The following is a 62,749-nucleotide window of genomic DNA, read 5'->3' on the forward strand; positions in this document are numbered from 1 at the left end:
GTCCAACCTGAAGCCCTCTGTCACCTTTGCATGCTACTGTATAGCCTACTGGAGTAGAGCTCTGTGTCTCTGTGTTATCTGTTAGTAGCTACTGTGTGTCACTGTCAGTTTAATAGAGAAATAAGGATTGAGGATTGAGTTCTCAACAAAGCCATTCTTTTGTATCTGGGAAAAACTAAAGGGACATGACTGACCATGTTAAACTTAATTGGTTGTAGTTAGGGTAAGGGGTTAGGTTAGAGGTTTGGTTAAGGTGAGGGTTAAGGTTAGGGGTTAGAGCTATGTTATATCATGCCCCTTTTTTTCCTGCAACCATAGTCATTTAATTCTAAACACTTCTATTGTTAAATGACCATCTGTTATAAAAAAAAAAAACACATCCAAACAACTGCTAATTTCCGGATTAAGAATGTGTTGTTGTACATTTTCAAGTTTAGAAGGGAAATAGCACCTTTGAATGTGCATACACTGAATGTACAAAACTTTAAGAACACCTGCTCTTTCCATGACATAGACTGACCAGGTGAATCCAGGTGAAAGATATGATCCTTTATTGATGTCACCTGTTAAATCTACTTCAATCAGTGTAGATGAAGGGGGGAGGCAGGTTAAAGAATGATTTTTATACCTTGAGACAAATGAGACATGGATTGTGTATGTGTGCCACTCAGAGGGGGAATGTGCAAGACAAAGTGTCTTTGATGGTAGTAGGTGCCAGGCACACCGGTTTGTGTCAAGAACTGCAATGCTGCTGGGTTTTTCATGCTCAACAGATTCCAGTGTGTATCAAGAATTGTCCACCAGCCAGGCAACTTGACACCTGTGGGAAGCATTGGAGTCAACATGAGCCAGCATCCCTGTGGAATGCTTTCGACACCTTATAGAGTCCATGCCCTGACGAATTGAGGCTGTTCAAAAGGACAAAAGGGGGTGGAGCTTGATGTTAGGAAGGTGTTACTAATATTTGGTAAACTTAGTGTATGTTTAATTATTTTTTAAATTGATACTGGATTGATGACATTTCATCCATAACTGCTAAGTCTAACCAGCTGTCTTAAAACTTATCTCTGATACCCTTCATCCTATAGCAACCTCAATTCATCCCCATCTCATCTCATGACATCTCTGGGTCAAAGATCATTCCTACTGCTCAGTCCCCATAGAGTCCAGTCCAATATGGCCGACCTGATGATGTCAGTGGAACACCTATGGACATTCTGCAATCTTTATTTATTTCTATGTCAGTCCCCTTCCTTCAGTGTTCTAATCAAAAACCCTACTGAGATTTGACATTGTGGGGGCACTGGTCACAGCAAAAGAGCAGCTAACAAAGCCGACTCGCCCAGGAATTGAGAGAGCACAGGACGTCTTTCAGCTTTTCAACAGCCAGGCAGCTGGTTGGATAAGGATCGAGGACCAACAGAGAATGAATTGGCTGAAAGTCTGTCTGTCTGCCTGCCTACCTGTCTTTCTGCTCTCTGTCTGGGTAGATGTTTTCTAGATCTCCACCATCCAGTGCAGAACAGAGAAGTTGATCTGAAGGTTGGGAGAAAAGAAAGTGAGCCATCTCTCGAGAGGCCTTGTGACAATCCACATCTGTAACCTGGAGCTCCAGTCATACATGGCATCATTGTCCTCCAAACTTCTCTTCCATTTTGATTTCTCAGGAAATATTCCATTATAGTTTCTACAGTTCAACCCCTTGAGGTTTGGAGATTCAAGGATTCACTGCTTTATTGCCATTGTTGTGAGGAAGAGAACTGGACTATGGGCGGGGGATTTCAAAGTGGATGTTTGTCCCTGAGGGGCCACCGTAAACAGGAAATGCTGATATCATTGTGGCACCATTGAGAGTAGTTCTAACTCTGTTCTTACTCATCTGTTACAGTTGGAAACAAACGTGTGGTGGTTTGAAATGTGAAAATGTATATACAAAAGTCAACACAAACCATTTATAGAGAGAGTATTGCTGAATTCACATCACATATTTTAATAGAATAATATATCAAACAAGATGTGATGATGGAAAAATACTTTGATAGTTTGTTGCATCGGTGATGCTTTTTACTCATGGAGGTGGATACCATTGTTCCTGTCTGGGATACCATTTAATACACTGATGTAACAGTCAATGAGTGAATGGGTGTGGAGTCAGGCGCAGAGAGCAAAGGATTCGGGAAAAACACGCTTTAATGTCCAAAAATTAACAGGAACAAAAATAGTATACCCAAAACAGGTGTAACTATAAAACAAAATAGTCCCCTGATGTGAAATACTAGGACAGCGAGAAAACCCAACAAAAACCACTAACACCTCTCAGACATACAGGAGAACAAGCCCGCACAAACAGAAGCGGGCTAAATGAACTTAAATAACCCCACCCTAACAACCAAACAATAAACAGGTCAAACCAATTAGACAAAACCAAACGAACACAGAACAAAGGATCGGTGGCAGCTAGTAGACCGGCGACGACGACCGCCGAGCGCCACCCGAACAAGAAGGGGAGCCACCTTCGGTAATATTCGTGACAACTGAAAACACATTCCTGTTTCTTTCTGTAGAGTGATGAACGTAGAGGGAGAGGAACACATCTTTTCTATGACTCAACAGCTTTAATGTGCTTTCAATGTTCTAAACAGGACTACTATTGAGCCTTGCTGTAATAACAATAAAACACACACACACACACACACACACACACACACACACACACACACACACACACACACACACACACACACACACACACACACACACACACACACACACACACACACACACACACACATACACACACCTGTACTCTGTTCTCTATATTTCTTTCAGTCTCCATCCAACAGTCAACATAAAGTTGTTAATATGAATGAGAATAAATAAAATTGGGGTAAAACCTCTTGTTCATTGGCTTGTGCATGTTTTGTCTGTCGTTCTATTGTGTGTCTGATTCCCTTCAACTTCCCTATTGTTTATTCTCTTTCAGGCAAGACAAGTGTAAAACGTATCACATCTCAAATCTAATGCATAGGCATAATAGCACATACAAAGTGTCAGTATTCATGTATTCATTCTCTATGTTTTATTTATTGGTTTCAATAGAAGCTGCAATTCATGTTCAGCCTCGTTCTTTTTTCTATCCACAGATGAACTGTACAATGTCAGGAACATAAAACACCAATCTTAACTGAGCAAGCAATGCAGGTTTCAACAGGCTTTTACTATTGATCTGAGAGCTGTACCTTTTTAAAAGCACAAATCAGATTGAGAGTAGCACGCGCTCCAGCAGGTGTATCTCACTGATCATCCCTAAAGCCAACACCTCATTTGGCCGCCTTTCGTTCCAGTACTCTGCTGCCTGTGACTGGAACGAATTGCAAAAATCGCTGAAGTTGGAGACTTTTATCTCCCTCACCAACTTCAAACATCAGCTATCTGAGCAGCTAACCGATCGCTGCAGCTGTACATAGTCTATTGGTAAATAGCCCACCCTTTTTCACCTACCTCATCCCCATACTGTTTTTATTTATTTACTTTTCTGCTCTTTTGCACACCAATATCTCCACCTGTACATGACCATCTGATCATTCATCACTCCAGTGTTAATCTGCAAAATTGTAATTATTTGCCTACCTCCTCATGCCTTTTGCACACATTGTATATAGACTCCCCCTTTGTTTTCTACTGTGTTATTGACTTGTTAATTGTTTACTCCATGTGTAACTCTTTGTTGTATGCTCACACTGCTATGCTTTATCTTGGCCAGGTCGCAGTTGCAAATGAGAACTTGTTCTCAACTAGCCTACCTGGTTAAATAAAGGTGTTCTCAACTAGCCTACCTGGTTAAATAAAGGTGTTCTCAACTAGCCTACCTGGTTAAATAAAGGTGTTCTCAACTAGCCTACCTGGTTAAATAAAGGTGAAAAAAAAGGATCTAGGTCTTACTAAGCCTGGTCCAAAGACAGGCATACAAACGCACAGCCTGTCAAATAGTGAATCACTGACCTGTACTGAAGGTTGACACGAGATGTTTGAATCTCTGCAGTGAAACTCTTTGTAGTCTATATACCAGTAAATGGTCAATCATTTGTATGTTTTAGTTACATTGACAAGGACGTTATGGACATGAAAAGGTAAGATATGATAATATAAGATAAGAAATCTTTCTTCCACACGCTGACCTAACCCTCGTCACTTGTCCTGGCTCTTTGCGGTATAACGACTCCTCAAAAGTTACTTTCTCTCTCAGTTTGGTAAATGTTTAACGTTATGATTGTTGTTACAGTATGTAACTTCCAGATGTTTTTCCTCCAGATTTCACATAAATGTAACATTCTTTCATAAAGACATGTTCAACTTAATAAAAAAACGTTTCCCATCTCAAGAGGTTAAATAAAACAAGTATTTCAAGCCGGTCGTTCAGTGGGGAACAGGGATGTCATGTTATGCTCGACCCGCTCAGTTTCCCATCTCAAGAGGTTAAATAAAACAAGTATTTCAAGCCGGTCGTTCAGTGGGGAACAGGGATGTCATGTTATGCTCGACCCGCTCAGTTTCCCATCTCAAGAGGTTAAATAAAACAAGTATTTCAAGCCGGTCGTTCAGTGGGGAACAGGGATGTCATGTTATGCTCGACCCGCTCAGTTTCCCATCTCAAGAGGTTAAATAAAACAAGTATTTCAAGCCGGTCGTTCAGTGGGGAACAGGGATGTCATGTTATGCTCGACCCGCTCAGTTTCCCATCTCAAGAGGTTAAATAAAACAAGTATTTCAAGCCGGTCGTTCAGTGGGGAACAGGGATGTCATGTTATGCTCGACCCGCTCAGTTTCCCATCTCAAGAGGTTAAATAAAACAAGTATTTCAAGCCGGTCGTTCAGTGGGGAACAGGGATGTCATGTTATGCTCGACCCGCTCAGTTTCCCATCTCAAGAGGTTAAATAAAACAAGTATTTCAAGCCGGTCGTTCAGGGGGGAACAGGGATGTCATGTTATGCTCGACCCGCTCAGTTTCCCATCTCAAGAGGTAAAATAAAACAAGTATTTCAAGCCGGTCGTTCAGGGGGGAACAGGGATGTCATGTTATGCTCGACCCGCTCAGTTTCCCATCTCAAGAGGTAAAATAAAACAAGTATTTCAAGCCGGTCGTTCAGGGGGGAACAGGGATGTCATGTTATGCTCGACCCGCTCAGTTTCCCATCTCAAGAGGTTAAATAAAACAAGTATTTCAAGCCGGTCGTTCAGGGGGGAACAGGGATGTCATGTTATGCTCGACCCGCTCAGTTTCCCATCTCAAGAGGTAAAATAAAACAAGTATTTCAAGCCGGTCGTTCAGGGGGGAACAGGGATGTCATGTTATGCTCGACCCGCTCAGTTTCCCATCTCAAGAGGTAAAATAAAACAAGTATTTCAAGCCGGTCGTTCAGGGGGGAACAGGGATGTCATGTTATGCTCGACCCGCTCAGTTTCCCATCTCAAGAGGTTAAATAAAACAAGTATTTCAAGCCGGTCGTTCAGGGGGGAACAGGGATGTCATGTTATGCTCGACCCGCTCAGTTTCCCATCTCAAGAGGTTAAATAAAACAAGTATTTCAAGCCGGTCGTTCAGGGGGGAACAGGGATGTCATGTTATGCTCGACCCGCTCAGTTTCCCATCTCAAGAGGTTAAATAAAACAAGTATTTCAAGCCGGTCGTTCAGTGGGGAACAGGGATGTCATGTTATGCTCGACCCGCTCAGTTTCCCATCTCAAGAGGTTAAATAAAATAAGTATTTCAAGCCGGTCGTTCAGTGGGGAACAGGGATGTCATGTTATGCTGGACCCGCTCAGTTTCCCATCTCAAGAGGTTAAATAAAACAAGTATTTCAAGCCGGTCGTTCAGTGGGGAACAGGGATGTCATGTTATGCTCGACCCGCTCAGTTTCCCATCTCAAGAGGTTAAATAAAACAAGTATTTCAAGCCGGTCGTTCAGTGGGGAACAGGGATGTCATGTTATGCTCGACCCGCTCAGTTTCCCATCTCAAGAGGTAAAATAAAACAAGTATTTCAAGCCGGTCGTTCAGTGGGGAACAGGGATGTCATGTTATGCTCGACCCGCTCAGTTTCCCATCTCAAGAGGTTAAATAAAACAAGTATTTCAAGCCGGTCGTTCAGTGGGGAACAGGGATGTCATGTTATGCTCGACCCGCTCAGTTTCCCATCTCAAGAGGTAAAATAAAACAAGTATTTCAAGCCGGTCGTTCAGTGGGGAACAGGGATGTCATGTTATGCTCGACCCGCTCAGTTTCCCATCTCAAGAGGTAAAATAAAACAAGTATTTCAAGCTGGTCGTTCAGTGGGGAACAGGGATGTCATGTTATGCTCGACCCGCTCAGTTTCCCATCTCAAGAGGTTAAATAAAACAAGTATTTCAAGCCGGTAGTTCAGTGGGGAACAGGGATGTCATGTTATGCTCGACCCGCTCAGTTTCCCATCTCAAGAGGTTAAATAAAATAAGTATTTCAAGCCGGTCGTTCAGTGGGGAACAGGGATGTCATGTTATGCTCGACCCGCTCAGTTTCCCATCTCAAGAGGTAAAATAAAACAAGTATTTCAAGCCGGTCGTTCAGTGGGGAACAGGGATGTCATGTTATGCTCGACCCGCTCAGTTTCCCATCTCAAGAGGTTAAATAAAACAAGTATTTCAAGCCGGTCGTTCAGTGGGGAACAGGGATGTCATGTTATGCTCGACCCGCTCAGTTTCCCATCTCAAGAGGTTAAATAAAACAAGTATTTCAAGCCGGTCGTTCAGTGGGGAACAGGGATGTCATGTTATGCTCGACCCGCTCAGTTTCCCATCTCAAGAGGTTAAATAAAACAAGTATTTCAAGCCGGTCGTTCAGTGGGGAACAGGGATGTCATGTTATGCTCGACCCGCTCAGTTTCCCACCACAAAACAGCAGATAATGGCCAAGTAAAAAGCAATGGCAGTTTTAACAAGACTTTATTCATATAAAAAACTGATTTACTGAAAGTTCCATTTGGTCTTTATTGAAGGGCATTCATTTAAAATAGCAGGCTTTAACAATTACATATTTGTGCACAACTTCTAATTAAAAAAAAAACATATTTGGCAATGACATGCAGTACAAGTAGTGGAATGTTAGATAAACAGACTGGTACCCAGGCTACACTGATAGTGAAGCATATTTCAAACTAGATACAGTTTTGCTTAGAGGCTGAAGGTAATATTTGTTTACATGTAACATGTAGTTGCTTTAGATGAGGTGGAATATATCCTTCTTAGAACAGAAGCAGTGGATAAAAAGGACTGTCATAATGCTTTCTTTTTCTGTTTTTACTTATTGCTTTCAATACAAGCAGCAGTGCACATGCTAACAAATATCCATCAGTCACATTGCTTTCAATACAAGCAGCATTGCACATGCTAACAAATATCCATCAGTCACATTGCTTTCAATACAAGCAGCAGTGCACATGCTAACAAAATATCCATCAGTCACATTGCTTTCAATACAAGCAGCAGTGCACATGCTAACAAATATCCATCAGTCACATTGCTTTCAATACAAGCAGCAGTGCACATGCTAACAAATATCCATCAGTCACATTGCTTTCAATACAAGCAGCAGTGCACATGCTAACAAAATATCCATCAGTCACATTGCTTTCAATACAAGCAGCAGTGCACATGCTAACAAAATATCCATCAGTCACATTGCTTTCAATACAAGCAGCAGTGCACATGCTAACAAAATATCCATCAGTCACATTGCTTTCAATACAAGCAGCAGTGCACATGCTAACAAAATATCCATCATTCACATTGCTTTCAATACAAGCAGCATTGCACATGCTAACAAATATCCATCAGTCACATTGCTTTCAATACAAGCAGCAGTGCACATGCTAACAATATGTCCATCGATCACACTGTCAGGGGAAATATAATCAATCCAAGAAAATAATGCAGGTATAATGTTTTTAACAGGATAGATGTAATGGAGCTGATAGATTCCACAAGAAAGACATGTCTGCTCTTCACAATATATGTCTTCCAGAAGGATCCGTAACTGAACACGACACGGAACTGTGCTCCTTAAAGAATCTGAAGTGCCCCTTTAACTCTACTTCATGTGATTGTTGGGTTCTAACTTGAATTATAAACTGGGTGGTTCAAGCCCTAAACGCTGATTGGCTGACAGCTCTGGTATTTCAGGCCATATACCACGGGTATAACAAAACATTTATTTTTACTGCTCTAATTACGTTGGTAACCAGTTTATAATAACAATAAAGCTCCTCGGGTGGGTGTGGTATATTGGCCACATACCACACCCCCTTGTGCCTTATTGCGTCTGCTTCTTCCTGTCACCACATTAGAACTGATTGATTATGGTACATGAACAAGAAATAAACATGTTAGAGGCCAATGAAGGGTGAAGCAGAACTTTGTGAATGGAAAGTTACTGTGAGAGAAAAGGGGAACAGAGTATATGAGTATATGAAGGTGAACAGGGCACTGATAAACATTATGGAGAAGTGACTAGAGAAAGAACAACTGCTACCAGACTGCCCGACCCAAAGACAACAGCACAACAGTTAGGCAAAGTTAGGCAACAGATAAGGATTTCCAAGAAGTGGAGTACCCCTACTCTTGTTCTGACATATAAATGGTTGTTTGATCATGTGTAGAGTGTGCTTGCAGCTGAGGCACCCAGTGGGTTGAAGACACTTTTTATAGTCTTTTTACTTGGTTTGTTCAGAACCGAACTCTGTAATTTTAGAGTGAAATATGACTCACTTTGGCCTCTGCTCTGAGACATTGTTTGCAGAGGTACATGGATATACCTGTTTTTGAGGAATGACACTGCTCTTAGATCTAAATGTTAAAACACAGTCACCTTGGCCCACAGACAGAAACTAACAGAGAGTGGCTCCATTTCCACCAATCAACTGATTGGTTTCAGATCAGTCACCCACTGGGCACAGACGTCAGACGTCAGTTCAAAGTCTAATTTTGATTTACATTTCAACTAATGTGATTTCAATGTGAAATCAACAAAATATTTCACGATGTCATTGGATTTAGGTTAAAAGTTTGGTGAAAAAAATATGAAATTCCTTTTTGCAAATTCAATCAGTTTTCCACATCGGTTCAATGTCATCACATAGATTTTGTTTTTAAATGATGTGGAAACAACGTTGATTCAACCAGTTTTTGCTCGGTGGGCAGGTCATACGAAGGAAAGTGATGTGGTGGTTGGACTCACTCAATCAACATACCAACCACATTGGACCAATCAATCAATTGAACCATTTCCCCTTCTGTCCTTCCCTACATTGTTCTATAAAAGCATGAATAAAATAACAGTGGTAGAATGAGAGGAGAGGTTGAAGAATGAGAGGAGAGGTTGAAGAATGAGAGGAGAGGTTGAAGAATGAGAGGAGAGGTTGAAGAATGAGAGGAGAGGTTGAAGAATGAGAGGAGAGGTTAAAGAATGAGAGGAGAGGTTGAAGAATGAGAGGAGAGATTGAAGAATGAGAGGAGAGGTTGAAGAATGAGAGGAGAGATTAAAGAATGAGAGGAGAGGTTGAAGAATGAGAGGAGAGGTTGAAGAATGAGAGGAGAGGTTGAAGAATGAGAGGAGAGGTTAAAGAATGAGAGGAGAGGTTAAAGAATGAGAGGAGAGGTTGAAGAATGAGAGGAGAGGTTAAAGAATGAGAGGAGAGATTGAAGAATGAGAGAAGTCACAGGCTGCAGATGGAGACAGAGGCAGTGGGTTTAGATGACCTCAGTTGTGACGACAGACCTGCCTCTGAAACTAGCCAATCACCAGTGGTTGAAAAAGCAGCGTGTCGAATGACCAACTTCTGTTGGGAGGCCATTCACACCACATGATGATGCAATCCCATCACTTTGTAATTGACCTTTCACAATAGAAGGAGACGTTCAGAGGCGTGATGTGGTCTTTGAAATGCCTATTCATACATAAAGTGAAGGATCTGTGCATCAAATCTATAGCCAATCAATCAACTGAAAATACTTTATTTGGAGAAAAATGCTTACAGTTCCATTACTCCAGTGGAAAAATCCTGTTATCTATGATTCTAATCAACCTTTAACTGTTCTAAAAGGGTAAACACAGGTAGACGTAGAAACTGTATGAACACCATAGTGGATTGACACTCACTGCAATAGATATAGAAACTGTATGAACACCATAGTGGATTGACACTCACTGCAATAGATATAGAAACTGTATGAACACCATAGTGGATTGACACTCACTGCAATAGATATAGAAACTGTATGAACACCATAGTGGATTGACACTCACTGCAATAGATGTAGAAACTGTATGAACACCATAGTGGATTGACACTCACTGCAATAGATGTAGAAACTGTATGAACACCATAGTGGATTGACACTCACTGCAATAGATGTAGAAACTGTATGAACACCATAGTGGATTGACACTCACTGCAATATATGTAGAAACTGTATGAACACCATAGTGGATTGACACTCACTGCAATAGATGTAGAAACTGTATGAACCCCATAGTGGATTGACACTCACTGCAATAGATGTAGAAACTGTATGAACACCATAGTGGATTGACACTCACTGCAATAGATGTAGAAACTGTATGAACACCATAGTGGATTGACACTCACTGCAATAGATGTAGAAACTGTATGAACACCATAGTGGATTGACACTCACTGCAATAGATGTAGAAACTGTATGAACACCATAGTGGATTGACACTCACTGCAATAGATGTAGAAACTGTATGAACACCATAGTGGATTGACACTCACTGCAATAGATATAGAAACTGTATGAACACCATAGTGGATTGACACTCACTGCAATAGATGTAGAAACTGTATAAACACCATAGTGGATTGACACTCACTGCAAAAGCGACATCTTCCTCACTGTCTAGTTCACATTTACTGATGTTGTAGAATGTAATTTATAATAAAGAGGCATCAGCACAATTGATCTAGCAGGGGAAATGATCCTTGGATATGAATATCTGATACCAGACTACCAAGGCGATGCGAGCCCTTGAACATTTACATTTAATTGAGTTTTTGTGTGATATTGCACTCATTAACTGCCAGCCCTCATGATTGCATAATTGCACCTCATAATGTTCCCGTTTTGAATTCTGTTCTGTTCTGATGGTCGAAGCTAGCGCAACGTTAGCATAACAACAGGCACATTAGTGTAAACTAGCACTATATACGCTTGTTGATTCATTGTGTGATAGCTGAGTATTAACATGACCCTCCTAGAAATGGCCTGGGGCCGGGCTAATCTAATTTAGCTTGCCGGACGGTGTTGAGCCTATTCACTGTTTCTCATCCTTCACAGGTTGACAGAGGTTCTGTGGTGTGATGATGTTGATCATCATTGCCAGGGATGCTGGGGACATGTGTTGTCGCTGTTGGCTGTTGCTTGGCGACGCCGCAGGTGGATGGTGTTTGATTCTACACCGGAAACAGATAGGAGGTTAGTTGGGGAGACAGGCGGCATGGAAATATACCATTATTACAAATATAGAAAGGTCTCCCAACTGACATGTCATCAGAGATAGAGAGAGAGAGAGTGAGAGAGAGGGAGGGAGGGAGAGAAAGGGAGAGAAAGAGAGCGAAAGTGAGAGGAGGAAAGGGAGAGAGCTCAAAAGAGAGAGAGAGAAATTGCTAATCTTTCTCTCAAGAAGGGTGGGAGGAGGTTTGGGGTTGGGTTGAGAAGAGAGAGGTTTCACAGAGAATGAATCCAGGTGAACAAAAGTGCTAATGAACACAAAGGTCTTGATTCAACTCCATGGGCCTTAGTTTGTCTTCCAGTGTTGCTGATTACTGTCCATCTGCTGGTTCAGTAGGCTTCTGATTGTGCTTCTGAAGAGCACGTTAGTTCTATCAGAGTGCATTCTGTTTCTGTAAGTGTGAAACATTATGATTCTCTGCGGCTTTTTAAGCACATACACGCGCATTCGTGCACGTGCACATAAACACACACAATTGCACGCACACACACACTGCAGAGTGTGCCCTTTTCCCCTTTTGTCACATCGTCATCCTCCATTTATTGTGTTAAAACTGCGGGCTGTGAGAGACTTGACACTACAGAAAATGGGCCCTGCCTAAAGTTGGGCACAGTAGTTTAGAAAAAGTCCAGACATCTGTATCCTCATGTCTTACACATTGAAATACAGTATGAAAGGTGTCTATAATGACAATTCTACTATTTCACACTCTGATTCTGTTTCATCCCACACACACACCCTCTGAACCCACACACAACCTCTGTACCCACACACACCCTCTGAACCCACACACACCCTCTGAACCCATACACACCCTCTGAACCCATACACACCCTCTGAACCCACAAACACCCTGAACCCATACACTCTCTGAACCCACACACCCCCTCTGAACCCACACACACCCTCTGAACCCACACACACCCGCTGAACCCACACACACCTGCTGAACCCACACACACACACCCACCCCACACTCACTCTCGCAGCACCATGTTGGAGGAGAAGAAGACCAAGGTGAAGATCACGTTCTTCGACCTCCTGGTGGGCATCTCCTGCATGGTGGCTGCCATGGTGACGGACCACTGGACTGTACTGAGCCCGCCGTTCGACAAGTTCAACACCACCTGTGAGACGGCCCACTTTGGCCTCTGGAAGCTCTGCATGAAGACCATTTTCATGGTGGAGGAAGATTTCATCACACATTCTCTCTGATTCTGTTTCATTCATTAAGTCCAAGAAAATCCCTTTTTTCACTATTTAGTCTGAGGATTCATTCCATTTATATTCCAGTATAGTATAAATGATGGATTTAGTAGCATCTTCAAGCAGCTATACATATAGAATAGCAGACACTTAAAACACAACAACCAAAATAATATGAAACAGCAGAGGAACAAGTGGAGACACCTGTTGCTATACAATTACATGCCATTTCAAGGACTTAACCCATTCATCTGCAGAGTGGATGTACTTGAATAACAAAGGATGTATATCGCTAGACAGTGGATTAAATACAATCCTTTCATGATTCCTTCACTGTCAACTATTAAGGTGTAAAGATATATTATCTTTAGTCCTCTGTAGTCCTCTGTTAAATTTAAATATATCCTTCCTTTTCCCGAATTTGGATTGGGTGCAGCAGTCAGATGGGGCCCCCCGTGTCTCAGGCCCCTCAGTGATTGGTGGAGAAATAGATCAGCTCGTAAAAAAGGAACTCTCCCATGAGCCCCTTAAATGGAGCCAGAGAGCAACAAGACCCTTTCTGATAGGTAGAAATAACACGGGAATCTATTAAAAAGAACATGTTCTAAATATTCACATTTGATTTCAAGGGTATCTAGAACAACAATATCTACAGAATGTGTACAATATTCTGAATCGTCAATGTCGTATGAAAGCTTAAACCAGGTCGAGCCCTCAACCCGTCTGGTTCGATCGTACCCCATCACAGCACCTAACCCCAAGTAGCTCAGACTGGTGGAAGTTGGTAAATATTTCACATCCTTCTTCACAGCAGTGCTGTATAGACTCGGGCTACACACTGTAAACATGTTCCTGAGAGGGAGAGTAGGAATCTAGGGCACTGTTATCTGGCCCCTTTTCTTCCAGCAGAAGCAGAGATCTGTGGATGGAGAGAGCTGGAGAGAGAGAGAGAGAGAGAGAGAGAGAGAGAGAGAGAGAGAGAGAGAGAGAGAGAGAGAGAGAGAGAGAGAGAGAGAGAGAGAGAGAGAGAGAGAGAGAGAGAGAGAGAGAGAGAGAGAGAGAGAGAGAGAGAGAGAGAGAGGAGATATTTCATGCTTTTTTGAGGCTGCTGGAGAAGACTAATTCTTAATACTCCTTTCTAGGAGCTAGACAATCTCACAGGGACCTTTACTATAATACACAACCACACACACACACTTCATACACTCTCTCAGCACCATGTTGGAGGAGAAGAAGACCAAGGTGAAGGTCACATTCTTCGTCATCCTGGTGGGCATCTCCTGCATGCTGGCTGCAATGGTGACGGACCACTGGACTGTACTGAGCCCGCCGTTCGACAAGTTCAACGCCACCTGTGAGACGGCCCACTTTGGCCTCTGGAAGCTCTGCATGAAGACCATCTTCATGGTGGAGGAGGACCCTGAGGGCCAGGGCTGTGGCCCCATCAGTCTGCCCGGAGGTAAGGGCTGCTTCTACCCTCCGTCTCTGTTAGGGTCAGGGAGTCTACCCAGAGCTAGGGGTCCTTTACTGTATATCCTCCAGGTGGTACGCAGGTCGACGTTTATTGGGATGAATCTTGTCCTGGAGGCAGAACTGAGTGATCTCCACTTGTTTGGCCAGCAAGTCAAAATTGGCTATATATTGTAAAGATGTATGAAAACTATAATGAGCTTTCTTTTTTAAATTTAAGGTTAGGGTTAGGCATAAGGTTAGCAGTGTGGTTCAGGTTAGGGTTAGGTTTCAAATTGAATTTATGACTTTGTGGCTGTGCCAGCTGGTGACCACCCTGCAGAGCTGCCTCCAGTACATGAGTCATCCCAATAAATGCCAACATGCAGGTGGTGCAGTGTGATTGTTTCTAACCCTCTGTGTCAGTTCGTGTAAGGCTGGTTCCCAAATGAAACCCTATTCACTACACAGTATACTACTTCTGACCAGACACGACATAGGTAATAGGGTGCCATTTGGGACACAGACAGAGATGAATAACTAGCAGAGCAGTAAATGCCTCTTTGCTCTTCTGCCTCTGTGTCTGTCTGCTTGCCAGGAAGGTGTTTGTTTCTAACCCTGTTTCTTCTGAGGCTAAAAGAACACGGTTAACCCCTTTCTCTGTCTAGTAGTGTCTCCCCAGAGGCAAGGGGCGATTGACCATATCTGTCTCTATTAGTGAGCTACAGTAAGGGTGAGGGGTTACATGGGCTGCAGAAATTCATCTCCTGGCTTGTTGTTGCTGGTGGGGGTCGTTACCAATATGCGGCTTTCCAATTAGAATTTGGCTAACTTGTCAGGGATTCAGAGACTCTCCCCCTGCTTTTCTGTCTGAGCGTACAGTAGACCTGCCCCTCTCCACTTCCATCTCTGCAGATGTCAGAGGGTAGAGGAGAGACAGCTGAGAGGTGTCAGTGTACTTCCCTCTCACACACACACACACACACACACACACACACACACACACACACACACACACACACACACACACACACACACACACACACACACACACACACACACACACACACACACAGCCCCCCAGAGTTACTGTGTGTGCATGTGTGTGTGTGTGTGTGAGAGAGACAGACAGAGAGAGAGAGAGAGAGAGAGAGAGAGAGAGAGAGAGAGAGAGAGAGAGAGAGAGAGAGAGAGAGAGAGAGAGAGAGAGAGAGAGAGGCAGTTTTAACTATGTGTGTTTCACTTGCTCTGGCAATGTAAACATATGTTTCCCATGCCAATAAAGCCCTTAATTGAAATTGAATTGAATAGAGAGAGAGAGAGAGAGAGAGAGAGAGAGAGAGAGAGAGAGAGAGAGAGAGAGAGACAGAGACAGAGACAGAGACAGAGACAGAGCGAGAGGGTTTTTCTTTGCCATGAAAAAGGAACATAAAATTTGACATACTAATTAGGTTCAGGCTAAAAATACTTGAATCAGTTATAGAATCCATTGCACTTTATAGTTGTGAGGTCTGGGGTCTGCTCACCAACCAAGAATTCACAAAATGGGACAAACACCAAATTGAGACTCTGCATGCAGAATTCTGCAAAAACATCCTCTATGTACAACATAAAATACCAAATAGTGTATGCAGAGCGGATTTAGGCCGATACCTGCTAATTATCAAAATTCAGAAAAGAGCTGTTAAATTCTACACCCACCTAAAAGGAAGCGATTCCCAAACCTTCCATAACAAAGCCATCACCTACAGAGAAATTAACCTGGAGAAGAACCCCCTAAGTAAGCTGGTTCTGAGGCTCAGTTCACAAACACAAACAGACCACACAGAGCCCCAGGACAGCAACACAATTAGACCCAACCACATCATGAAAAAACAAAAAGATCATTATTTGACACATTGGAAAGAATTAACAAAAAAACTGCCGAAGGCAGACCTGGCTCTCAAGAGAAGACAGGCTATGTGCACACTGCCCACAAAATGAGGTGGAAACTGAGCTGCACTTCCTATCTTCCTGCCAAATGTATGACTTTTTTAGAGATACATACTTCCCTCAGATCACACAGACCAACAAAGAATTAGAAAACAAATCCAATTTTGATCAACTTCTATATCTATTGGGTGAAATACCACAGTGTGCCATCACAGCAGCAGATTTGTGACCTGTTGCCACAAGAAAAGGGCGACCAGTGAAGAACAAACACCATTGTAAATACATCCTATATTTAGGTTTATTTATAACTATTTTCACATCATTACAACACTGTATATGATTGACATTATATGACATTTGAAATGTATTTATTCTGTTGTAACTTTGTGAGTGTAATGTTTACTATTATTTTGATTGTTTATTTCACTTTAGTTTATTTTCTATTTCACATGCTTTGGCAATGTTAACATATGTTTCCCATGCCAATAAAGCCCTTTAAATTGAGAGAGAGAGAGAGAGAGACAGGTTAACTGTGAGGGAGAGACAGAGAGAGAGAGACAGGTTTAACTGTGAGGGAGAGACAGAGACAGAGAGACAGAGAGGTGAGAGAGAGAGAGAGAGAGAGAGAGAGAGAGAGAGAGAGAGAGAGAGAGAGAGAGATAGAGACAGAGACAGAGACAGAGACAGAGACAGAGACAGAGACAGAGACAGAGACAGAGAGAGAGCGAGAGCGAGAGCGAGAGCGCACGCGAGAGAGAGAGAGAGAGACAGAGACAGAGAGCGAGAGAGAGAGAGAGACAGAGACAAGAGACAAGAGACAGAGACAGAGAGACAGAGACAGAGACAGAGAGACAGAGACAGATTTGTGACCTGTTGCCACGAGAAAAGGGCAACCAGTGAAGAACACACGCCATTGTAAATACAACCCATATCTATGCTTATTTATTTTATCTTGTGTCCTTTACCATTTGTACATTGTTAAAACACGGTATATATATAACATGACATGTGTAATGTCTTTATTGTTTTGAAACTTCTGTATGTGTGATGTTTACAGTTAATTTTTATTGTTTATTTCACTTGATATATTCACTTTATATATTATCTACCTCACTTGCTTTGGCAAGTTGACATGTTTCCACACACACATGTTTCCCATGCCAATAAAGCCCTTGAATTGAATTGACAGAGACAGAGACAGAGACAGAGATAGAGACAGAGACACACAGAGAGAGAGAGAGAGAGGCTGGTTTGTGTGTGTGAGTGTGGACAAGACAGAGCTGCTCTTCCTCCCGGGGAAGACCTACCCGCTCCATAACATCTCCATCACGGTTGACAACTCCAGTGTCCCCCTCACAGAGTGCAAATAACCTTTACGTGACCCTGGACAACATCCTGTCGTTCTCTGCAAACATAAAAGCACTGACATGGTATTGCAGGTTCATGCTCTACAACATCCATAGAGTATGACCCTACCTCACACAGGAAGTGGCGCAGGTCCTAATCCAGGCCCTTGTCATCTCCCGTCTGGACTACTGCAACTCGCTGTTGGCTGGGCTCCCTGCTTGTGCCATCAAACCCCTGCAATTTATCCAGAACACCGCAACCCGCCTGATGTTCAACCTTCCCAAGTTCTCCCATGTCACCCCACTCCGCAGCCCATCCCATTGGCTTCCAGTCGAAGCTCACATCCAATACAGACCATGGTACTTACCTATGGAGCAGAAAGAGAAACTGTCTCTCCCTTCCTCAAACCGTACACTCCAACCTGAGTACTCCATTCTGCCACCTCTGGTCTCTTGGCCCTCCCACCCCAACAGGAGGTCAGCACCCGCTCAGCCCAGTCCAAGCTCTTCTCCTTCCTGGCACCCTAATGGTGGAACCACCTTCCCCCTGAAGAGTCCCTGCCCCGTCTTCCAAAAACATCTGAAATCCCGCCTCTTCAAAGAGTATCTTGAATAATTCCACAGCACCCCCGTTTAGGAAATTGCCTTCCGTAAACAAAAATTCAGACTCGCTAGTCCAACCGAGGTGTTTGAATTGACTCGCTAGTCCAACCGAGGTGTGTGAATTGACTCGCTAGTCCAACCGAGGTGTGTGAATTGACTCACTAGTCCAACCGAGGTGTGTGAATTGACTCGCTAGTCCAACCGAGGTGGTGTGTGAATTGACTCGCTAGTCCAACCGAGGTGTGTGAATTGACTCGCTAGTCCAACTGAGGTGTGTGAATTGACTCGCTAGTCCAACCGAGGTGTGTGAATTGACTCGCTAGTCCAACCGAGGTGTGTGAATTGACTCGCTAGTCCAACCGAGGTGTGTGAATTGACTCGCTAGTCCAACCGAGGTGTGTGAATTGACTCGCTAGTCCAACCGAGGTGTGTGAATTGACTCACTAGTCCAACCGGGGTGTGTGAATCTCGCTAGTCCAACCGAGGTGTGTGAATTGACTCGCTAGTCCAACAGAGGTGTGTGAATTGACTCGCTAAACTGGATGTGCTAGATGTACTACATTCAGTCGTTCACACTTGGAAGAAAGGCAGTGGGAACTGTCTAAATACAGGTGTGGAAGCCATGAGGATGTGGAAGACAGGCAGTGGGAACTGTCTAAATACAGATGTGGAAGCCATGAGGATGTGGAAGACAGGGAGTGGGAACTGTCTAAATACAGGTGTGGAAGCCATGAGGATGTGGAAGACAGGGAGTGGGAACTGTCTAAATACAGGTGTGGAAGCCATGGGGATGTGGAAGACAGGGAGTGGGAACTGTCTAAATACAGGTGTGGAAGACATGGGGATGTGGAAGACAGGCAGTGGGAACTGTCTAAATACAGGTGTGGAAGCCATGGGGATGTGGAAGACAGGCAGTGGGAACTGTCTAAATACAGGTGTGGAAGACATGGGGATGTGGAAGACAGGCAGTGGGAACTGTCTAAATACAGGTGTGGAAGCCATGAGGATGTGGAAGACAGGCAGTGGGAACTGTCTAAATACAGGTGTGGAAGACATGGGGATGTGAAAGACAGGCAGTGGGAACTGTCTAAATACAGGTGTGGAGTGGGAACTGTCTAAATACAGCTGTGGATTGGGAACTGTCTAAATACAGCTGTGGAGTGGGAACTGTCTAAATACAGCTGTGAATTGGGAACTGTCTAAATACAGCTGTGGAGTGGGAACTGTCTAAATACAGCTGTGGAGTGGGAACTGTCTAAATACAGCTGTGGATTGGGAACTGTCTAAATACAGCTGTGGAGTGGGAACTGTCTAAATACAGCTGTGGAGTGGGAACTGTCTAAATACAGCTGTGGAGTGGGAACTGTCTAAATACAGCTGTGGAGTGGGAACTGTCTAAATACAGCTGTGGAGTGGGAACTGTCTAAATACAGCTGTGGAGTGGGAACTGTCTAAATACATCTGTGGATTGGGAACTGTCTAAATACAGCTGTGGATTGGGAACTGTCTAAATACAGCTGTGGAGTGGGAACTGTCTAAATACAGCTGTGGAGTGGGAACTGTCTAAATACAGCTGTGAATTGGGAACTGTCTAAATACAGCTGTGGAGTGGGAACTGTCTAAGTACAGCTGTGGAGTGGGAACTGTCTAAATACAGCTGTGGAAGCCATGGGGATGTGCTACTATGTAAATAATTCAAGGTTACAGATATGGATGTGATAATACGTTTATTTTTAAGTGCAAGTATAAAGATCGCATTGGCTTTGAATAATTACAACATTGTCAGTGTTGGAAGTGACTATTCCACTATGTTCAGGCCAGTATTCACTCAATACTGCCTGTGAATGGGTGTTCGATTAGATGGCCATATGGTCTTGTTCAAGGAGGAAATTCACTGGGACAATTGCTGTCATTCAATGCATTGCTGCATACCATTCAACCACAATCTGTGGAATTGTGGATCCAGTTGTGTTTGGTGGCTATAGACTTCACTGCAGACAGATGTAGGATCATAATCTGACCTATTTTGTCACAGCAAAAATAATCCTGCAGCAACAGGAATTGAACATTTAGTCCATAATGTTTTGATCAGTGGTTAAACTGTTAGATTAGATTCATTTAATAGTCACATGTACAGGGTTACAGATGTATTACAGGGTACAGTGAAATTCAGGTAGCTGACTAGTGAAGGTCTGGGGTTAGAAGCTATTGGCCAGTGTGTTGCGTGTAGTTGCCTCTATCAGGCTGTGATACAGCCCGGCAGTAGGCTCTCGATGGTGCTCCTGTAGAACACAGCAAGCGTCCTTGGAGACAGGCCACATTTCTTCATCCTCCTGTTAGATTAGGGGCTGTTAGTGACCCAGAGGAAAGTGAGGCATAATGGGATTTATCCAGGTTTCCAGCCACACAGTCACCTGATGTTATGTGTTAGCTGCTCATTAAGACACACTGTTGGGGCTGGGGGTTGGAAAGGGGTTGGGTGTGAGGCAGAATACATCAACACAGCGCAGCGCCAGCAAAGAATATTACATTGTGTGAAAAACACCACAGGATCATACACGCCTAAATGTCTACCCGTGGTGGGAGTCAGGGTGACTCACCTTAATAACATGCTTTGCATTCCAAACCGATTGGAGCTGATCACCGTGTGACATGCGCTACCCTTCATTTCCGTTCACTCCTGTTCGCCGTACACTTTTGTCATTTACCTCCGTAATTACAAGGCATTTGTCTTCCGCAACAAGATGCCTTGATGACATTTGAAAACGGCCTTCCCTATAAATGACGCATGACTTCTTGACTGGTTTTAAATCAAACAGACACTTTAATGAACACCACCATCACGTCAGCCAGGAAATAACACTAGGGGCATATTGTTGGAGTGATGGATGGTTTCATGTGTGTGTCTTTGTCTGTGTCTCTCTCTCTCGCTCTATCTCTCTCTCTGTGTGTGTGTGTGTGTGTGTGTGTGTGTGTGTGTTTCTCTGTGTGGTGTGTGTGTGTGTGTGTTGGGAGGAATGTAAGTGGCTCACAGACAGATAGACAGTAGATAGTAGGCAGTTGAATTACCTGTTCATTTGGAAGGAAGGGACCAGATGGTTATTGGCTTAACTCTCAGGAGGGTAGTATTTTTGGAGTCCCTGAGCAAGGAAATTAGTTCAGGATGAGACACAGCTGGATAAATGGAGATGGGTGCAAACTGTAGTTTCTCAACCCCGGTGTTCTGTAACTGTAGTGTTTCTCAACCTCTGTGTTCTATAACTGTAGTGTTTCTCAACCTCTGTGTTCTGTAACTGTAGTGTTTCTCAACCTCTGTGTTCTATAACTGTAGTGTTTCTCAACCTCTGTGTTCTGTAACTGTAGTGTTTCTCAACCTCTGTGTTCTATAACTGTAGTGTTTCTCAACCTCTGTGTTCTATAACTGTAGTGTTTCTCAACCTCTGTGTTCTATAACTGTAGTGTTTCTCAACCTCTGTGTTCTATAACTGTAGTGTTTCTCAACCTCTGTGTTCTATAACTGTAGTGTTTCTCAACCTCTGTGTTCTATAACTGTAGTGTTTCTCAACCTCTGTGTTCTATAACTGTAGTGTTTCTCAACCTCTGTGTTCTATAACTGTAGTGTTTCTCAACCTCTGTGTTCTATAACTGTAGTGTTTCTCAACTTCTGTGTTCTGTAACTGTAGTGTTTCTCAACCTCTGTGTTCTATAACTGTAGTGTTTCTCAACCTCTGTGTTCTATAACTGTAGTGTTTCTCAACCTCTGTGTTCTATAACTGTAGTGTTTCTCAACCTCTGTGTTCTATAACTGTAGTGTTTCTCAACCTCTGTGTTCTGTAACTGTAGTGTTTCTCAACCTCTGTGTTCTATAACTGTAGTGTTTCTCAACCTCTGTGTTCTATAACTGTAGTGTTTCTCAACCTCTGTGTTCTATAACTGTAGTGTTTCTCAACCTCTGTGTTCTATAACTGTAGTGTTTCTCAACCTCTGTGTTCTATAACTGTAGTGTTTCTCAACCTCTGTGTTCTATAACTGTAGTGTTTCTCAACCTCTGTGTTCTATAACTGTAGTGTTTCTCAACCTCTGTGTTCTATAACTGTAGTGTTTCTCAACCTCTGTGTTCTATAACTGTAGTGTTTCTCAACCTCTGTGTTCTGTAACTGTAGTGTTTCTCAACCTCTGTGTTCTATAACTGTAGTGTTTCTCAACCTCTGTGTTCTATAACTGTAGTGTTTCTCAACCTCTGTGTTCTATAACTGTAGTGTTTCTCAACCTCTGTGTTCTGTAACTGTAGTGTTTCTCAACCTCTGTGTTCTATAACTGTAGTGTTTCTCAACCTCTGTGTTCTATAACTGTAGTGTTTCTTAACCTCTGTGTTCTATAACTGTAGTGTTTCTCAACCTCTGTGTTCTATAACTGTAGTGTTTCTCAACCTCTGTGTTCTATAACTGTAGTGTTTCTCAACCTCTGTGTTCTGTAACTAATTTTTCTCAACCTCTGTGTTCTATAACTGTAGTGTTTCTCAACCTCTGTGTTCTATAACTGTAGTGTTTCTCAACCTCTGTGTTCTATAACTGTAGTGTTTCTCAACCTCTGTGTTCTATAACTGTAGTGTTTCTCAACCTCTGTGTTCTATAACTGTAGTGTTTCTCAACCTCAGTGTTCTGTAACTGTAGTGTTTCTCAACCTCTGTGTTCTATAACTGTAGTGTTTCTCAACCTCTGTGTTCTATAACTGTAGTGTTTCTCAACCTCTGTGTTCTATAACTGTAGTTTTTCTCAACCCCGGTGTTCTATAACTGTAGTGTTTCTTGCCCATCCCCGGCAAATCAAATCAGTTCCCTCCCTCCATCCCTCCCTCCCTCCCCGTACCTTTCGCCCTACCTGTTTCCTCCCTCCATCCCTCCTTCCCCGTACCTTTCTCCCTACCAGTTCTCTCCCTCCCTCCATCCATCCCTCCCTCCCCGTACCTGCCTCCCGACCAGTTCCCTCCCTCCCTCCAAGTACCTTTCGCCCTACCTGTTTCCTCCCTCCCTCCCTCCATCCCTCCCTCCCTCCTTCCCCGTACCTTTCTCCCTACCAGTTCCTTCCCTCCCTCCATCCCTCCCTCCCCGTACATTTCTCCCTACCAGTTCCCTCCCTCCATCCCTCCCTCCCTCCCCGTACCTTTCTCCCTACCTGTTTCCTCCCTCCCTCCATCCCTCCCTCCCTCCTTCCCCGTACCTTTCTCCCTACCAGTTCCCTCCCTCCATCCCTCCCTCCCCGTACCTTTCTCCCTACCAGTTCCCTCCCTCCCCATACCTTTCTCCCTACCAGTTCCCTCCCTCCCTCCCCGTACCTTTCTCCCTACCAGTTCCCTCCCTCCCCATACCTTACTCCCTAGCAGTCCCCTCCCTCCCCGTACCTTTCTCCCTACCAGTTCCCTTCCGCCTTCCCCATACCTTTCTCCCTACCAGTTCCCTCCCTCCCTCCCCGTACCTTTCTCCCTACCAGTCCCCTCCCTCCCAGTACCTTTCTCCCTACCAGTTCCCTCCCTCCCTCTCTCCCTCCCTCCACCCCCCCCCCAAAAAAAAAATACCTTTCTCCCTACCAGTTCCCTCCCTCCCCATACCTTTCTCCCTACCAGTTCACTCCCCCCCCCCCCCCCCCTCCCTCCCTCCCTCCATCCCTCCCTCCCTCCCCGTACAATTTCTCCCTACCAGTTCCCTCCCTCCCTCCCTCCCTCCCTCCCTCCCTCCCTCCCCGTACCTTTCTCCCTACCAGTTCCCTCCCTCCATCCCTCCCTCCCCGTACCTTTCTCCCTACCAGTTCCCTCCCTCCCTCCATCCCTCCCTCCCCGTACCTTTCTCCCTACCAGTTCCCTCCCTCCCCATACCTTTCTCCCTACCAGTTCCCTCCCTCCCTCACCGTACCTTCCTCCCTACCAGTCCCCTCCCTCCCCGTACCTTTCTCCCTACCAGTTCCCTCCCTCCCCGTACCTTTCTCCCTACCAGTCCCCTCCCTCCCCGTACCTTTCTCCCTACCAGTTCCCTTCCTCCTTCCCAGTACCTTTCTCCCTACCAGTTCCCTCCCTCCCTCCCCGTACCTTTCTCCCTACCAGTCCCCTCCCTCCCCGTACCTTTCTCCCTACCAGTTCCCTCCCTCCCTCCATCCCTCCCTCCCTCCCTCCATCCCCGTACCTTTCTCCCTACCAGTCCCCTCCCTCCCCGTACCTTTCTCCCTACCAGTTCCCTCCCTCCCTCCATCCCTCCCTCCCTCCCGTACCTTTCTCCCTACCAGTTCCCTCCCTCCCCATACCTTTCTCCCTACCAGTTCACTCCCTCCCTCCCTCCTTCCCTCCTTTCTCCCTACCAGTTCCCTCCCTCCCATACCTTTCTCCCTACCAGTTCACTCCCTCCCTCCCCGTACCTTTCTCCCTACCAGTTCACTCCCTCCCTCCCTCCATCCCTCCCTCCCTCCCCGTACCTTTCTCCCTACCAGTTCACTCCCTCCCTCCCTCCCTGTACCTTTCTCCCTACCAGTTTACTCCCTCCCTCCCTCCCTCCCCGTACCTTTCTCCCTACCAGTTCCCTCCCTCCCTCCCTCCCTCCCTCCCTCCCTCCCTCCCTCCCTCCCTCCCTCCCTCCCTCCCTCCCTCCCTCCCTCCCTCCCTCCCTCCCTCCCTCCCTCCCTCCCTCCCTCCTCCCTCCCTCCCTCCCTCCCCGTACCTTTCTCCCTACCAGTTCACTCCCTCCCTCCATCCCTCCCTCCTTCCCCGTACCTTTCTCCCAGCAGTTCCCTCCCTCCATCCCTCCCTCCCCGTACCTTTCTCCTACCAGTTCCCTCCCTCCCCATACCTTTCTCCCTACCAGTTCCCTCCCTCCCGTACCTTTCTCCCTACCAGTTCCCTCCCTCCCCGTACCTTTCTCCCTACCAGTTCCCTCCCTCCCCGTACCTTTCTCCCTACCAGTTCCCTCCCTCCCCGTACCTTTCTCCCTACCAGTTCCCTCCCTCCCTCCCTCCATCCATCCCTCCCTCCCTCCCCGTACCTTTCTCCCTACCAGTCCCCTCCCTCCCCGTACCTTTCTCCCTACCAGTCCCCTCCCTCCCCGTACCTTTCTCCCTACCAGTTCCCTTCCTCCTTCCCCGTACCTTTCTCCCTACCAGTTCCCTCCCTCCCTCCCCGTACCTTTCTGCCTACCAGTTCCCTCCCTCCCTCCATCCCTCCCTCCCTCCCTCCCGTACCTTTCTCCCTACCAGTTCCCTCCCTCCCCATACCTTTCTCCCTACCAGTTCACTCCCTCCCTCCCCGTACCTTTCTCCCTACCAGTTCACTCCCTCCCTCCCTCCATCCCTCACTCCCTCCCCGTACCTTTCTCCCTACCAGTTCCCTCCCTCCCTCCCTCCATCCCTCCCCGTACCTTTCTCCCTACCAGTTCACTCCCTCCCTCCATCCCTCCCTCCTTCCCCGTACCTTTCTCCCTACCAGTTCCCTCCCTCCATCCCTCCTCCCCGTACCTTTCTCGCTACCAGTTCCCTCCCTCCCCATACCTTTCTCCCTACCAGTTCCTCCCTCCCTCCCCGTACCTTTCTCCCTACCAGTTCCCTCCCCGTACCTTTCTCCCTACCAGTTCCCTCCCTCCCCGTACCTTTCTCCCTACCAGTTCCATCCCTCCCCGTACCTTTCTCCCTACCAGTTCCCTCCCTCCATCCATCCCTCCCTCCCTCCCCGTACCTTTCTCCCTACCAGTCCCCTCCCTCCCCGTACCTTTCTCCCTACCTGTCCCCTCCCTCCCCGTACCTTCTCCCAACCAGTTCCCTTCCTCCTTCCCCGTACCTTTCTCCCTACCAGTTCCCTCCCTCCCTCCCCGTACCTTTCTCCCTACCAGTCCCCTCCCTCCCCGTACCTTTCTCCCTACCAGTTCCCTCCCTCCCTCCATCCCTCCCTCCCTCCCTCCCGTACCTTTCTCCCTACCAGTTCCCTCCCTCCCCATACCTTTCTCCCTACCAGTTCACTCCCTCCCTCCCCGTACCTTTCTCCCTACCAGTTCACTCCCTCCCTCCCTCCATCCCTCCCTCCCTCCCCGTACCTTTCTCCCTACCAGTTCCCCTCCCTCCCTCCCTCCATCCCTCCCCGTACCTTTCCTCCCTACCAGTTCACTCCCTCCCTCCATCCCTCCCTCCTTCCCCGTACCTTTCCCCCTACCAGTTCCTCCCTCCATCCCTCCCTCCCCGTACCTTTCTCGCTACCAGTTCCCTCCCTCCCCATACCTTTCTCCCTACCAGTTCCCTCCCTCCCTCCCCGTACCTTTCCTCCCTACCAGTTCCCTCCCTCCCCGTACCTTTCTCCCTACCAGTTCCCTCCCTCCCCGTACCTTTCTCCCTACCAGTTCCATCCCTCCCCGTACCTTTCTCCCTACCAGTTCCCTCCCTCCATCCATCCCTCCTCCCTCCCCGTACCTTTCTCCCTACCAGTCCCCTCCCTCCCCGTACCTTTCTCCCTACCTGTCCCCTCCCTCCCCGTACCTTTCTCCCAACCAGTTCCCTTCCTCCTTCCCCGTACCTTTCTCCCTACCAGTTCCTCCCCTCCCTCCCCGTACCTTCTCCCTACCAGTCCCCTCCTCCCCGTACCTTTCTCCCTACCAGTTCCCTCCCTCCCTCCATCCCTCCTCCCTCCCCGTACCTTTCTCCCTACCAGTCCCCTCCCTCCCCGTACCTTTCTCCCTACCAGTTCCCTCCCTCCCTCCCTCCTCCATCCCTCCCTCCCTCCCTCCCGCCCGTACCTTTCTCCCTACCAGTTCCCTCCCTCCCCATACCTTTCTCCCTACCAGTTCCCTCCCTCCCTCCCCGTACCTTTCTCCCTACCAGTCCCCTCCCTCCCCGTACCTTTCTCCCTACCAGTTCCCTCCCTCCCTCCCCGTACTTTCTCCCTACCAGTCCCCTCCCTCCCGTACCTTTCTCCCTACCAGTTCCCTTCCTCCTTCCCAGTACCTTTCTCCCTACCAGTTCCCTCCCTCCCTCCCGTACCTTTCTCCCTACCAGTCCCCTCCCTCCCTGTACCTTTCTCCCTACCAAGTTCCCTCCCTCCCTCCATCCCTCCCTCCCTCCATCCCCGTACCTTTCTCCCTACCAGTCCCCTCCTCCCCGTACCTTTCTCCCTACCGTTCCTCCCTCCCTCCATCCTTCCCTCCCTCCCGTACCTTTCTCCCTACCAGTTCCCTCCCTCCCCATACCTTGCTCCCTACCAGTTTCACTCCCTCCCTCCCTCCCCGTACTTTCTCCCTACCAGTTCACTCCCTCCCTCCCTCCCTCCATCCCCGTACCTTTTCCCCTACAGTTCCCTCCCTCTCCATCCCTCCCCGTACCGTTTCTCTCCTACCAGTTCACTCCCTCCCTCCATTTCTCTCCTCCCTCCCCCCCGGTACCTTTCTCCCTACCAGTCCCTCCCTCCCCGTACCTGTTCTCCCGACCAGTCCCCTCCCTCCCCGTACCTTCTCCCTACCAGTTCCCTTCCTCCTTCCCCGTACCTTTCTCCCTACCAGTTCCCTCCCTCCCTCCCCGTACCTTTCTCCCTACCAGCCCCCTCCCCATACCTTTCTCCTACCAGTTCACTCCCTCCCTCCCTCCCCGTACCTTTCTCCCTACCAGTTCACTCCCTCCCTCCCTCCATCCCTCCCTCCTCCCCGTACCTTTCTCCCTACCAGTTCCCTCCCTCCCTCCCTCCATCCCTCCCCGTACCTTTCTCCCTACCCAGTTTCACTCCCTCCCTCCATCCCTCCCTCCTTCCCCGTACCTTTCTCCCTACCAGTTCCCCTCCCTCCATCCCTCCTCCCCGTACCTTTCTCGCTACCAGTTCCCATCCCTCCCCATACCTTTCTCCCTACCAGTTCCCTCCCTCCCTCCCCGTACCTTTCTCCCTACCAGTTCCCTCCCTCCCCGTACCTTTCTCCCTACCAGTTCCCTCCCTCCCCGTACCTTTCTCCCTACCAGTTCCATCCCTCCCGTACCTTCTCCCTACCCAGTTCCCTCCCTCCATCCATCCTCCTCCCTCCCCGTACCTTTCTCCCTACCAGTCCCCTCCCTCCCCGTACCTTTCTCCCAACCAGTTTCCCTTCCTCCTTCCCCGTACCTTTCTCCCTACCGAGTTCCCTCCCTCCCTCCCCGTACCTTTCTCCCTACCAGTCCCTCCCTCCCGTACCTTTCTCCCTACCAGTTCCCTCCCTCCCTCCATCCCTCCTCCCTCCCCGTACCTTTCTCCCTACCAGTCCCCCTCCCTCCCCGTACCTTTCTCCCTACCAGTTCCTCCCTCCCTCCATCCCTCCCTCCCTCCCTCCGTACCTTGCTCCTACCAGTTCCCTCCCTCCCCATACCTTTCGTCCCTACCAGTTCCCTCCTCCCCTCCCGTACCTTTCTCCTACCAGTCCCCTCCCTCCCCGTACCTTTCTCCCTACCAGTTCCCTCCCTCCTCCCGTACCTTTCTCCCTACCAGTCCCTCCCTCCCCGTACCTTTCTTCCGCTACCCCAGTTCCCTTCCTCCTTCCCAGTACCTTCTCGCGCTACCAGTTCCCTCCCTCCCTCCCCGTACCTTTCTCCCTACAGTCCCTCCCTCCCCGTACCTTTCTCCTACCAGTTCCCTCCTCCCTCCATCCCTCCCTCCCTCCTATCCCCGTACCTTTCTCCCTACCATCCCCTCCTCCCCGTACCTTTCTCCCTACCAGTTCCCTCCCTCCCTCATCCCTCCTCCCCTCCCGTACTTTCTCCCTACCAGTTCCTCCCTCCCCATACCTTCTCCCTACCAGTTCACTCCCCCCTCCCTCCCGTACCTTTCTCCCTACCAGTTCCACTCCCTCCCTCCCTCCCTCCCTCCCCGTACCTTTCTCCCTACCAGTTCCCTCCCTCCCTCCCTCCCCGTACCTTTCTCCCTACCAGTCACTCCCTCCCTCCATCCCTCCCTCCTTCCCCGTACCTTTCCTCCCAGCAGTTCCCTCCCTCCATCCCTCCCTCCCCGTACCTTTCTCCCTACCAGTTCCCTCCCTCCCATACCTTTCTCCCTACCAGTTCCCTCCCCGTACCTTTCTCCGACCAGTTCCCTCCCTCCCCGTACCTTTCTCCCTACCAGCTCCCTCCCTCCCCGTACCTTTCTCCCTACCAGTTCCTCCCTCCCCGTAACCTTTCTCCTACCAGTTCCCTCCCTCCCTCCATCCATCCCTCCTCCCTCCCTCCCCGTACATTTCTCCCTACCAGTCCCCCTCCCTCCCCCGTACCTTTCTCCCTACCAGTCCCCTCCCTCCCCGTACCTTTCTCCCTACCAGTTCCCTTCCTCCTTCCCCGTACCTTTCTCCCTACCAGTTCCCTCCCTCCCTCCCCGTACCTTTCTCCCTACCAGTCCCTCCCTCCCCGTACCTTTCTCCCTACCAGTCCCCTCCCTCCCCGTACCTTTCTCCTACCAGTTCCCTCCCTCCCTCCATCCCTCCCTCCCTCCCCGTACCTTTCTGCCCTACCAGTCCCCTCCCTCCCCGTACCTTTCTCCCTACCAGTTCCCTCCCTCCCTCCATCCTCCCTCCCTCCCTCCCGTACCTTTCTCCCTACCAGTTCCCTCCTCCCCATACCTTTCTCCCTACCAGTTCACTCCCTCCCTCCCCGTACCTTTCTCCCTACCAGTTCACTCCTCCCTCCCTCCATCCCTCCTCCCTCCCCGTACCTTTCTCCCTACCAGTTCCCTCCCTCCCTCCCTCCATCCCTCCCCGTACCTTTCTCCCTACCAGTTCACTCCCCTCCCTCCATCCCTCCTCCTTCCCCGTACCTTTCTCCCTACCAGTTCCCTCCCTCCATCCCTCCCTCCCGTACCTTTCTCCCTACCAGTTCCCTCCCTCCCCATACCTTTCTCCTACCAGTTTCCCCTCCCTCCCTCCCGTACCTTTCTCCCTACCAGTTCCCTCCCTCCCCGTACCTTTCTCCCTACCAGTTTCCCTCCCTCCCCGTACCTTTCTCCCTACCAGTCCCCTCCCTCCCCGTACCTTTCTCCCTACCAGTTCCCTCCCTCCCTCCATCCCTCCCTCCCTCCCCGTATCTTTCTCCCTACCAGTCCCCTCCCTCCCCGTACCTTTCTCCCTACCAGTTCCCTCCCTCCCTCCATCCCTCCCTCCCTCCCTCCCGTACCTTTCTCCCTACCAGTTCCCTCCCTCCCCATACCTTTCTCCCTACCAGTTCACTCCCTCCCTCCCTCCCCGTACCTTTCTCCCTACCAGTTCACTCCCTCCCTCCCTCCATCCCTCCCTCCCTCCCCGTACTTTTCTCCCTACCAGTTCCCTCCCTCCCTCCCTCCCTCCATCCCTCCCCGTACCTTTCTCCCTACCAGTTCACTCCCTCCCTCCATCCCTCCCTCCCTCCCCGTACCTTTCTCCCTACCAGTCCACTCCCTCCCTCATCCTCAGCCTTCCAAAAGGTAAGCCTTCCCCCAGACAGTCAGGCAGACAGACCCTCCCTGCCTCCAGTTCCTCGTCCCCCTCCCCCTCCACCTCCACCTTCACCCCACGTGCCATGAGACAGTGGGCCCCAATTTCACACCAGTTTCTCAGCCTGCCCAGTCGAGGGTGAGTGAGGGCTAAAGTGGTGAGTTTCTTTAAATTCCCAGATGTAGCTTTGAGCAAACACGTTGGCACTTAAACACCTAATCCGTTTTTTCCGCTTTGTGTTTGCTTGTCCTGGTTCTTGGCACGGAGCCTAGACTAGCTGACAGCAGGGGGTTGTTTGAGCACATGTGTGTGTGTGTGTGTGTGTGTGTGAGCAACATACTGTAGCATTCAGTAAACAACCTGGCAGGTGTGTGGATTCAGTGGTGGTGTTGGTGATTTTGGTGGTGGTGGTAATGGTGACGGTGTGGGTGATGGTGGTGGTGGTGATAGTGACGGTGGTGGTGAAGGTGGTGATAAAGTAAGATAGTAACAGGACAACTGTAGTAATGGGACTTGTTTTTAGTTTGAACTAAACCATAGATTGTAACTTTGTTCTCTGAGGAGGGTCATGCCATTAAAATTACACACACACGCGCACGCACATGCACAGACACACACACCCCTGAGTACCATCCTAGGCCGTTGCAACCCAGTTATGAATGCTTGCTGTGGGTCAGCCTTTTTAAAAGCACCCCGATTCACATTGACCCAGAATCTGATGGTCATTCTGCACCTGGACTTAAAAATAACAATTTTCCCCATTTTCCCCATTCCCTCGCATACAGCCACTGTTCTCCTGTTGACAATGCCATCTCCCCTTAAGCACTGCTACCAGAAGGAAGACATTTCCAGGGGTTAAATTGAGGGCAGAAAGGTAGTGGACTTCTTTCCACTTTGATTGGAAAGAGTAGAAAACACAAGTAAACCTCCTGTTAAAAGTCCATTCATTTTGAAGACCATTACCTCATGTCTAGGACACCACATCCATTGTCGAGAGAGGCAGAGGGAAAGGAAGAGGAGGAAGGGTGAGTGAAGGGGATGAAGGATGAGTGAAGAGGATGAAGGTGGATGAGGAGGAGAGGAAAGAAAGAAGAAGGAAGGATGCGGGAAGGAGGGGGGAAGAGGGAGCTGAAGAGGAATGTCGGGAGGATAGGAGGGGGAGGAGAAGAAGGATTATATTTTTTACATCTTTATTTAACTAGGCAAGTCAGTTAAGAACAAATTCTTATTTACAATGATGGCCTCCCCCGGCCAAACCTGGACGACGCTGGGCCAATTGTGTGCCGCCCTATGGGACTCCCAATCACGGCCGGTTATGATACAGCCTGGAGAAGGGTGTAGAGGAAACAGAGGAAGATGAATAGGGAGGATAGAGAAAGAAGAGGATGAGGTCTAATGGAGGAATGAAAACCGAAACTGACAGGCGAGACCACCTCCTAATTGCCTACCTCACTGGAATGAAGTTCCCTTATTAACCATAAGGTCAATGATACGGCCCCAAATATTATCCCCAGAATCTCACATATCAGCAGCATGTGAGTCTTCACAGCCTATGTACAGTATATGTGTTGAGTGCTGTTGTATTGGCAAAGAGTATCTCTTTCAGTGGTTGGCAACACAAAGCAAGGGTGCCTCTAGAGCAGGGCTATTCATCACTTACCTTACAAGAACCGGAGCCTGCTGGTTTTCTGTTCTACCTGATAAGTAATTGCACACACCTGGTTTACCAGGTCTAAATCAGTCCCTGATTGGAGAGCAACAACAAAAAAACACAGCGGAACTGGCTTCCAGGTTCAGAGGTGAGTTTGAGGGCTCTATAGCCTGATGAAACTGCCTTTCTTTACCTTCTCTACTTTAAACAGTTGTGTATGTTTAGTCATTCTCCTAGTTCCAGTCCCAGGAGAGGTATACATTTAGCCTGATCACATACCTGTTTGTGCTCCTGTACCACAGTGGCCACAATTGTTGGCTTTACAGCACCAACAGGTCTGAGACCAGGCTAACATTCAGCTGTGTGTACAGTATGTTATCTATCTAGGTTAAAGAGACAACATTCAGCTGTCTGTAAAATATGATATCTATCTAGGTTAAAGAGACAACATTCAGCTGTCTTTACAATATGATATCTATCTAGGTTAAAGAGACAACATTCAGCTGTCTGTACAATATGATATCTATCTAGGTTAAAGAGACAACATTTAGCTGTCTGTACAATATGATATCTAGCTGGGTTAAAGAGACAACATTCAGCTGTCTGTACAATATGATATCTAGCTGGGTTAAAGAGACAACATTCAGCTGTCTGTACAATATGATATCTAGCTGGGTTAAAGAGACAACATTCAGCTGTCTGTACAATATGATATCTAGCTGGGTTAAAGAGACAACATTCAGCTGCTTGTACAATATGATATCTAGTTGGGTTAAAGAGACAACATTCAGCTGTCTGTACAATATGATATCTAGTTGGGTTAAAGAGACAACATTCAGCTGTGTGTACAATATGATATCTAGCTGGGTTAAAGAGACAACATTCAGCTGTCTGTACAATATGATATCTAGCTGGGTTAAAGAGACAACATTCAGCTGTGTGTACAATATGATATCTAGCTGGGTTAAAGAGACAACATTCAGCTGTCTGTACAATATGATATCTAGTTGGGTTAAAGAGACAACATTCAGCTGTGTGTACAATATGATATCTAGCTGGGTTAAAGAGACAACATTCAGCTGTCTGTACAATATGATATCTAGCTGGGTTAAAGAGACAACATTCAGCTGTGTGTACAATATGATATCTAGCTGGGTTAAAGAGACAACATTCAGCTGTCTGTACAATATGATATCTAGCTGGGTTAAAGAGACAACATTCAGCTGTGTGTACAATATGATATCTAGCTGGGTTAAAGAGACAACATTCAGCTGTCTGTACAATATGATATCTAGTTGGGTTAAAGAGACAACATTCAGCTGTGTGTACAATATGATATATATCTGGGTTAAAGAGACAACATTCAGCTGTCTGTACAATATGATATCTAGCTGGGTTAAAGAGACAACATTCAGCTGTCTGTACAATATGATATCTAGCTGGGTTAAAGAGACAACATTCAGCTACTTGTACAATATGATATCTAGCTGGGTTAAAGAGACAACATTCAGCTGTCTGTACAATATGATATCTAGCTGGGTTAAAGAGAAAACATTCAGCTGTCTGTACAATATGATATCTAGCTGGGTTAAAGAGACAACATTCAGCTACTTGTACAATATGATATCTAGCTGGGTTAAAGAGACAACATTCAGCCGTCTGTACAATATGATATCTAGCTGGGTTAAAGAGACAACATTCAGCTACTTGTACAATATGATATCTAGCTGGGTTAAAGAGACAACATTCAGCTGTCTGTACAATATGATATCTAGCTGGGTTAAAGAGACAACATTCAGCTGTCTGTACAATATGATATCTAGCTGGGTTAAAGAGACAACATTCAGCTACTTGTACAATATGATATCTAGCTGGGTTAAAGAGACAACATTCAGCTGTCTGTACAATATGATATCTAGCTGGGTTAAAGAGACAACATTCAGCTGTCTGTACAATATGATATCTAGCTGGGTTAAAGAGACAACATTCAGCTACTTGTACAATATGATATCTAGCTGGGTTAAAGAGACAACATTCAGCTGTCTGTACAATATGATATCTAGCTGGGTTAAATAGACAACATTCAGCTGTCTGTACAATATGATATCTAGCTGGGTTAAAGAGACAACATTCAGCTGTCTGTACAATATGATATCTAGCTGGGTTAAAGAGACAACATTCAGCTACTTGTACAATATGATATCTAGCTGGGTTAAAGAGACAACATTCAGCTGTCTGTACAATATGATATCTAGCTGGGTTAAAGAGACAACATTCAGCTACTTGTACAATATGATATCTAGCTGGGTTAAAGAGACAACATTCAGCTGTCTGTACAATATGATATCTAGCTGGGTTAAAGAGACAACATTCAGCTGTCTGTACAATATGATATCTAGCTGGGTTAAAGAGACAACATTCAGCTGTCTGTACAATATGATATCTAGCTGGGTTAAAGAGACAACATTCAGCTGTCTGTACAATATGATATCTAGCTGGGTTAAAGAGACAACATTCAGCTGTCTGTACAATATGATATCTAGCTGGGTTAAAGAGACAACATTCAGCTGTCTGTACAATATGATATCTAGCTGGGTTAAAGAGACAACATTCAGCTGTCTGTACAATATGATATCTAGCTGGGTTAAAGAGACAACATTCAGCTACTTGTACAATATGATATCTAGCTGGGTTAAAGAGACAACATTCAGCTGTGTGTACAATATGATATCTAGCTGGGTTAAAGAGACAACATTCAGCTACTTGTACAATATGATATCTAGCTGGGTTAAAGAGACAACATTCAGCTGTCTGTACAATATGATATCTAGCTGGGTTAAAGAGACAACATTCAGCTGTCTGTACAATATGATATCTAGCTGGGTTAAAGAGACAACATTCAGCTGTCTGTACAATATGATATCTAGCTGGGTTAAAGAGACAACATTCAGCTACTTGTACAATATGATATCTAGCTGGGTTAAAGAGACAACATTCAGCTGTCTGTACAATATGATATCTAGCTGGGTTAAAGAGACAACATTCAGCTGTGTGTACAATATGATATCTAGCTGGGTTAAAGAGACAACATTCAGCTGTCTGTACAATATGATATCTAGCTGGGTTAAAGAGACAACATTCAGCCGTCTGTACAATATGATATCTAGCTGGGTTAAAGAGACAACATTCAGCTGTCTGTACAATATGATATCTAGCTGGGTTAAAGAGACAACATTCAGCTGTCTGTACAATATGATATCTAGCTGGGTTAAAGAGACAACATTCAGCTGTCTGTACAATATGATATCTAGCTGGGTTAAAGAGACAACATTCAGCTGTCTGTACAATATGATATCTAGCTGGGTTAAAGAGACAACATTCAGCTACTTGTACAATATGATATCTAGCTGGATTAAAGTGATACATGCAGTCTCCTGGATAAAAGCAGTGGTTCTGCCAAGATACAGCAAGATAAAACAGTATATCCTCCGTTGAAGTGTGAGACCTAGTATCTCTTACCACACGTCTTCTCTTCCGGCCTGCATTGACACGGGCACAGATATAGTACAATCACCTCTCTGATGGAAATAGTCCAGCCAAATGGAGCTGATATTCAGGCATGAAAGCTTGGGCCTGCTCTAACCTCCCCATCCTCTCCACTGCCCCCTCCCCTTCCTGTCCCACTGTTGCTAAGCTACGTCTTTAGTTATTTTCCATCCTGGGGAACAAACATGGGAGCAGAGGATAGGGGAAAGGGAGGGAGAAAGAGAGGGAGATAGGTGGAGGGAAGAAGAGTAGAGGGAGAGAGGAAGAGGGGTCTCCTTGGTCTATACATGCAAACCGCTCCATCACTCTGTCCAGGGAAACAGACCATACCTCTCCATCACTCTGTCCAGGGAAACAGACCATACCTCTCCATCACTCTGTCCAGGGAGATAGGAAACAGGCCATACCTCTCCATCACTCTGTCCAGGGAAACAGACCATACCTCTCCATCACTCTGTCCAGGAAACAGACCATACCTCTCCATCACTCTGTCCAGGGAAACAGACCATACCTCTCCATCACTCTGTCCAGGGAGATAGGAAACAGGCCATACCTCTCCATCACTCTGTCCAGGGAAACAGACCATACCTCTCCATCACTCTGTCCAGGAAACAGACCATACCTCTCCATCACTCTGTCCAGGGAAACAGACCATACCTCTCCATCACTCTGTCCAGGGATATAGGAAACAGGCCATACCTCTCCATCACTCTGTGCAGGGAGATAGGAAACAGACCATACCTCTCCATCACTCTGTCCAGGGAGATAGGAAACAGGCCATACCTCTCCATCACTCCGTGCAGGGAGATAGGAAACATACCATACCTCTCCATCACTCTGTCCAGGGAGATAGGAAACAGACCATACCTCTCCATCACTCTGTCCAGGGAGATAGGAAACAGACCATACCTCTCCATCACTCTGTCCAGAGAAACAGACCATACCTCTCCATCACTCTGTCCATGGAAACAGACCATACCTCTCCATCACTCTGCCCAAGGAAACAGACCATACCTCTCCATCACTCTGTCCAGGGAAACAGACCATACCTCTCCATCACTCTGTGCAGGGAGATAGGAAACAGACCATACCTCTCCGTCACTCTGTCCAGGGAGATAAGAAACAGACCATACCTTTCCGTCACTCTGTGCAGGGATATAGGAAACAGGCCATACCTCTCCATCACTCTGTCCAGGGAAACAGACCATACCTCTCCATCACTCTGTCCAGGGATATAGGAAACAGGCCATACCTCTCCATCACTCTGTCCAGGGAGATAGGAAACAGGCCATACCTCTCCATCACTCTGTGCAGGGAGATAGGAAACAGACCATACCTCTCCATCACTCTGTCCAGGGAGATAGGAAACAGACCATACCTCTCCATCACTCTGTCCAGGGAGATAGGAAACAGACCATACCTCTCCATCACTCTGTCCAGAGAAACAGACCATACCTCTCCATCACTCTGTCCATGGAAACAGACCATACCTCTCCATCACTCTGCCCAAGGAAACAGACCATACCTCTCCATCACTCTGTCCAGGGAAACAGACCATACCTCTCCATCACTCTGTGCAGGGAGATAGGAAACAGACCATACCTCTCCATCACTCAGTCCAGGGAGATAGGAAACAGACCATACCTTTCCGTCACTCTGTCCAGGGAGATAGGAAACAGACCATACCTTTCCGTCACTCTGTGCAGGGAGATAGGAAACAGACCATACCTCTCCATCACTCAGTCCAGGGAGATAGGAAACAGACCATACCTCTCCATCACTCAGTCCAGGGAGATAGGAAACAGACCATACCTCTCAATCACTCATTCCAGGGAGATAGGAAACAGACCATACCTCTCCATCACTCTGTCCAGGGAGATAGGAAACAGACCATACCTCTCCATCACTTTGTGCAGGGAGATACATACAGGTATGCTTTTTTTTAAGAGAATTTTCTTAGATTAAGATAATTTAGACATATTTTGATCAGAGTGATTCAAATCTAAGATTATACTGGTTGTTTCTCTGGAGCAAAACATGAGAATGACAAAGTAATCAAGTAATCAAAGTAACATGAGTATGACCAAATAATCAAAATGTTGGCTATGGAATTAGAGGTGATAAAGAAGAGATCTCAAATTGGATTTGAATTTTCTATGGGTTTAATCAAAATTATTATTTATTTAATTTTCAGAAAAGAATCTCATAGTGCATAAAAATCAAAACCGAAAACAACACATTTAAATTGAGATAGTAGAGATGGAGATTGAATGTCTATATTTGGTTTGTGATGAAAGGCTGTGAGTTGAGGCAGTTTGGATTGGAAATGCAGTGTACCTTCAGGGGAGGGGACATCGATGGTCCAGCCAGAGAGAAACAAAGACAATCTGACAAACAGACCTGTAGCGCTTCATCAGGTCACCACAGCTGCTTTTCCGACGGTCAGGTCCTCCATAGGACCCGCTCCTCTGTAGGTACTGGTCTTCCATAGGACCCGCTCCTCTGTAGGTACTGGTCCTCCATAGGACCCGCTCCTCTGTAGGTACTGGTCTTCCATAGGACCCACTCTCTGTAGGTACTGGTCCTCCGTAGGACCCGCTCCTCTGTATGTACTGGTCTTCCATAGGACCCACTCCTCTGTAGGTACTGGTCCTCCATAGGACCCGCTCCTCTGTAGGTACTGGTCCTCCATAGGACCCGCTCCTCTGTAGGTACTGGTCCTCCATAGGACCCACTCCTCTGTAGGTACTGGTCTTCCATAGGACCCGCTCCTCTGTAGGTACTGGTCTTCCATAGGACCCGCTCCTCTTTAGGTACTGGTCCTCCATAAGACCCGCTCCTCTGTAGGTACTGGTCTTCCATAGGACCCGCTCCTCCGTAGGTACTGGTCCTTCACATGACCCGCTCCTCCACAGGTACTGGTCTTCCATAGGACCCGCTCCTCTGTAGGTACTGGTCCTTCACATGACCCGCTCCTCCATAGGTACTGGTCCTCCACATGACCCGCTCCTCTGTAGGTAATGGTCTTCCATAGGACCCGCTCCTCTGTAGGTACTGGTCCTCCACATGACCCGCTCCTCTGTAGGTACTGGTCTGCAATAGGACCTGCTCCTCCGTAGGTACTGGTCCTCCATAGGACCCACTCCTCCGTAGGTACTGGTCCTTCACATGACCCGCTCCTCCGTAGGTACTGGTCTGCAATAGGACCCGCTCCTCCGTAGGTACTGGTCCTCCACATGACCCGCTCCTCCGTAGGTACTGGTCCTCCACATGACCCGCTCCTCTGTAGGTACTGGTCTGCAATAGGACCCGCTCCTCCGTAGGTACTGGTCCTCCACATGACCCGCTCCTCTGTAGGTACTGGTCTGCAATAGGACCTGCTCCTCCGTAGGTACTGGTCCTCCATAGGACCCACTCCTCCGTAGGTACTGGTCCTTCACATGACCCGCTCCTCCGTAGGTGCTGGTCTGCAATAGGACCCGCTCCTCCGTAGGTACTGGTCCTCCACATGACCCGCTCCTCTGTAGGTACTGGTCCTCCATAGGACCCACTCCTCCGTAGGTACTGGTCCTTCACATGACCCGCTCCTCCGTAGGTACTGGTCTGCAATAGGACCTGCTCCTCCGTAGGTACTGGTCCTCCACATGACCCGCTCCTCTGTGGGTACTGGTCTGCAATAGGACCCGCTCCTCCGTAGGTACTGGTCCTTCACATGACCCGCTCCTCCGTAGGTACTGGTCTGCAATAGGACCCGCTCCTCTGTAGGTACTGGTCCTCCACAGGACCCGCTCCTCTGTAGGTACTGGTCCTCCACAGGACCCGCTCCTCTGTAGGTACTGGTCCTTCACAGGACCCGCTCCTCTGTAGGTACTGGTCCTCCATATGACAGGCTCCTCCGTAGGTACTGGTCCTTCACATGACCCGCTCCTCCACAGGTACTGGTCTTCCATAGGACCCGCTCCTCTCTAGGTACTGGTCCTTCACATGACCCGCTCCTCCATAGGTACTGGTCCTCCACATGACCCGCTCCTCTGTAGGTAATGGTCTTCCATAGGACCCGCTCCTCTGTAGGTACTGGTCCTCCACATGACCCGCTCCTCCGTAGGTACTGGTCCTCCACATGACCCGCTCCTCTGTAGGTACTGGTCTGCAATAGGACCCGCTCCTCCGTAGGTACTGGTCCTCCATAGGACCCACTCCTCCGTAGGTACTGGTCCTTCACATGACCCGCTCCTCCGTAGGTACTGGTCTGCAATAGGACCCGCTCCTCCGTAGGTACTGGTCCTCCACATGACCCGCTCCTCTGTAGGTACTGGTCCTCCATAGGACCCACTCCTCCGTAGGTACTGGTCCTTCACATGACCCGCTCCTCCGTAGGTACTGGTCTGCAATAGGACCTGCTCCTCCGTAGGTACTGGTCCTCCACATGACCCGCTCCTCTGTAGGTACTGGTCTGCAATAGGACCCGCTCCTCCGTAGGTACTGGTCCTTCACATGACCCGCTCCTCCGTAGGTACTGGTCTGCAATAGGACCCGCTCCTCTGTAGGTACTGGTCCTCCACAGGACCCGCTCCTCTGTAGGTACTGGTCCTTCACAGGACCCGCTCCTCTGTAGGTACTGGTCCTCCATATGACAGGCTCCTCCGTAGGTACTGGTCCTTCACATGACCCGCTCCTCCACAGGTACTGGTCTTCCATAGGACCCGCTCCTCTCTAGGTACTGGTCCTTCACATGACCCGCTCCTCCATAGGTACTGGTCCTCCACATGACCCGCTCCTCTGTAGGTAATGGTCTTCCATAGGACCCGCTCCTCTGTAGGTACTGGTCCTCCACATGACCCGCTCCTCCGTAGGTACTGGTCCTCCACATGACCCGCTCCTCTGTAGGTACTGGTCTGCAATAGGACCCGCTCCTCCGTAGGTACTGGTCCTCCACATGACCCGCTCCTCTGTAGGTACTGGTCTGCAATAGGACCTGCTCCTCCGTAGGTACTGGTCCTCCATAGGACCCACTCCTCCGTAGGTACTGGTCCTTCACATGACCCGCTCCTCCGTAGGTACTGGTCTGCAATAGGACCCGCTCCTCCGTAGGTACTGGTCCTCCACATGACCCGCTCCTCCGTAGGTACTGGTCCTCCACATGACCCGCTCCTCTGTAGGTACTGGTCTGCAATAGGACCCGCTCCTCCGTAGGTACTGGTCCTCCACATGACCCGCTCCTCTGTAGGTACTGGTCTGCAATAGGACCTGCTCCTCCGTAGGTACTGGTCCTCCATAGGACCCACTCCTCCGTAGGTACTGGTCCTTCACATGACCCGCTCCTCCGTAGGTACTGGTCTGCAATAGGACCCGCTCCTCCGTAGGTACTGGTCCTCCACATGACCCGCTCCTCTGTAGGTACTGGTCCTCCATAGGACCCACTCCTCCGTAGGTACTGGTCCTCCACATGACCCGCTCCTCTGTAGGTAATGGTCTTCCATAGGACCCGCTCCTCTGTAGGTACTGGTCCTCCACATGACCCGCTCCTCCGTAGGTACTGGTCCTCCACATGACCCGCTCCTCTGTAGGTACTGGTCTGCAATAGGACCCGCTCCTCTGTAGGTACTGGTCCTCCACATGACCCGCTCCTCTGTAGGTACTGGTCTGCAATAGGACCTGCTCCTCCGTAGGTACTGGTCCTCCATAGGACCCACTCCTCCGTAGGTACTGGTCCTTCACATGACCCGCTCCTCCGTAGGTACTGGTCTGCAATAGGACCCGCTCCTCCGTAGGTACTGGTCCTCCACATGACCCGCTCCTCCGTAGGTACTGGTCCTCCACATGACCCGCTCCTCTGTAGGTACTGGTCTGCAATAGGACCCGCTCCTCCGTAGGTACTGGTCCTCCACATGACCCGCTCCTCTGTAGGTACTGGTCTGCAATAGGACCTGCTCCTCCGTAGGTACTGGTCCTCCATAGGACCCACTCCTCCGTAGGTACTGGTCCTTCACATGACCCGCTCCTCCGTAGGTACTGGTCTGCAATAGGACCCGCTCCTCCGTAGGTACTGGTCCTCCACATGACCCGCTCCTCTGTAGGTACTGGTCCTCCATAGGACCCACTCCTCCGTAGGTACTGGTCCTTCACATGACCCGCTCCTCCGTAGGTACTGGTCTGCAATAGGACCCGCTCCTCTGTAGGTACTGGTCCTCCACATGACCCGCTCCTCCGTAGGTACTGGTCCTCCACATGACCCGCTCCTCTGTAGGTACTGGTCTGCAATAGGACCCGCTCCTCCGTAGGTACTGGTCCTTCACATGACCCGCTCCTCCGTAGGTACTGGTCTGCAATAGGACCCGCTCCTCTGTAGGTACTGGTCCTCCACAGGACCCGCTCCTCTGTAGGTACTGGTCCTTCACAGGACCCGCTCCTCTGTAGGTACTGGTCCTCCATATGACAGGCTCCTCCGTAGGTACTGGTCCTTCACATGACCCGCTCCTCCACAGGTACTGGTCTTCCATAGGACCCGCTCCTCTCTAGGTACTGGTCCTTCACATGACCCGCTCCTCCATAGGTACTGGTCCTCCACATGACCCGCTCCTCTGTAGGTAATGGTCTTCCATAGGACCCGCTCCTCTGTAGGTACTGGTCCTCCACATGACCCGCTCCTCCGTAGGTACTGGTCCTCCACATGACCCGCTCCTCTGTAGGTACTGGTCTGCAATAGGACCCGCTCCTCCGTAGGTACTGGTCCTCCACATGACCCGCTCCTCTGTAGGTACTGGTCTGCAATAGGACCTGCTCCTCCGTAGGTACTGGTCCTCCATAGGACCCACTCCTCCGTAGGTACTGGTCCTTCACATGACCCGCTCCTCCGTAGGTACTGGTCTGCAATAGGACCCGCTCCTCCGTAGGTACTGGTCCTCCACATGACCCGCTCCTCCGTAGGTACTGGTCCTCCACATGACCCGCTCCTCTGTAGGTACTGGACTGCAATAGGACCCGCTCCTCCGTAGGTACTGGTCCTCCACATGACCCGCTCCTCTGTAGGTACTGGTCTGCAATAGGACCTGCTCCTCATTAGGTACTGGTCCTCCATAGGACCCACTCCTCCGTAGGTACTGGTCCTTCACATGACCCGCTCCTCCGTAGGTACTGGTCTGCAGTAGGACCCGCTCCTCCGTAGGTACTGGTCCTCCACATGACCCGCTCCTCTGTAGGTACTGGTCCTCCATAGGACCCACTCCTCCGTAGGTACTGGTCCTTCACATGACCCGCTCCTCCGTAGGTACTGGTCTGCAATAGGACCCCGCTCCTCCATAGGTACTGGTCCTCCACATGACCCGCTCCTCTGTAGGTACTGGTCTGCAATAGGACCCGCTCCTCCGTAGGTACTGGTCCTTCACATGACCCGCTCCTCCGTAGGTACTGGTCTGCAATAGGACCCGCTCCTCTGTAGGTACTGGTCCTCCACAGGACCCGCTCCTCTGTAGGTACTGGTCCTTCACAGGACCCGCTCCTCTGTAGGTACTGGTCCTCCATAGGACCCGCTCCTCTGTAGGTACTGGTCCTTCACATGACCCGCTCCTCTGTAGGTACTGGTCCTTGACATGACCCCCTCCTCCGTAGGTACTGGTCCTCCAGATGATCCGCTCCTCTGTAGGTACTGGTCTGCAATAGGACCCGCTCCTCCGTAGGTACTGGTCCTCCACATGACCCGCTCCTCTGTAGGTACTGGTCCTTGACATGACCCCCTCCTCCGTAGGTACTGGTCCTCCACATGATCCGCTCCTCTGTAGGTACTGGTCTGCAATAGGACCCGCTCCTCCGTAGGTACTGGTCCTCCACATGACCCGCTCCTCTGTAGGTACTGGTCTTACATTGCCAAACATTGCCAAACACAGCCACGGCTCCATCCAAGATGGCGTAGCAGTAGGTCGTCCTGTCCTGTCGTGTCCCTGTATATATCGTTTATTTTTCGTTTTTTACATATTTTCTCCACATATCTCTTTGAAAACATTTTGCTAAACCCTAAGCTTCCAAATACTCTCCTGCAACCCGACTCACCCAATGTAGCTATTTTTCCTAAAGTATTTATATTTACTTCGGGACCCCTCAACTGAAGCTAGCCAGCTAACCAGCGGGTATGCTAGCGGTCTCCAGCTAACCGGTCATCAGCTAACCTGTAGTTCGGAAAGCTCTCGCCTGTTCGTACAACGCGACTTTAACCAGAGCACAAGGGACCTATTTATTTTTCATCCCCGGATTCCCACGGCAAACGGAACATCTTTCAGCTGGATTTTTCAGCAACTAGCTATCTAGCTAAACCGCAACCTCGGATTACTCCTGGCTAGCGTTTCCACCCACTTAGCTTGAAGCTAGCCCGGCCGTAGCACCTGTGCTACCACCGTAGCATACGGTGCTACAATACCCGGGCCCACGACCGGTCTACCGATGTCATCGCATGAAGAGGAATAAACAGACTCACCCCATCGCGACGTCCCCCAAAGGCTAACTCTCTAGCCCTCGCTATCTCCCTGCTTGCTAATTCGGCCTGCTAACTGCTAGCTTGTCCAGCTCCGGCCCGCTAACTGCTACCTTGTCTAGCCCGGGCCTACAAACTGTTAGCTTGTTAGCACAGGCCTGCTAACCGCCTGAATCGCCGCGTCTCAAACGCTCACCGGACCCATATTTACTTTCTATCTCTTTTGACTTTTAATTTGTTTATACCTTCCGGAAACCTGCCTCTCCCAATGTGATACGGAATCGCTATTATTTTTTATTTATTTTTAGAACACACTCAAGAACCTCCAGAAGCTAACCAGCTAACTAGCTACAAGCTATTTAGTCATTGTTAGTTTTTTTTTACCTGGATAACACTCGCCAGGCCAGCTTCCCTGCCCCATCCACCGCTGCCCCCTGGACACTGATCTCTTGGCTACATAGCTGATGCACGCTGGACTGTCCATTAATCACGGTACTCCATTCTGCTTGTTTGTTCTATCTGTTGGCCCCGTTGCCTAGTCTACGCCATTTTACCTGCTGTTGTTGTGCTAGCTGATTAGCTGTTGTCTCACCTACTGTTTTAGCTAGCTTTCCCAATTCAACACCTGTGATTACTGTATGCCTCGCTGTATGTCTCTCTCAAATGTCAATATGCCTTGTATACTGTTGTTCAGGTTAGTTATCATTGTTTTAGTTCACAATGGAGCCCCTAGTTCCACTCTTCACGCCCCTGATAACTCCTTTGTCCCACCTCCCACACATGCGGTGACCTCACCCATTACTACCAGCATGTCCAGAGATACAACCTCCCTCATCATCACCCAGTGCCTGGGCTTACCTCCGCTGTACCCGCACCCCACCATACCCCTGTCTGCTCATTATGCCCTGAATATATTCTACCATGCCCAGAAACCTGCTCCTCTTATTCTCTGTCCCCAACGCTCTAGGCGACCAGTTTTGATAGCCTTTAGCCGCACCCTCATACTACTCCTTCTCTGTTCCGCGGGTGATGTGGAGGTAAACCCAGGCCCTGCATGTCCCCAGGCACCCTCATTTGTTGACTTCTGTGATCGAAAAAGCCTTGGTTTCATGCATGTCAACATCAGAAGCCTCCTCCCTAAGTTTGTTTTACTCACTGCTTTAGCACACTCTGCTAACCCTGATGTCCTTGCTGTGTCTGAATCCTGGCTCAGGAAGGCCACCAAAAATTCAGAGATTTCCATACCCAACTATAACATCTTCCGTCAAGATAGAACTGCCAAAGGGGGAGGAGTTGCAGTTTACTGCAGAGATAGCCTGCAAAGTAATGTCATACTTTCCAGGTCCATACCCAAACAGTTCGAACTACTAATTTTGAAAATTACTCTCTCCAGAAATAAGTCTCTCACGGTTGCCGCCTGCTACCGACCCCCCTCAGCTCCCAGCTGTGCCCTGGACACCATTTGTGAATTGATCGCCCCCCATCTAGCTTCAGAGTTTGTTCTGTTAGGTGACCTAAACTGGGATATGCTTAACACCTCGCCAGTCCTACAATCTAAGCTAGATGCCCTCAATCTCACACAAATCATCAAGGAACCCACCAGGTACAACCCTAACTCTGTAAACAAGGGCACCCTCATAGACGTCATCCTGACCAACTGGCCCTCCAAATACACCTCCGCTGTCTTCAACCAGGATCTCAGCGATCACTGCCTCATTGCCTGTATCCGCTACGGAGCCGCAGTCAAACGACCACCCCTCATCACTGTCAAACGCTCCCTAAAACACTTCTGTGAGCAGGCCTTTCTAATCGACCTGGCCCGGGTATCCTGGAAGGACATTGACCTCATCCCGTCAGTTGAGGATGCCTGGTCATTCTTTAAAAGTAACTTCCTCACCATTTTAGATAAGCATGCTCCGTTCAAAAAATGCAGAACTAAGAACAGATACAGCCCTTGGTTCACCCCAGACCTGACTGCCCTCGACCAGCACAAAAACATCCTGTGGCGGACTGCAATAGCATCGAATAGTCCCCGTGATATGCAACTGTTCAGGGAAGTCCGGAACCAATACACGCAGTCAGTCAGGAAAGCTAAGGCCAGCTTCTTCAGGCAGAAGTTTGCATCCTGTAGCTCCAACTCCAAAAAGTTCTGGGACACCGTGAAGTCCATGGAGAACAAGAGCACCTCCTCCCAGCTGCCCACTGCACTGAGGCTAGGTAACACGGTCACCACTGATAAATCCATGATTATCGAAAACTTCAATAAGCATTTCTCAACGGCTGGCCATGCCTTCCGCCTGACTACTTCAACCTCGGCCAACAGCTCCGCCCCCCCCCCCCGCAGCTCCTTGCCCAAGCCTCTCCAGGTTCTCCTTTAACCAAATCCAGATAGCAGATGTTCTGAAAGAGCTGCAAAACCTGGACCCGTACAAATCAGCTGGGCTTGACAATCTGGACCCTCTATTTCTGAAACTATCTGCCACCATTGTCGCAACCCCTATTACCAGCCTGTTCAACCTCTCTTTCATATCGTCTGAGATCCCCAAGGATTGGAAAGCTGCCGCAGTCATCCCCCTCTTCAAAGGGGGAGACACCCTGGACCCAAACTGTTACAGACCTATATCCATCCTGCCCTGCCTATCTAAGGTCTTCGAAAGCCAAGTCAACAAACAGGTCACTGACCATCTCGAATCCCACCGCACCTTCTCCGCTGTGCAATCTGGTTTCCGAGCCGGTCATGGGTGCACCTCAGCCACACTCAAGGTACTCAACGATATCATAACCGCCATCGATAAAAGACAGTACTGTGCAGCCGTCTTCATCGACCTTGCCAAGGCTTTCGACTCTGTCAATCACCATATTCTTATCGGCAGACTCAGGAGCCTCGGTTTTTCGGATGACTGCCTTGCCTGGTTCACCAATTACTTTGCAGACAGAGTTCAGTGCGTCAAATCGGAGGGCATGCTGTCTGGTCCTCTGGCAGTCTCTATGGGGGTGCCACAGGGTTCAATTCTCGGGCCGATTCTTTTCTCTGTGTATATCAATGATGTTGCTCTTGCTGCGGGCGATTCCCTGATCCACCTCTACGCAGACGACACCATTCTATATACCTTCGGCCCGTCTTTGGACACTGCGCTATCTAACCTCCAAACAAGCTTTAATGCCATACAACACTCCTTCCGTGGCCTCCAACTGCTCTTAAACGCTAGTAAAACCAAATGCATGCTTTTCAACCGGTCGCTGCCTGCACCCGCATGCCCGACTAGCATCACCACCCTGGATGGTTCCGACCTAGAATATGTGGACGTCTATAAGTACCTAGGTGTCTGGCTAGACTGCAAACTCTCCTTCCAGACTCATATCAAACATCTCCAATCGAAAATCAAATCAAGAGTCGGCTTTCTATTCCGCAACAAAGCCTCCTTCACTCACGCCGCCAAGCTTACCCTAGTAAAACTGACTATCCTACCGATCCTCGACTTCGGCGATGTCATCTACAAAATGGCTTCCAACACTCTACTCAGCAAACTGGATGCAGTCTATCACAGTGCCATCCGTTTCGTCACTAAAGCACCTTATACCACCCACCACTGCGACTTGTATGCTCTAGTCGGCTGGCCCTCGCTACATATTCGTCGCCAGACCCACTGGCTCCAGGTCATCTACAAGTCCATGCTAGGTAAAGCTCCGCCTTATCTCAGCTCACTGGTCACGATGGCAACACCCATCCGTAGCACGCGCTCCAGCAGGTGTATCTCACTGATCATCCCTAAAGCCAACACCTCATTTGGCCGCCTTTCGTTCCAGTACTCTGCTGCCTGTGACTGGAACGAATTGCAAAAATCGCTGAAGTTGGAGACTTTTATCTCCCTCACCAACTTCAAACATCAGCTATCTGAGCAGCTAACCGATCGCTGCAGCTGTACATAGTCTATTGGTAAATAGCCCACCCTTTTTCACCTACCTCATCCCCATACTGTTGCCAAACAGTATCTTTTGCACACCAATATCTCTACCTGTACATGACCATCTGATCATTTATCACTCCAGTGTTAATCTGCAAAATTGTAATTATTTGCCTACCTCCTCATGCCTTTTGCACACATTGTATATAGACTCCCCCTTTGGTTTCTACTGTGTTATTGACTTGTTAATTGTTTACTCCATGTGTAACTCTGTGTTGTCTGTTCACACTGCTATGCTTTATCTTGGCCAGGTCGCAGTTGCAAATGAGAACTTGTTCTCAACTAGCCTACCTGGTTAAATAAAGGTGTTCTCAACTAGCCTACCTGGTTAAATAAAGGTGTTCTCAACTAGCCTACCTGGTTAAATAAAGGTGTTCTCAACTAGCCTACCTGGTTAAATAAAGGTGTTCTCAACTAGCCTACCTGGTTAAATAAAGGTGTTCTCAACTAGCCTACCTGGTTAAATAAAGGTGTTCTCAACTAGCCTACCTGGTTAAATAAAGGTGTTCTCAACTAGCCTACCTGGTTAAATAAAGGTGTTCTCAACTAGCCTACCTGGTTAAATAAAGGTGTTCTCAACTAGCCTACCTGGTTAAATAAAGGTGTTCTCAACTAGCCTACCTGGTTACATAAAGGTGTTCTCAACTAGCCTACCTGGTTAAATAAAGGTGTTCTCAACTAGCCTACCTGGTTAAATAAAGGTGTTCTCAACTAGCCTACCTGGTTAAATAAAGGTGTTCTCAACTAGCCTACCTGGTTAAATAAAGGTGTTCTCAACTAGCCTACCTGGTTAAATAAAGGTGTTCTCAACTAGCCTACCTGGTTAAATAAAGGTGTTCTCAACTAGCCTACCTGGTTAAATAAAGGTGTTCTCAACTAGCCTACCTGGTTAAATAAAGGTGTTCTCAACTAGCCTACCTGGTTACATAAAGGTGTTCTCAACTAGCCTACCTGGTTACATAAAGGTGTTCTCAACTAGCCTACCTGGTTAAATAAAGGTGTTCTCAACTAGCCTACCTGGTTAAATAAAGGTGTTCTCAACTAGCCTACCTGGTTAAATAAAGGTGTTCTCAACTAGCCTACCTGGTTACATAAAGGTGTTCTCAACTAGCCTACCTGGTTAAATAAAGGTGTTCTCAACTAGCCTACCTGGTTAAATAAAGGTGTTCTCAACTAGCCTACCTGGTTAAATAAAGGTGTTCTCAACTAGCCTACCTGGTTAAATAAAGGTGTTCTCAACTAGCCTGCCTGGTTACATAAAGGTGAAATAAAAAATAAAAAAAACGTTTACTGCAGTGGGCTAAATCAGGGCCACACAGAGTGTTTCTTGATAGTCTTAAATAAATCTACTTTGAAACAAAAGTAGACATTTGACACAGAAACACGGGATTTTAGGCACATTTTTTGAAGTAATGTTTATTAATGATGAAATGATCCAAACTATTCTGCCGTCTCTGGACACAGCACGATGTACTTGTTGTTATACTTCCTGGCAGATGAAACAATAACAATTTAAATCCAAACAGCCAGCTAGCTATAAGCCAAAAATATAGACTTTTCATCCCAATTCTTCAACTCTGAGAGTCAAGACCACGAGATGTAAGTGATCAACCCCCAGAGGAGTCAAACCCCCCAAATGGATTTTAATAATGACACAAAAAACACAAAAAAATTAAAAATGAATTACAACATTTACAGAGCTCTCTGCCTAGAAGACCTCACGGTGCGACGGCAACCAAGGAAGTGGTCTTTGAAAAAATAAAATGGCTGCCAGGCTCATTGGTAGTGCTGGAGCATTACCAATCACTTCAATAAATGTTTTCATCTCTTTCCCTTCACAGCCAAGAATTGCTCCTACTTCAAACACTTCACTAAGGAAGAAGAGGCCAAAGGGTTCGAAGCCAAAACTCAGAAAGGTCAGTTCTCTCTCCTTCGTTACAGGCTTCCGGTGAATGAGCCACAGTGCAACATTTTTTTAAATACATTCGGTCCGATTCACCACTGTGGCGATTTTAAGCAATTTATGAGTTGTGAGTTGTAAATTGAGTAATACATGAGTACAATTCCCTCAAATATGGTGCATTTCCTTAAATATCAGAACTGTTAATCCTTGTTTTCAAGCAATGAGGGGCCTATGCTGTTGAGGGGGAGGCATGGTGAATAGGAATGAGATGTATACTATGTGTCTATGGGACTGCTCATTGGGCTCTCAGCATGACAATAAAACACATTCAGTCAAAACACAGACATGAATGGTACCCTCTGTGATTGGTGAACACTTTCTCTCTCCCTTTCTCACACACACACACACACACACACACACACACACACACACACACACACACACACACACACACACACACACACACACACACACACACACACAGGTAGCTGGGTCCAGGGGCAGGCAGAAGGTCATACACAGGAGGAGACAGGTAGCTGGGTCCAGGGGCAGGCAGAAGGTCATACACAGGAGGAGACAGGTAGCTGGGTCCAGGGGCAGGCAGAAGGTCATACACAGGAGGAGACAGGTAGCTGGGTCCAGGGGCAGGCAGAAGGTCATACACAGGAGTAGGCAGGTAGCTGGGTCCAGGGGCAGGCAGGTCATACACAGGGGGTCCAAAAAGGCAACAGTACTGGCAGGAAAAAGGCTAGTAACGTCGTCCGGGAGATTAGGCAATATGTTGATAACAGGAAATCCGAAAAGTACAGGTAGGGAATAGGCAAAAGGCTCCGTTAGTGAGGCAGGCAACACAATCATACACAGGAGTACATTACGGGGAAACCAGAGCGTCATATAACAAACAATACCTCACAAGGATTGGGTGCAAATAACTGAACTAAATAGTGTGTGATAATGACATACAGGTGTGTGAACAGATGATCAGAATTCAGGTGATTGGGATCTGGAGAGTGAGCTGTGTTCAGGGGATCTATGTGTTTGAGAGTGTGAGCTGGAAAGTGGGCTGGAAAATGAGTTGCATTCAGGGGATCTACGTGTTTGAGAGTGTGAGTTGGAAGCAGACGTTACACTTATTGGTTGAAATCAGGATTCTGCACTGCTTTTAACGGAGGAAAGGTTGCTTCCGCCCCCTCTCATCCCTGCTTGTGTGAATTTAGTTGAAAACGTCACTTTGCCCTGTGGACCTATTGGCTGTGCCTATGTCCCAAATGTCTCTTTACGGACTCTAGTCAAAAGTAGTGCACTACTGTATATAAGGAATAGGGTGCCATTTGGGACGCATTCATAAGAATCCCTAGCAGGTCGGTATCACAGACAGAGGCAGCCCACCGTAACGTCTGGGGTTATGCATGTAGACACAGATTGTATGTCTCCCTCTGTGTCTCTCCACAGCCAAGCCATGACAAAAGTAGCTACTTGAGTGGAACGATAACGCTTATTTCACGTTCCATGCTCTCCTGCTGCTCAGTCAGGGCGTTACGACGGGAAAGTGAGCCCTGGCTTATCGTAATCTGTACAATGGGCCTGGAGGATTGGAGGGGGGTTAGAGAGGAGAGTCGGATGAGTCACCTGGAGACAAGGCTTCTTTCGTCATCACTCCTCTCCTAGAAGCAGTGCTAATAGACGGTTTTGCTGTATTGTAGCATGGTTAAACCAGACTGAATGCTGAGCTCAGTGAAACAGTGGGGATCGCACCATTCAGTCTGCTGGTTCAACCAGGCTAACTATATAGTCAGTGATGGTTAACGAAGACACTGTTCAAGAGGGCTCTCTGCTGTATTCTCTTCATGCTGATTAAGGTTAAGTGGAGGGGGGATGGATTAGTGGGAGTTCTAATGCCTTAGAATGGGAGATGGGTTACAGTAAGAACTGAATGATTTTCTGTTGGAAATCAAGATGGAAAGATTAACAGATTGAGGGCCCCTGATCCTCTGAAATGCTTGACTTGAAGATACTTCTTTCTAGCATTACAATACACAACATTACAATACAAAACCTCAAAGTTGACTCATTAGCACTGTCATAAACAATGTTAAACGTAGCAAAACGTTTTGCAACAGAAAAATGGGAATATGTGTTATTTTTGGACCAGTTGAGGTAGTATCTCCCCATTCCAGAACATTTTCTCTCCACTGAAAAAATGCAGGTTCTCTCTCTCTCTCTCTCTCTCTCTCTCTCTCTCTCTCTCTCTCTCTCTCTCTCTCTCTCTCTCTCTCTCTCTCTCTCTCTCAGAGTACAACCTCTCAGCAGCGGCCATTGCTGTGTTCAGCCTGGCCTTTATGACCCTGGGGTTGCTGTGTGTTGTGTGCTCCTTCGGGAAGGGGAGGGACTACCTGCTGAGGCCTGCTGGGATGTTCTTTGCCTTCGCAGGTCAGACACATCTACTTTGACTGAGATATTCACGTCATACATCAGGCATGACTACAAAGAACATTGTACATGTTTCTGCCTGTCCATCCAGGTTCATCAGCTATTTGTTCATTTGTTCGTTAGTTTGTTAATTAGTTTGTCCTTTCCGTCTCTCCATCCGTCCGTCCGTCTGCCCATCCATCCATCCTCACCTGTACCCCTTCTCCCTCTAGGTCTCTGCATCATCATCTCTGTTGAGGTGATGCGGAACTCCACCAAGCGGATGATTGACAGCGAGGAGACCGTCTGGGAACAGTACTACTACTCCTGGTCGTTTGAATGTGCCTGCACCTCCTTTGTCCTCCTGGTATTCAGTGGTCTCAGCCTGTTGATCATCTCCATGCCCCAGATGCCACGCAACCCCTGGGAGACCTGTATGGACGCAGAACCAGACTCCATGGAGCCCTTAGACTAGTACTAGATCAGATTAGACCTGCCCAGATCAACCCCTGGGAGACCTGTATGGACGCAGAGCCAGACTCCATGGAGCCCTTAGACTAGTAGCAGTAGATCAGATTAGACCTGCCCAGATCAACCCCTGGGAGACCTGTATGGACGCAGAGCCAGACTCCATGGAGCCCTTAGACTAGTAGTAGACTCCATTAGAACAGACCAGACGAGTCTAGACTAGGTGAATCTTCAACAAAGGCTGCCAAAACCATACATGTTTTTATAGAATCCAACTGAAGATCAACTAAATTGAGGCTGGTGGTGGGGGCAACAGAGTTAAGGATACAGATGAATGAGTGGGGCACCCCGCCTAAGTAATAGTAGAAGGGGAAACACTGCACTACACTGCTTGGTTTTAAGTGTACAGATAAAGATGTAAGGCAGGATCTCTGAGCAGTCCTCGAGGGCCACAGATTTTCCTTTCTTTGGTCTTTAAACTGATACATTTCTGTCATTGATTACAGAGAGTGTCCGCTCTCCTGGTCCATATCATCCGTTACTAAGCAACAGACACTGTGGCACTTGAGGACTGCCCTGATATAGGGTGCGTTAGTAAATTCACCATGGCAACTTACTTCGAAATTCAGAACACTCTGGTTGGAGAGTGCCAGAGTGCAGAATAATTTATGAATTTACGAACTGCCTAAACTCAGTTGTTATGACAGATTTAAGTAAACATTGGCTAAAAAAATGAATTAAATTGTTGCCAGTAACACAGTTACAGTCACTAACCCTCTTGATAACATGGAAACACTCTAGCACTAATAGTAGCTCTGCAAGGGTGAGTAACATGTTCAGAGTGAAGTGTTCTCACATTTGTGTCTGGAAGGAGCTAGCAAGCTAAGCAAGTTTAGCCAGTTGGCTTGGGAGCTTGAAGGCCGATGTAAAGTCAGAATGCTCAGATCATCCCTACACCTCGGCCAGAGTGTCCAGTGTGCACTCTGAACGCTCAGAGATCGAAACACTCTGAATTTACAAACACTCAAAGCACACTCCGAGTGCACTCTGACACTGTAAAGTGAATTTACAAACACTCAAAGCACACTCCGAGTGCACTCTGACACTCTAAAGTGAATTTACAAACACTCAAAGCACACTCCGAGTGCACTCTGACACTCTAAAGTGAATTTACAAACACTCAAAGCACACTCTGAATGCACTCTGACACTCTAAAGTGAATATACAAACACTCAAACCACACTCCGAGTGCACTCTGACACTCTAAAGTGAATTTACGAACACTCAAACCACACTCCGAGTGCACTCTGACACTCTAAAGTGAATATACAAACACTCAAAGCACACTCCGAGTGCACTCTGACACTCTAAAGTGAATTTACGAACACACCTATAATGTACAGTATTAAAATGTGGCTTTTGCTATAAAATGACCACAGAGACAGAAAGAGCTAAAGAACATGGCAACATAGTGAGCTGCTACTCTGTGTAATTTAATATAGTTTGAGCTGTTGTACACTTCTAATATACATTTCCGCTCTAGCGTTCTACATTTTTGCAATGAAATAAGTTAATGCTTTAATGAACGTTGCATTGTAAATGTTCACCCCTCCAGGCAGCTACAAACAATGAGTATTTATTTAACATGTATCAATGGATTAAACCATATTGAAGCTCCAGTGCAATGCCTGTACACAGATCTACTGTATTAGTTAGGGAGCTACACTGCTGCTTGTTGTTTACAGAGGAAACCTAGAATGTACAGCGTGTATATAGTACTTGTATGTTTTAAACATGGGCCTATGAAGATGATAGATATTATGTTGTTTTGTGTTCAATAGTGGCTTCATCAAACAATCCATTGCAATCTAGCTTGAACACAAAACATTCAAGCCCACCACAGTGATTATTGGACAGATACATTGTCTTCACTGAATGGCAATGTCTCCCATTGTGTACCTCTCCTCATATTGTATTCTCTCTCTCTCTCTCTCTCTCTCTCTCTCCCTCTCTCTCCCTCTCTCCCTCTCCCTCTCCCTCTCCCTCTCCCTCTCCCTCTCCCTCTCCCTCTCCCTCTCCCTCTCTACTGTCTAATTATCTATCTATCCCCCCTCTCTTCCCATCTGTTTCACTTAAAGTTCCAAAGCAAAAGATGAAGTGTGAGAATGTTTCAAGGGGGTTGTGATAAATTCCTTTCTTTCTGTTGACACAGGACAGTTGTTGCATAATGAATTATCTTCAAAGTATTATAGCCAGCTGAACAAGTTAAATTGTAGTGATTTTCAGTCAACAAGCGACAGGCATGTTCTGTTTTTGGGGAACACTGTTGTATAGGTACTGATTTCAATAGCTACAAAGCAGTAATGTTCTGTGCTGACAGATTCAAGTACATCTAAACACAAACACCCCTTGTTCTCACCCATCTAAGCACCGAACCCATTGTTTTGTGCTAGGTTCTCTGACAGGTATTAGTATAATATATCTGTGAGCACATAGTCCTAGAGTTATTAAAGAGGCAATCTGGAGTTGAAACAACAACAAAGGAACACCCTGCCACTGATTTGGTAAACAGCTGAGGGATGAGACTCCAGATACAATATGTGACTATTCTCAATGTGTAGACAGAGCTATGGATGCAAGGACTGGCCATCCTTTAGATCAATGATAGTTTTAACCATGTTTTGAGGATATACAGTGTTTGTTTACAATTACATTGTGGAGTAAAGAAAAGCTTATATTTTGGGTTCTGATGTGGTATGACAGTTGAACCAAGCTAATGAGGCATTTCAATGGGAATTAATCAAAACAATAACGGATGTCGCTATCACAGATTGCCCCTTTAAGCAGAGATATATTTGACATATATAGACCTTTTATTCCCTTCTCTCAGCCAGAAACCCCACAGCTTCATCTCTAACCCACCATGACACGCTTTCACTTCTATTTCATTCAGAAAGCTGTTCTAAATTGAGAGACAAATGTTTTCTAAATGCTCCGTAGACAAGGCGTCTTGGAGGTCATGGCTTCTGTGAGAAGAAGCCGTAATGGATGCAGAACACTGATCGACATCCCAAATGGCACCCAATTCCCTATATAGTGCACTACGTTTGTCCAGAGCCCAATTGGTGCCATTTGGGAAACAGCACACTGAGCTCACAAATCATTTCTAGCTCTGCTCCCCTCAGAGCCAATGTTCACCGGCAGACAGACAGCTAGCTTAAAGTAGTAGGCTGTGTATCTGTCTGCCTGCAGTGGACCCAGGCAGCAGAACACGCCGCTCTACTTTTAACCCTCTAGCTGCTGTAGCACCCTATTCCCTTTATAGTGCATTCTATTTGACCAGGGTCCATGGCCAAAAGTAGTCCACTATATAGGGAATAGAGTGCAATTTGGTACGTAGCCTCTGTCTGCAGTGAACCCAGGCAGCAGCACGCATGTCTCTGTACCTTTACAACTAAAAGGGTTCTTTGTTTGTCCCCATAGATAACACTTTTTGGTTCAAGGTAGAACCCTTTGGAGTGAAAGAGGTTTTACTAAGAACTTGTTAGTGGTGAAAATGTTCCACATAGAACCTTAGTGGAAAGGTATTAGTGGAAGGGTTCCACTTGGAACCAAAAATAGTTATTTTCAAAGAGTTCTCCTATGGGGACAACGGATGACCCTTTTCTGGTTCTAGGTAGCACCTTATTGTCTTAAAGTGTACCCTGTCAGCCTCCAACACATCATCCCTGTCAGCCTCCAACACATCATCCCTGTCAGCCTCCAACACATCATCCCTGTCAGCCTCCAACACATCATCCCTGTCATACACACAAGGGTTTGGTGTTTTAGAAAATAATGATAAAACCAAGCTTCAGTTCTTCAGGTGTTTATGATCAAACTCCCCCACTTGATTACAACTTAATAAAATAGAGCTTTATAAATGATTAGTGTCATGTGGATTCATTGATGAATGATTCATGTCCTCATAAACACCACAGCACAAATGCATTAAATGCACAGAACCACGTAATCACTTTATTTGTATTTTCCCATGGATAGAGTACGTACCTGTTCCCCATCACAACAGAGAGTACGTACCTGTTCCTCATCACAACAGAGAGTACGTACCTGTTCCCCATCACAACAGAGAGTACGTACCTGTTCCCCATCACAACAGAGAGTACGTACCTGTTCCCCATCACAACAGAGACCGACTGGGACCAGACTGACTGGGACCAGACCGACTGGGACCAGACCGACTGGGACCAGACCGACTGGGACCAGACCGACTGGGACCAGACCGACTGGGACCAGACCAACTGGGACCAGACTGTCATACCAGCCCATGTTTTCCCTCAAGTCCCTCATTATTAGCTTAAAAATGATCATTATGTGACATGTAGACCAGCCCACTGAGCTACAGATGAACCAGTGTAGACCAGCCCACTGAGCTACAGATGAACCAGTGTAGACCAGCCCACTGAGCTACAGATGAATCAGTGTAGACCAGCCCACTGAGCTACAGATTAATCAGTGTAAACCAGCCCACTGAGCTACAGATGAACCAGTGTAGACCAGCCCACTGAGCTACAGATGAACCAGTGTAGACCAGCCCACTGAGCTACAGATGAACCAGTGTAGACCAGCCCACTGAGCTACAGATGAATCAGTGTAGACCAGCCCACTGAGCTACAGATGAACCAGTGTAGACCAGCCCACTGAGCTACAGATGAATCAGTGTAGACCAGCCCACTGAGCTACAGATGAACCAGTGTAGACCAGCCCACTGAGCTACAGATGAACCAGTGTAGACCAGCCCACTGAGCTACAGATGAACCAGTGTAGACCAGCCCACTGAGCTACAGATGAACCAGTGTAGACACGCCCACTGAGCTACAGATGAACCAGTGTAGACCAACCCACTGAGCTACAGATGAACCAGCGTAGACCAGCCCACTGAGCTACAGATGAACCAGTGTAGACCAGCCCACTGAGCTACAGATGAACCAGTGTAGACACGCCCACTGAGCTACAGATGAACCAGTGTAGACCAACCCACTGAGCTACAGATGAACCAGCGTAGACCAGCCCACTGAGCTACAGATGAACCAGTGTAGACCAGCCCACTGAGCTACAGATGAACCAGTGTAGACCAGCCCACTGAGCTACAGATGAATCAGTGTAGACCAGCCCACTGAGCTACAGATGAACCAGTGTAGACCAGCCCACTGAGCTACAGATGAATCAGTGTATACCAGCCCACTGAGCTACAGATGAACCAGTGTAGACCAGCCACTGAGACTACAGATGACCAGTGTAGACCAGCCCACTGAGCTACAGATGAACCAGTGTAGACCAGCCCACTGAGCTACATATGAACCAGTGTAGACCAGCCCACTGAGCTACAGATGAACCAGTGTAGACCAGCCCACTGAGCTACAGATGAATCAGTGTAGACCAGCCCACTGAGCTACAGATGAACCAGTGTAGACCAGCCCACTGAGCTACAGATGAACAGTGTAGACCAGCCCGCTGAGCTACAGATGAATCAGTGTAGACCAGCCCACTGAACTACAGATGAACCAGTGTAGACCAGCCCACTGAGCTACAAGATGATCAGCTGAACCAGTTGTAGACCAGCCCACTGAGCTACGATGAACCAGTGTAGACCAGCCCACTGAGCTACAGATGACCAGTGTAGACCAGCCCACTGAGCTACAGATGAACCAGTGTAGACCAGCCCACTGAGCTACAGATGAACCAGTGTAGACCAGCCCACTGAGCTACAGATGAACCAGTGTAGACCAGCCCACTGAGCTACAGATGAACCAGTGTAGACCAGCCCACTGAGCTACAGATGAACCAGTGTAGACAGCCCACTGAGCTACAGATGAATCAGTGTAGACCAGCCCACTGAGCTACAGATGAACCAGTGTAGACCAGCCCACTGAGCTACAGATGAATCAGTTGTAGACCAGCCCACTGAGCTACAGATGAACCAGTGTAGACCAGCCCACTGAGCTACAGATGAACCGTGTAGACCAGCCCACTGAGCTACAGATGAATCAGTGTAAGACCAGCCCACTGAGCTACAGATGAACCAGTGTAGACCAGCCCACTGAGCTACAGATGAATCAGTGTAGACCAGCCCACTGAGCTACAGATGAATCAGTGTAGACCAGCCCACTGAGCTACAATGAATCAGTGTAGACCAGCCCACTGAGCTACAGATGAATCAGTGTAGACCAGCCCACTGAGGCTACGATGAATCAGTGTAGACCAGCCCACTGAGCTACAGATGAATCCAGTGTAGACCAGCCCACTGAGCTACAGATGAATCAGTGTAGACCAGCCCCACTGAGCTACAGATGAATCAGTGTAGACCAGCCCACTGAGCTACAGATGAACTCAGTGTAGACCAGCCCACTAGCTACAGATGATCAGTGTAGACCAGCCCACTGAGCTACAGATTGAACCAGTGTAGACCAGCCCACTGAGCTACAGATGAAATCAGTGTAGACCGAGCCCACTGAGCTACAGATGAACCAGTGTAGACCAGCCCACTGAGCTACAGATGAATCAGTGTAGACCAGCCCACCTGAGCTACAGATGAACCAGTGTAGACCAGCCCACTGAGCTACAGATGAACCAGTGTAGACCAGCCCACTGAGCTACAGATGAATCAGTGTAGACCAGCCCACTGAGCTACAGATGAACCAGTGTAGACCAGCCACTGAGCTACAGATGAACCAGTGTAGAGCCAGCCCACTGAGCTACAGATGAATCAGTGTAGACCCAGCCCACTGAGCTACAGATGAATCAGTGTAGACCAGCCCACTGAGCTACAGATGAATCAGTGTAGACCAGCCCACTGAGCTACAGATGAATCAGTGTAGACCAGCCCACTGAGCTACAGATGAATCAGTGTAGACCAGCCCACTGAGCTACAGATGAATCAGTGTAGACCAGCCCACTGAGCTACAGATGAACCAGTGTAGACCAGCCCACTGAGCTACAGATGAATCAGTGTAGACCAGCCCATGAGCTACAGATGAATCAGTGTAGACCAGCCCACTGAGCTACAGATGAATCAGTGTAGACCAGCCCACTGAGCTACAGATGAATCAGTGTAGACAACCCACTGAGCTACACTGCTTCTTAACACAGCGCCATCCAACCCGGAAGCCAGCCGCACCAATGTGTTGGAGGAAACACCGTGCACCTGGCACCTTGGATAGCGCGCACTGTGCCCCCGGCCCGCCACAGGATTTCCCTACCGGCCAAACTCTCCCTAACCCATACGATGCTGGGCCAATTGTGTGTCGCCCCATGGACCTCCCGGTCGCGGCCGGTTACGACAGAGCCTGCCGAGCTGCCCTTTCTGCATCACAGTGAGCTTCTCAGTAAAATCAGAAGGCCATGTCAGGTAACACACAACTAACTGGCTGAGAGAGACATCAGTGATCTGTAACAGAGATAGACATGATGTAAACTTGTAAAGAGGTTTGGGAGAAGTGGATTCACAGAAAACCAATTGCCATGAGTGTGATAAGTACTCTGCAGGTCTTTTGCAGGTATCAACTGACATGGTTTTGACAGATCCAAAATTGACACCAGAGCAGTTTGAAGTCTTAGTGGAAAGACTAGCTTTGACAGAGACTGACTGAGGAGATATGAGAAACTGAAACAAGAGATACACATTCGGAGGGACACACGGACGTGCGCACACACACACACACACACCACACACACACACACACACACCACACACACACACCACACACACACACACACACACACACACACACACACACACACACACACACACACACACACACACACCACACAGACACACACACACAGACACACACACGCACACACACACGCACAACACACACACACAATACTAGACTTCAGATCTCTTGATGGAGTTAGAGAACAATCAGACAAGATCTGATGTACTGTATTTTTTCAATTATTTAGACGTTGGTCCCAAAAATATTTTGGGTGATTCATTGAAAACAATTATGTTTTGCAAGCTTCACTTTCAGCTGTTTCTGTTTTTATTCAGGAAACACGACAGGTATCAACTAGCTGCGGATTCAAACAAATCAAGTTTGAAAACATGGTACAGTACAGTACTCAGTACGGATTGATAGTCAAGAGAAATCCTATGTCCTATGAACGAGTCACATCTCCATTAGAATGACAAACAGTCACATTGAAAACCATCAAGTTGTATTCCATATCACATCTCCATTAGAATGACAAACAGTCACATTGAAAACCATCAAGTTGTATTCCATATCACATCTCCATTAGAATGACAACAGTCACATTGAAACCATCAAGTTGTATTCCATATCACATCTCCATTAGAATGACACAGTCACATTGAAACCATCAGCAACCTAAAGCTCAAGGTCATTAGCCACAGATAAAATTACGTCAAATCACGTTATCTGTACAGTAGCTTTGATTGGACTGATCATGTCAACATCATACTTTCAAAAACTTAGCTAGCAAGCTATCAGTCATCATCATTAATCACGTCGACAATCTACTGGCAAATCCTTTTCAATCCTCGTCCAATGAAGAGAAATAATGAAGAGAAATTATAGCTCATCGGCCATTGGATGGAAACAGGTAAGTTCAACAATGAGTGGCTAACTGCAGGCATGGATGTGTGGTCCCAAGTCTGGATTTAAGGGTCTCTTTTTCAAGCTTAAAATGATAAACATTCAACATTTGCCATGCCGTCAATCCAGCATGATTTCTGCTGCCCTCAAAACAACTGTTAACTCGGAACTGGGAAACCTGACTTCAGTGAGTTCAAGACAACTGGGTACTCGGGGAAAAAAACGAGCTCCGACTAGGAAATCGGTTTTGAACTGTCATCCAACTCGGATTTGTATGTCGGGACCTCGGGCCCCTTTCTAGAGCTACGACCTAAAGATAAATGAATCATCATGATTCAACCTTGTTATTTTGAAAGTTCCCAGTTGTCTTGAAAGCACCATAAATCCAGGGAATGACAGACTTTGATGACAAAGTTTGATGACAAAATCTGCCCACGAAGGACAGCCACGCCCCCTTCCTGTTCAAGTGAGCACAGCACAAGGAGGTGAGTCCATAAATGTCTTGTATGCTGCTGCATAAACAATGTCATATGCCGGGGAGATATGTACATTAACTAATTACGCCTAATTGATCATCTGTAGATTTTAGCGGTTGCACGTTGACCGTACAGGCTGGTGAGAATAGGTCGTCCATGTCAGTCAAACAGTATCTTAGTTTTCTTTTAGAGTTTGGTTCTCCATTCTTTCCGTGTTTACTCTCCACCATGTTTTTGTTTTGACTGCGGTGGTGGTGTTTTTCGATCAAATTCTATAGACTTACAAGTTGTGTTGAGTTATTATCCAGTTTGGATGTTGTTGCCCACGAGGGAGCAGATCAACATAAAAGTACTATTATTTGGTCAGTTGTAGGGACATGTAGAGACATAAGCTTTTCACAAGACTTTCTGCACCTCCATCTTCAGTCCCCCCATAACATCTCTCCCCAACACACAGTATTGGTCAGTGGTGATTTGGGCTAAATTGGAGCGGGTTCCAGTAATGAGGTAGTGCTCTTGTTTTGATTGGTAGAGGACTATGACTCGCAGGAAGCCTCATTTTTACCCTCTCCACTGACCTCAGCTCCTCTCCTTCTGGCCCATCGGCCTACACTCTGTCTCTGTCTCTCTGTCTCTGTCTCTCTGTCTCTCTCTCTCTCTCTCTCGTCTGTCTCTCTCTCTCTCTCCTCTCTGGTCTCTCTCTCTCTCTCTCTCTCT

The 62,749-nt window shown here is 47.5% G+C and overlaps 1 protein-coding gene and 1 pseudogene across 1 annotated transcript; both read left to right on the plus strand.

The window, feature by feature from the left end:
- The window catches only part of LOC109882677 (voltage-dependent calcium channel gamma-4 subunit-like), a 3,434-nt pseudogene extending 3,059 nt beyond the window's left edge, over nucleotides 1–375 (plus strand).
- A 13,482-nt stretch (nucleotides 376–13,857) lies between these two features.
- On the plus strand, nucleotides 13,858–56,855 carry LOC116371365 (voltage-dependent calcium channel gamma-1 subunit-like). The gene is made up of 4 exons (XM_031820211.1): nucleotides 13,858–14,228; nucleotides 49,997–50,071; nucleotides 52,351–52,488; nucleotides 52,701–56,855. Exons 1-4 carry the CDS (start codon nucleotides 13,988–13,990, stop codon nucleotides 52,940–52,942), a joined length of 696 nt encoding a protein of 231 aa, XP_031676071.1. The 5' UTR covers nucleotides 13,858–13,987; the 3' UTR covers nucleotides 52,943–56,855.
- The last annotated feature ends 5,894 nt before the right edge of the window (nucleotides 56,856–62,749 follow it).

This window comes from Oncorhynchus kisutch, unplaced genomic scaffold (assembly GCF_002021735.2).
Source record: "Oncorhynchus kisutch isolate 150728-3 unplaced genomic scaffold, Okis_V2 scaffold3140, whole genome shotgun sequence".
NCBI lineage: Eukaryota > Metazoa > Chordata > Actinopteri > Salmoniformes > Salmonidae > Oncorhynchus > Oncorhynchus kisutch.

Bases quoted from the DNA above. Each gene is read 5' to 3' on its own strand.
- LOC116371365 (XM_031820211.1), top strand. From the start codon at position 13,988: ATGTTGGAGGAGAAGAAGACCAAGGTGAAGGTCACATTCTTCGTCATC. The intron at 14,229-49,996 runs GTAAGGGCTGCT...TTCCCTTCACAG, and splicing joins CCCCATCAGTCTGCCCGGAG to CCAAGAATTGCTCCTACTTC. The intron at 50,072-52,350 runs GTCAGTTCTCTC...TCTCTCTCTCAG, and splicing joins CGAAGCCAAAACTCAGAAAG to AGTACAACCTCTCAGCAGCG.